General features: G+C 40.6%; 5 protein-coding genes and 1 long non-coding RNA gene across 6 annotated transcripts in view; 2 read left to right on the top strand and 4 right to left on the bottom strand.

The window, feature by feature from the left end:
- The window catches only part of LOC103708633 (arginine/serine-rich coiled-coil protein 2), an 11010-nt gene extending 1504 nt beyond the window's left edge, over window positions 1-9506 (bottom strand). The window contains exons 1-4 of the mRNA XM_039129413.1: window positions 9322-9506; window positions 7420-7570; window positions 2797-3729; window positions 2519-2680 (exon numbers count right to left, since the gene is read on the bottom strand). Coding sequence (XP_038985341.1) covers window positions 2519-2680; window positions 2797-3729; window positions 7420-7558 — 1234 coding nt within the window. The 5' untranslated portion in view covers window positions 7559-7570; window positions 9322-9506. The remainder of the gene's footprint in view (window positions 1-2518; window positions 2681-2796; window positions 3730-7419; window positions 7571-9321) is intronic.
- Window positions 9507-12717: 3211 nt separating this feature from the next.
- LOC120111747 lies at window positions 12718-13116 on the bottom strand. Its single transcript, XM_039129635.1, has one exon. It carries the CDS (start codon window positions 13114-13116, stop codon window positions 12718-12720), a length of 399 nt encoding a protein of 132 aa, XP_038985563.1.
- Window positions 13117-19372: 6256 nt separating this feature from the next.
- Window positions 19373-20764, top strand: LOC103708636. Its single transcript, XM_008793657.4, has 2 exons — window positions 19373-20403; window positions 20507-20764. The coding sequence occupies exons 1-2, from the start codon at window positions 19518-19520 to the stop codon at window positions 20563-20565; spliced, it is 945 nt and encodes a 314-aa protein (XP_008791879.2). The 5' UTR covers window positions 19373-19517; the 3' UTR covers window positions 20566-20764.
- Window positions 20765-39967: 19203 nt separating this feature from the next.
- LOC103708668 (zinc finger protein 8-like) lies at window positions 39968-41242 on the bottom strand. The gene has a single exon (XM_008793705.4). The coding sequence runs from the start codon at window positions 40866-40868 to the stop codon at window positions 40005-40007; it is 864 nt and encodes a 287-aa protein (XP_008791927.1). The 5' UTR covers window positions 40869-41242; the 3' UTR covers window positions 39968-40004.
- Window positions 41243-55781: 14539 nt separating this feature from the next.
- On the bottom strand, window positions 55782-67613 carry LOC103708637. The gene is made up of 6 exons (XM_008793659.4): window positions 67342-67613; window positions 67110-67160; window positions 66904-66955; window positions 66756-66814; window positions 59395-59440; window positions 55782-56149 (listed from the first exon to the last, which is right to left on the bottom strand). Exons 1-6 carry the CDS (start codon window positions 67465-67467, stop codon window positions 56007-56009), a joined length of 477 nt encoding a protein of 158 aa, XP_008791881.2. The 5' UTR covers window positions 67468-67613; the 3' UTR covers window positions 55782-56006.
- On the top strand, window positions 56156-57619 carry LOC120111667. The gene is made up of 2 exons (XR_005513112.1): window positions 56156-57167; window positions 57225-57619. It is a non-coding gene; the product is annotated as an uncharacterized LOC120111667 (long non-coding RNA).
- Window positions 67614-71851: the final 4238 nt, after the last annotated feature.

Raw genomic sequence — 71851 nt, 5'->3', positions numbered from 1 at the left:
CACTAGAGGTCCAACAAATTATCCCCAAATACAATGATATACAAAATATTAAAAAAAGCAAGATATAGGCCAACTTACAAGGATTTCTTAGGAGCAATTCTAACTTTCAAGCAGAAAAAATACAGCATGGTCTTGCACATGATAATACATAGCCACAAATTATTTGATGTTTGGGAAAGAAAGGCAAATTAATCTGTATATAAATATCGTAAATGCACTTATAAATGGCAATAATATATGTATTAGCAACATAGAGAAAGAATGTAGAACTGCTAGAAGCAGTTGGTGTTGGAAATGGATAGAGGGTTCTCCTCAAGTGGGATGCCTGAAATTGAGCTTCCTGCTGGGCTGAGCTGAGACATGTCATGCTTAAAACAGGTTCAAAATAAAAATGGGCTATCAGTGGCTCACCTAAGCCATCTTTTAGACTCGATCTAATACTATAAGAATATGCATAAGCTAAATATGCAATAAAATTAAAAACTACCCCAAAATGAAGCCATCCTTTCCATGTTCTCCTCTCACTGCTCGCCTCATATCCCCACTGCTACTCCTATGCTCCCCTCCATCAATTCTCTCATCCTCTTCAGTTGACCCTCTTAACCATCTACTCCATTAAGTACGAAGCTGACTAGCTTCTCTCCATCAATTCTCTCATCCACTTCAGTTGACCCTCTTAACCATCTACTCCATTAAGTACGAAGCTGACTAGCTTCTCTCCATCAATTCTCTCATCCACTTCAGTTGACCCTCTTAACCATCTCATCCATTTAAGTAACACATATATATATCGCGCGTGCGCATCTGCACATGCACACAAAAATTGGATCAAGTTAGTTCTGGCCTAACCAGAGTTCAGACCCCATTTGTAGTCTAATTGCACTAGGGCATCACAAATAATCCCCTTCAAAAAGGATTTCTTTTTTCTTTTAAATCAATTTCTACCGGATGCAATACATATTGATGACCAAGAATCTATAAAAGGTCGATGAATAGTCAGATCAACATGAAACATATTCTCGAGGATATATGTGAAGTAGAACATGTTCAGAGTTTAGGGCCAAGAAAACCCAATTACATTCTCATTATCTTTTTGCAAACATAAAATGATTTAAAGATTGAACAGAATGTTTTGATTAAGATGATAAGAAAAGTAGAATATGCAACTTCAGAAAGTAAATTTGATCCCTATCAAATGATTGTAAACAAGAATCGCTGGTCAGCGTACCGGTCAGCGCACCAAACGGCCACTGAATCGGTTCGGACCGGTACCCAGCCGGCCAAACAAGCTTAATATAAAATTCTATGATGCAGTCATAACACCATATGTACAATATGTATCACATAGCATAACAATGACTAGCTCATAATATGAGCATAGGATAGGTACAATACAAATGAGGATGTCGAATCTAGTTAATAGGCAAGTTAGAGAACCTTTATGAATAACACTTGTAACATACCAAGCAAGTATCTAAGATCGACACATGCAAACATTGATGATTGTTTCAAAAGGCATCCATATATCACAGATTAAAAATTGGAAAGAGGAAAGTAAACAAGACTTAATTGTTAAAAGCAAGAATAATTAATCCATTTGGATGGACTTGGTGTAGAATCGTTCCAATGGAGAGATGAAATCCACAAAGCTTTAATGCTTGCTGTATCTCTTGTCTATCTGGGCTTGGCAATGTTAAAATGTAACATGATTTGGTTCACTCAAGGTATCATCTTCATTTCTATCAAAACAACCGTGTGGATTTTATATGTTGAACCTTGTTATTTGAACTCTACAAAATAAAAGACAGAAGAATCTACGCAAGAAAAGAATTGCTGGAGTGGATGTATGCTTTCTGTATATAAGAATAATGGGAAGTCAGCAATATGCATCTCTTTCTGCACAAGTGTATCATATACACATTATACACTCAACTTTATTTCTAATCTTCTAATTAATTGAATTTAACAGAGAACCTTAGGCAACGAAACTGTTTGGATACAGGTGCATACATATGGCCTATGTAGTGCAATACATTCAAAAGAAAATTCGTTATAAACAAAAGTGCTTGATTGTTTATCAAATTGTTAATCTTTCGAGTGAATGGTTTTATTTGACTCACCAGAAAAAATAGTTGTATGTACAATTACAGGTTTAAACTACTCATGCAATATTATACATAATTCTCCATAAAGTCTGCTTGAAATCTTGAACAAAAGCTCATATCTGCTGACTTCACTAAGAAAAATGCAAAGCACAACATCCAACTAATTCAGGATGCATGTCCTATAACCTGTAGGAGATGTGTGCTCTGGAGAAATAGGCAAAACTAATGTTGAAACGCCTGATCAGGTACAGTCCAACTGACAGGCAACTAAATGTTAAACTGGGGAAAACCAATGCAATTTGATACAATGTTGCATGAACTACACTTAAACAATGCAAATATATTTAAAAAAATGATGATATCAGTGGAATTAAATATTTTCCTTTTTATGATACCAAATTGGAAATAAATACCACCTAATTCAGCAGCTTTCATTGCTGCAACTTTTGCTGCATTAAGATCACTTCCATCTCCAGCCTGATTGGTGATTGAGCTTGTATGTTCCGAAGTCACTGTTTCATCCATCTCTTTTACCTGTTTTAAACTTGAGCATGGCTTCTCATCCACAGCATTTCCTGAAGTTATATAACAATCAATAGAACTGCTAGATAGTTGCAAAAAATCAGATAGAGAAAGATTAAGCATCAGCAAGCTAAAAAGAGCCTTTAAAAAAAAAGAACAAAAAAATCACCTTCTGAATTACCCAGCTTAAGTCTCGTTGCTGAAGAATTTTGCCTAACATTAGAGGATTTATCTAAATGTTGTTCATATTTCCGATCTCTTTCCCAGTAACTGGACAAACTTCTGTCTTCATTTTGCCTTCCTTCCTCTGGTTCCTTCTTATATTTCTCCTTGTGCTTATCACCTTCCCAATAACTCTGCTTCTTCTGCATCAAATCCTCCTGGTCATCAATTTCCTTATTTCCACTCTTGTGAGTTTCTGCCAATCGAAGGCTACCACTGTCTCTTCCTGGAGCTGAATCTTTCACATATCCCCTCAAATCATCATGTAAAGATGAATGATCATTCTTGTAATTTCCAGGGCTCCTGTGATGGTCCTTTCTGTCATCTCGAGTTTCTCTATCTTTCTGCCGATCTCGCTCTCCACTCTTACCATGATCTCTGCTTGAGTTGATTTGTCTGCTTCCAGTGACAGCTTTGTCGTAATCTTTGTCACTATATCTGTAGTGCTCTTGGGCATCAGTTTCTCTCTCTTTCCTCTTAATTCTATGCTCCATATTTTCATACCTCTCTCTAGAATAATTATCAATATCTCGCCGACTATCTCGATATCTATCAGATACGCCATCGCGTCTGATACGGTCAGAACGAGTCTCATCCCTCAATTCTCGACCTGACCGAGAAGACCTATGATAATTCCTCTCATCCTCATCAGCATGCTTCCTATGCCTGCCATAATCCTCATGCCTATGGAAGTCACGGGAATTTCCAAATGAGTTTCTGTCAGAATGTCTATGAGAACCATGTTCTCTGATGGACCGGTAACGGTTGGATCCCCTTTCTAACTCTCTTCCATCATCTTTCCTCCGCTGATCATCAGCTATCTTAGAAAGGTCTTCCTTGGAACGGACCGGACTACGGCTCCGCCCACGTTTAGGACTTCCTGTCAACAGGACAACAAAAAATGTTAAAATCTTAATAAGAAAATGTAATATAACAAACCTGAAATAAACTAGGTTTGGGACCATATCTGATGCATCAGATAACCCTGTCAACCATTCAAACTATAAGCTGATAAGCAATGAGAATGCAAAAAAAAAAAAGAAGATTCAAGGACCATATCTGATGCATTTTCTGAATCAAGATGATGCATGTGGGTAAGCATTTAACCAGTAATCTCACCACTTCTGAATCATGTGATTGATTAAGATAGAAACCTGACGGGCCAAGTGAGACAGCACTGTAAAGGCTACTGACAGCAGCCAAGACTGTTCCAATAGTTTCAGTCACAGCAACCACTGAATCAGAATAATGCAAAGCATTCAATTCATAATTACAACATATGCTATTGTGGTTATATAGGGCCATCCTCTAAGCTGTAGCTCACATGTCAAATAAAAAACTTCATTTGGTGTAAGCTTGGAACCTACTGGGAACATCGAAAATTGCCTTCTACAACTCTATTAATTACAAAAAAAGGAATAGAGTATGAAGAGAGAGAAACCATCTTATTACAGGACTGTCCTTACATAAAGATTCATGGTCACACGGAAAAAGAAATAGCTATGCAGCACGTTTTTTTTGACCAAAAAAGATAGAAGGACAACCTTTTTAAATCTTTTTTTTGACAAAGCAAGAGTATTACAGTTGCTAAGCCATGTGAGCTAAAAGAGATGTAAAGAAATGTCACTGCGAATTAGGGACTAAAGAGAGATAACAATGTTGCTTGCCTCCGAAAACAATACTTTATCCACCTTTGGAATCATTTTGTTATCATGTTGTCCTTCAAGAATCAAGCTAGCACATGACAGCTAGATTCCATAGAATTATAAGGCGCTCAACAAATATGACCAGAAAAGATAGAATTGTAGCATGCTTACCACTCCATAACCCCTCCAACCAATAAGGACTTCAACCTCCACGAGAATTGCCATCAAGATTCAATTCAACCAGCCAAGGAAAGGTTGCATGCAAAAATATTGAGGACAAATGCCTCTGGAATGAACATTAAAAGCTTACTCCCAAGAGACTATAACCATAACCAACAAGCAAAACTGAGCTGTGATGTTAATTCTATAAAACTCTCTCAGTTATTTGCTCTTTTTATGAGTTGCATCCCATGGCAATAGAAGCTTATTGAAGCCCTTTCTTGTAAACCTAAAAAACAAACCAATGTCCTAATACTTTCCTCGGCCACCTCAAATGTTCACAATGTTGGTTCTTCACCACTTGATCCACAACAAGTGGAACAACAATGTTATTAACTGACTCTATTCATATTACTTGACTACTACCTTTTTTCCATTTTCAGCCGACAAAGCTAAAAAGCCTTTTTTGCTACCTTCCTAGCCTTTATTAACCACAAGTCATAGAAGATGTGCTGATCACATAACACCTTAGAAGAGCAACCCACCACATCATCCACTTCTCTCCAGAACTTTTGAATGTCTTCATCCAACTATCTATTGCAAATGCTATATGCAAGATAAAAGGTCTGACTCTTAACTTGCATTCATAGAAAAACTTTTGGCAGGAGTGTATTTCCACTAAAGCTGCATCAGTATACACTGACTAGTCAAACTGATTTTAAACCTTATCCTTTAAAGTTTACCTCCATATGTCCAAATTAACATTCGATAATATTAGCATCTTCTTCTCTAACAATCCTTGAATACTTTTGCCATGCTAGTAGGAAATATTTCACCCATATATAACAAGAACCAAACATACTGCTTAATCAGATAGGGGATTATGGTTGACCCTTAGATCTCAAGTCACTCTCACAAGCAAAACACTTCTGATGTGAAAGATCTTCCACTATTCCCTTGATCCATTGGAAACACACCTTGTGACAACTCTTCTAACACTTCCTTGATCCATCACATGTCCTTAGTGATAGCATTGCTCTTGTAATTTGTTTGGTTCTTCTCTTATTCCGATGGTTTTTTACTTATTTGCTGTAACCTCTACCAAAAAAAGTAAATAAAAAACACCCACCAATGGACTTCCTCATACAAATTCAGACCAAGGAAATAAAAAATCCACAATACAGTACTCGGTAACTATTTCAGTGATAAATCTTTGAAATTGGTTTTTATCAACTTCTTTCCATATTCCCAAGTTATTTCCTTGAGATGACAAGCCAAAATTTATCCTTCAATCTAAAGTTATTCTGAGACCATGTACTAGAAAAACTGCTGCATTTTCAATAATAAGAATATAACAAGAAGTAATCAAGCTAAAGGAACTTCAGACAAAGTGACAAGGCTGCATGGACAAAATCTATCAGCTTTGAACCATATCGTCAAATTCATCTACCTTTCTAGGGCGAACAATTTCAATAAAATAGAAATTTTATTGCCAACTCCAGCCCAGAGAAGAAATTTGGTCAAGGGAAAGTCCAATCAACATCTACATGATGCAAAAGCAAGAAGGGAATAAAATAAGAGGAAGAGGGCAAGCGATGCTTTCCAAAAAATGAAGACATTGGAAGCAACTAGACAGTTCTTTAACAAAAGGACTAATCAGACTATCATATACTGCATCATCACTACTTTTTCTTGATCTTAAATCCAGAAATTTAATAAAACCCCTAGTCCTCTACCTACAATATAGACTGGTACACGTCAATAATATCCACATTTCTTTTCAAAATAATCAAATGGCTTTTGCAAGTTCAGAATTTGTGCTTACATATCCATGAAGCAACTACTTCTATATTTTCCTCATTACCAGTTCTAGTTTAATTCCTTAAAAACTTAGAAAGCTGAAAATATTTCATCCCGTACTAAGGGCAATCAAAAGGTTCAAGCATTTCTAAAACCCACGAAACATTCCCTTGGAAAGTCTGGTGGTTGTACGCCAGAAGGTCTTGACAGCTTAAAATTTACCCTAATTAATTATGATGGAGATTTTGTTGGGAATGCAAGAGTGTCAAATATGGTGCTATTAGAGAATACTTAGAGAATATGAAAACCAAAATAGAAAAAAAATGGTTGAATTAAATACCATCTTAAAATTTGAAGACTAAAAATTTCCACTGTATGGTGAGGCATGTAGAAGTGTATGAACAAATAAAATTACTTTGTGTCGATATTTATTTGCATTTCTTGCAAACTGCAGTTTTGAAAAGAAAAAAAAAATGGAAAATTTATTATAAAAGATGAAGTGCCTTTTATATTTTTCTTTATTATTATGCTCTGCAGACATCTTGTCAAGACATTTAAACACATAATCATTTAGAACTTACATTACATAAAATATGTGGATTATGCATGGTTGTAGAGAACCGAATATTAGAAAGAACTGCTTGACAGAAATAACTCTGTTTGTGTCCTACAAACTAGGACCTAGGTCTAATGCATACCTTTTCTTTTCCCTCTGAGGGGGTTATAATTAGACCACTAGCAGCGCTGTAGCAGCTTATGCTCTAACTGATCACCATCTCACATCAATAAACATCAACTAACAAGCAAATATTCTAATTTAACTTTGACAATGTCTTACAGACATGATACCACATAGCTAATGGATAGCTGCTTCAACGTTAATGAAGAAGGCATTTTACCCAAATGATAAATAAAAGATGGATCAAAATATGCTACAATCCAAAAAATGAAGTTGGATAACTAACCCCCAGATGAATCTGAATCTGAATCACCAAGAGGTGAATGGCGGCGATACTTCCTATTAGCTGCGTCATTTAAGGGTCTACGAAATGAAGCCTTCACATCACATTTATCAGGGGATGGTGCTGGCACGGCAGGATCCATAAAAACCAGCACCTAAACATCCAACAATATTATATTAATCTATAAGTCAGATATCCCGTATAAAAAGTTGTCATAAAAGTAAGAAATATAATTCAGTGAAAAAACAAAAATCATGATATATATATATATATATATATATATATATATATATATATATGCTTGAAGGTACTAGTGGTTATCTAAATCAGACGCTGAAATAAATCATGTATACCAACTTACCATAACAGCATTGAATAAAGAAAACAACAAGTACATGTATTGTTCTCCAATCCACATATGCCAGATCATAGTCATGGTTTAAGAGTTTCTCAGTAATCCCCTTTACTTAGAACAAGATTATATTTTTAAATAATAAAAAGTTAATATATTTGGTTATGAATCAAAATGCACAGTTCTAACTAGGTTTGTTAAAAAATGTCATTCGAAAGATCTAACTAATGAATTAGATAGATCATCACATAAATGGATAATTCCCTCTACGCATAGCATTCAGGGTCTGCAGTCCCTTAATACTGCACATAAACCAATTGGTTACAAGATCACTTGAAGAAGCAACTCCTCTAGATTATTGGCCTTGAGATATAGAACATTATACAATTAAATAAATCACTGGAAACCCAACATTCATTTTCCTTTGCACAATTAAAGCACAGCAGAGTAGTTATGCCAACATGTTTGATGCATAGAAAATTGAAGATCCAAGAATTCCTGTCTTTTCTCATAGCAGATAAGAACTGAAACCACGTTATCAATACTGAATGGTTATAAGATCCTAAGATTTCTGAAGCCCAATAATCTGATTTTCTTCAAAAATGTCATGCTTCATCATATCATGTTTTCCTTCTGTTTTGGACAACAGTTGATGAAGTTTAAGCCTATTTCGTTGCTTGCCTTCCCTATCAGGGAATACACAATCTCCGAGAAGCCCATAAAGCCTTCACAGTATAGAAAAAAAAAAAATCCATTCTAGCGGATGTAGAGTGAATCCACACTATACCAGCACTCTCCTTATATTGTTAGTATAAGATCCAACAGATAACTTAGTCAAAGCATCACAAATTTTGTGAACATGCTAAAACTTCATTCCACGCAGATGAAACACCACATGATTTCACCCTTTGATGTTTCTACAAGAGATGAAGCACTGGTATTTATGTTTTTTATGTTATTAAATAAAAATAAGTTTGCTCTGACTACAGGGAAAAAAAAAAAAAAAGGCATGACAAATCAAGCATCCCAGCTTCCGCACCTTAATTTCATCCCCTTTCTTTTAGCTTTATTTTTTGGGGGAAAAAGAGAACGAAAGAAAGAAAGATCTTTTCTTCCTAACTTGTAAATAGAAGCCAAAAAATTCCTTTTGGGACAAGAAACCCTAATTTGGTCTATACCTCAATCTGCGTTTCCGTCTTCATTTGGAGAACTCGAAATTCTGAAAGAGCATCTACTCTTCCCCAAACACCGGTCAGACGCTAACTTTCTTATGTCAAAACTCAGTTCCACAAAAAATGGTTCCCAATTGCGAGCCTTAAAAACAGGTAAAATTTTCGAACACGATCCAATCCCAAAGTAACAAATAAATAGATTCGATCACAAATTCAGCTTAAACAACCCAACATTGAAAATTTCCAAAAAAAAAACCAACAAGAAACGATAACGGATCCACAAATCAAGCATCCAGAAACAAAATAGAACGAAATAACAACCGGACGAGAATAAAATTAGTAACAGATTAGAGACGGAAGAACGATAAGAAGAAAACCTGCCAAAGATTCGACGAAAGAACCTAGGGTTTCTTCTCCTCTCGATTTGCTTTCCCTTCCCTCCTCGGTTGGCGATCGATCGCTAGGGTCTGCGGGTCGATTGAAATGGAGGGGCACCGAAGGATAAATACCCACCGCTGTTCGTTGTCCTCTGGTTAAGTTAAGATGCACCCTTCGCCGAAGCTCGCCACGTTACAAGGCGACTTGGCCCGGTTTGACGAGACTCGAGTCGCTCGACCGGAAGACTGATGCCGCCATGGGTGCATAGCTTAAAGCCGGCAATGCAGATAACGTGACCAAATCCAACGCAACCTGCCTACTCTTGCATTTTTTTTTTCTTTTTTTTTGAATTTTTCTTTTTCCTTTTTTCCACAAATATTTCCCCCCTTATTCATTTTTCTGCAATCAGTTGTACAAAATCACAATTTCAAGTTTGAGTTTTTTTATGGCTACATAATTGTTTTCTAGAATAAATGGTCCTATAATTATTAAAGTTAGTCTTTTAATATTAGGAGACGAGAGGGCGATGCCCACCTAAAATAATATAAAATTTTAAGATGTATTTAAGTGTGAAAATAGGATGTTAAAAATTTCACCGTTTTTAAAATGTCCTATTCCATAATACCCTTATAATATTTGATTTTTTTTTTACCATGCTTTTAAAGCTCCTATTAAGCAACTTTCTTTGTTCTCAAAATGTTCTTATTTTAAAAACTATATTAGTGCGCAATATAAATATCAAAATATCACTCTCTCAGGATATTCTTATAATAATTAAATATTCTTTTTTGCTCGGAACACCCCTGTATTCTAAATTTTGTAAATGAATTTGAAGCTCAATAAAGTGTTCTAATCAATTGGACTCCTGATTGGTTGCAAAATGCAATTGAAGTCTCTTGTTAAAAGAGAAATAGAGGATTTTGGATTTGTAGACTTATCACTGCTAGAAATTGGTTTCAAATTATTAGATCTCTATAAATATGATGGCTTTCTAGCTCTTGGATAACCACTTTCTCATGTAGATGTCTATAATCTTCCATGAAGATATTGGCCTTCTATTTGCTTCCATATTACTTCTATCATGTAAATTAGATCAGACCTTCGCTTGGTTAAACCATTTTAGGCTAGGCCGGGTGATGGGTTAGAATACCTTAATATGCCATTTAATGTGGGAGCTTAAATCAAATTTAGATGGAATTTAAAACTTGACCTTTTATTGAATATAATCAAAGGCCATCAATACTCATATAATTAGCATGATTTAGCAAAATAAAATTTTCATCAATACAACTATTTATTTAGATTTAAACTGCATTGAGATATGTTTGGTACATGGTTATGTTTGGAGTTACTATTTTGTAAAACTAATTTTCCTTCTAATGTGAATTAGTGCCCCATGCATATATATGAATGTGCACTTTGGCTTGTAACGAAAGAATTCAGAGAGAAGGAATACTTTATACTATTATTTTGATTGATTTTCATAGTTTGGGAGGAATACTCTCGTGATTGTAAAATAATCCCAGCAAGTACTTAGAGATGCTATTATTAGGTTGTATATATCATTCTTCATGTTCTCGTTGCCATTATCCAAGCCTTCTTTTGAGTTACAATTCTCCTTTCGCAGGCCCTAGGAAGTGAGGTTAAAAAATATATTAGTGATAAACATATTCCTTGGACTCTTTTATCAAGATTGTTCAAGTTGAGATTTAAAATAGCACTTAATTTCCAAATCTTTCTATGATATTTAGATAAGGTTGGCCTAGTTAATAAGCCTTCTCTTTGTTCCATCTAGCTTGCTATGTAAAGTTTGAAAAATCATAACAGATAGTTATTATGTGTTGGAGATTTAATTTTGATATATAGATAGCGGCCTAGCTATTAATTCAGCTAGTTACATATATACTCCTCGACTCTCTTTCTTATCACTAACTCATGCCTCTTGGCCAAGGACTTCGCATTCTTATTGGGTTTGGGGATACAGTATTAGCTAAAATGATAACAAAGAGATAGATGAAGAGAAATAACTTCATTACCCTTCCCTAGTAAACTAGTACAACTGCTTGCTTGGTCAGCTAGGGTAGATCACTCATGATCATCGATATATAAGGATATGTTATAATTATTAAGATTAATAATTTTAATTACAAATTAAAGTTTAAAAATTCAAACTCAAATTAGAACTAATTTTAATTGTTCATCTTTCAATTGTTAGTTCCTCTACCCTTCACACATCGATCATAGGTTGGCTCTACTTTGAATTTGGATGTTCCTACGAGCTAGCAGCTGGAATTCATTTAAAGTTCATTCCATATGAATTTCATGAACATCAAAGACTAACTTAAGTTAGTCGCTAATCAAACATACATGATTAGCAAAGTAACGCCAGCCGTATGAGTTCATGTTATTACCATTCTTCCAGGTTCCAACCTCCTAATATGAGCTATGATAGAATTAATCATTTTGTTTATAGTGACCTCCTAAGATTCTCATGTTAATTAGGAACCGGATGAAGCTCTTAATGAAGAAGGTTTAGAAGCCCTAATTTTTAAGACATGACACTAAAAAAAAAGAAAAAGAGAAAGAAAAACTTTCTTCATTCTTATCCAATGACCCTACTTTCAGTGATGCATAAGCAGACAGGTGGGTAAGCACCAAGGAAGCCCAGCTATACTTTGAGTCACCATCGAGCCGAAAGAGAAAAAGAAGCCCTTCCCTTCTTTTTCCCTTGATATCATCATCATCTTTTTCCACATTATAATATATATATCGACAAACTCGAAGGACCTGGTACATTCCACTTGAATCAAAGATGAACTTTCAGAACCATGAACATCTTTAGGCCCCCTTCAAATCAAAAGAAGAATCATGGATTCACACCTGTCAGGCCCAAGGGTAGATTCAAGAAGGTGCGAGTCCTCCACACTGATTAAAAGTTGGTAGAATATCCTTCCAACAGTAGACAAGTAGATCTCGTACACAACGTATAAAAAAAAATTGAAAACGAAAAAGCTTCCCTCATCTCTCAGTTAAGGAGGTAATAGCTTCCCACAGGACTCCTTCTTCACATCAAGCAAAATCTAGTTAAATGTGAGTCTTCCACACTTATACCTACAGATTGATACAAACTCACAAAATAGCTAAGCAGAATTAAGAGAATAAATTCTCACTCATTTTCAGATTTAAGCAGCATGCTAATAGGAGAGAAAGCAAAGAAAGCAAGCGTTGTTATTGAAATAAAACATCAAGCTCTTGCTCATTCAGTCCACCTAGGTAAATACATAAAATTACACCTTGATCCAACTCTTCTTCCTCTCTTATCAAAGACTACAGATAATAGAAAGGAGAAAAACCTCTTCTTCCTCAAACTACCATTCATGTCCACCACTCGGATCACCATCATCGACTTAGCAGCGGGAACCAACGTTCATGGAAGTAGGACTGGTAAGAGATCATAAACATGAGAAGCACCAGAACAAGCGCGACGCCCCACGGCGATCCACCGGCCCTATGGAAGGACTCCCTCTCAGGCAAAGGGATAAAGAAAGGCACCCGCCGCCGATCGCAGCTGCTCAGCCAGTGGACGACCAGAAGCAGCACCAGCGGCGACACTATGAGGAAGAGCTTGATTTGGTCGATCAAGCTCTCGAACGCCGATTCGTAGCTCATGTACCATGAGAGGCCAATGAACAGGAAGAGCGTGAGGAGGAAGAAGCATAGGTGGAGCGGCAACGGAGGGGCTTGTGAGTAAGAAGATGTATGATAAGGACCATTTTGATGGTAGTAGCTACTTGCCATGTTTTCTCTATAGAAGTGGGAGCTTTGAAGGGTTATGCGAATTAGAGGAAATCTCTCCAACTCTCTCTTGGCTACATAGGAGGGGGGGCTTGGGGTCTTTATAGAGGTTTGGAGTTTGAGCTGGTTGAAAGGCGCAAAAGGTTAAATGCAAAGAGTGGGAAGGGAGGCATGTGAGCTTTACTTGGCCTGTGGGGGATTCCTCTCATTTGAGAGGCCGGGGGCAATACGTCCAAGAGTTTCAAGGCCCAGGGATCGTGGCAGAAATGGACGGGCCAATGGAGGGGTAACACGTACCACCGACCATGCTATTGGGAGGAGAATAAAAGATGTCAACATGGCTTGGAAAGTGATAGGGGCGGTGGCCCATGGAACTAGTTATCGTTTTCCTCCATACGACTTGACAAACGTACTCACTTTTCAATATATGAAAACTCTCTCGCATACCATTTTTCTTGGGTAAACTCTCTCGCTTATTATGTACAATGTGCAGTTGGATAGGGCTTGAAGTATCAAGTATGGCAGCGAACTGATCCAGCTAATTAGTTGACTCTATTTCTTAAGTGCTTATCTTGGTGCACCGCTAAAGAAATGAGCAGTTTGTGATTAATTACCAACGTGCAAGGCCATATGGTTGTATATAATGTGCAGTATAATTTCTTAATTAGTTGAGCTTTGGCCTGTTTGGGATCTAGATTATATTTCAAGAGTGCTACTCAAGCTCAGTCGCATGTTTAAATTTGCTCAAGCTCGATCGAGGTTTAGTCATCCATTTTCGAAGCTTGATTCTTGTCGATGCTTACTTTCATGAGTTGATTAATCTTGGAGTCTGGTTTGTTCGCTTAGAACTAGGCTTGAGCCTCCTTTACAATCTTGCTGCCGAGCCGAGCTCCTAAAACGATATATCTTCAAGACCAAATACAGTCTAGTTTCTTAGGAGGCACAAGTGAATGTACAGTTATTAAAAGTAATACAAAGAAATACTTATATAGTGCACCTGAGGAAAATATGAGCAGAGCTGTTTGTTGTGTAGCAAGGTAAAATCATATGAAGAAGAGCAATATTTTTATGTGTACAATACTATCTTGATCCTTGGGTTAGAGGAGGCTTAGACATTTAATGGTGAAATAGGACAAGCAAAGATAGTCATTCCTGCACTTGTGGTACGAATTACGAAAAAAAAAAGTCATTTTGATCGGTTTAATGAGCGACAGGCCTCCTGCGCTTGCTAGCCGTATCAAAGTCGAAACAATCAGAAGGAAAAAAGTTATGGCTATGTGCGTTTTGTTTCCAGTGCAGAGACTTTTCTTAACCTGTGGGTGGAAAAATCTGGGTGTAGCGAGCACAGCATGCGCTTAGTCTCATACGGGCGTCGGAATATGCATACTTTGTAAGGACCTTGTCCTATCATTTTGTATTGGAGACTAGCAAAAATAAAAGTTGGAAAAGCCAAGGCAACAAAATTCTTTATTTTATTATTTCTTTATAATTTTTATCTGATTACTCTTGTATTAATAACAAGATGACTAATCTTTTTTATACAAAATTAAATATGATAAGGTCTTTAGTTGAAGTCCGTTTTTGAGATGATGGGTGTTTTCGGTTGGGGTAGGGGTCGCTGTTGGAAATAATAAGTGCAACTAGAAATTACTATATATGATCCAAAATAATAAATTAAAATTAAAAATTTAATATCTATTTTTAAAAATTAATTGGTAGTAAATTTATTTGGATTGAAGCATGTAATGCACACTGCTCTAAAAATGCGATTTGCCTCTTACGTGCAGGTCTGCAGCGATTTTATCTCCAAGATAAAATAATCCGGCTCAACTTGATCCTCTTCTAACAAGTACGATCGTTGGAAAAGTTTGACCCGAATGACTCACAGAACAAAATGAAAAATAAAAAATTAGAAAAAACATAAGAGAAGTATTCTTTATCTCTCTCAGGTGGAGAAGTAATGTAGGGCTCATTAGAAAGGAATTTTATTTAAGCAAGAAGATTTGCTTCCATATATCCGATATGGGACTAAAAAGATAAAAGTTTTAAAACCTTTGAAATACCTAACGCACTGGGGGATAAGATTGTTTTTTATTTTTTAATTAAATTTAAATCTTTTTATGAGTTAAAGCCTCCAATAGTAGTGGTCGGGGTTGTAGAGAGGAACATTAGAGCGTATATTAGAATGTAGATTTCTATTTTAAAAATCAAAGATATTAATCTGGTCGTAGTAGCACTGCCTTTCTTCAATTTCAGAGCTGAAATCTGAACTCCATATTAAATATCATTGGATAAAAAGGTAGTAAAACAAGTTTCAATTTTCAATTTTCTTGAAAGATGTGTACAAACAAATGAAGTATTAGTTTCATATTAGCATATCTAGTTGTTATGATCCTATTAACTGATAAAATCAATATTTTATCAACAAAACTTGATGCTTATAGTTCTTTTTCTTTCGAGTGGAAGGGAGGGAATTATCCCACACAATTTATTACCAGAAGAAAAATTGATGTTCACAGTTATAAACATCAGATGTAATTAATACTCAATGTAGATTATGTAAGTTTGTATTACTCTCTTCTAATTAAATTTTTACTAGGCATGATATTTGAAAATTGAAATATAAAGATATGGATGGTGCCCATATACTGACCATCTGGATTTGTATGATCAACATGTGGTCTGTCAGTTTGTGAGTGTGATCCTCAAGACATCAAGTGTCAAGCCTTCTTTTTTTCTTTTCTTTTTTATAAACAATGAATAACACTCAAGCAACCTTACTTTCAGTTGAAATGAGTGATTACCAATTATCAATTCAAAAGATTATAAAGATTGAAGAGGTTAGCTCCTTACAAGCTTGAATAAACCACCACTGCAATGGACCCCTCTTCACAAGCTCCATCTTCCTGCTAACAACTCCAATGGCGAAAAGTCACCAAGGAACATCTTGGATATACATCCAATAGTCTTGGACAACTAGGGCTTGAGCTAAAGAAAGTAAAGAGCATGTCATGAAACCACTTCTTCTTGCCATGAAAAGAGCCTCTCTCCTTGCATGGTGTTTTAAAATGAGTTAGAGAATACATTATTAAATCCTTTTTTACGAAGTTTGCTCCTTGTACGTAGATATTTTCAAATATGATCTCATTTAGGTCCGAACCATCCAAACCAACATAACAATGGGAATGGGTCAAGTGATGATTTTGACGTCACCCAACCCAACAGTGTTTGAATAGAAATAATTCATTTGTTTTCTCATTCAGCATGCAGTTTTTGCTTACAAGTTTTTGGTTAAGTTTCCGGGTTCTCAGCAAATCCGGCAACGAAAAAGAAAAATCCACCAGAATCTAGATCTAGCTCAGCTGATTTCAGATTCCAAAAGCATTATACTGTAATTAAGCAGCCTCGAAAACGAGAAATTATACCCTATATTGCATGCAGCACATGGCAACACATACATATAATCACAGCCGCTTATTCCTGTAGTCGTGCACCGAGATGAGTGCTTGATGAATAGAACCCACTAGAACGAACAACTGTAATTGGCTGCATGCACGGCTACATAGTGCACAGGCATAATTTCTCCTCAAAAATAGATTCTGAATGAAGCTACTTGCCATGACATGCTTGTTATCGCATGGTGACATGGCATGGGCATCAGGGCATGACCCTTTAGAGACAAGAACCACATGCCCAAGAAGCTCAACTCCAAGAGAGCACAGGCCGCCCATGAAACTGCCAAACCTGCTATCCTATAAGAATCCCTTCACCTGGCCATACCTAGAGAATTCTGCCCTTCCCCAACTCCAAAACCAAACCCCACTGGATGACAGATGCCGAAAGTGAAGTATGATTGATCTCTGAAATGTGCTTTACACCTAACAAACCTGTGGCACCTCCCTTTTAATATCTTAATGCTGTGAAAAAAAAGTGCAGGGATATGATGCAGTTGAGGTAAGAACTCTGTTTATCATATTTCTATCGGTAGACAAATCGAAAACCAAATCGAGAAAGGAGGGGGGTGGTGATGACAAGTTAGGGCCACTTTTCTAAGCTTATTTTCTCTCCTTGTTTTGTTTGATACAATGGCAACTCACATTGAACGCGCATGAGTACAACCAATAAAATCAAAAAAGAGAAATTAAGGAAGAAAAAACAGAGCAGACTTGTGATGATCCCAAAAGATCCCTTTCGAGTGTTGTGCAGCAAAGGAGGCGACCCAGTCAGCAATAGTTTTTATCTTTCGGCAGACATGAATGATTATGAAGGAGCTACATCCTTTCAAAAGCCTATGAATGTCATGTAGTCCGTCGTTATATTTGTATCGTACTTCAATCCATTCGATCACCATAGCAGAATCCCCTTCAAGGTAGATGCTGTCCGCACCCAACACTAGCCTCGCATAAGTGATGCCCCCCCATGCAGCTATCAACTCTGCTTCGATGACTGAGATGTCGAATATGCGTCGTCTTCTAGCTGCGACTAGTCTGGAGTCATGATCTTTGATCACAAAGCCCATTCTTCCTCTGCCTCAATTTTCGGACACATTACCGTCAAAGTTCACCTTAAGAAAGCTAGAGGGTGAAGGATCATTTTTCAAGCACTATGCAAGAAGTTAAGAAGATCGAAAGAATATGTTCTTTCTGGCCCTTTCCCCTTTTTTGTTTTTTTTGTTTTCCTTAAGAGAAACTATGAGGAGACCCAACTTATGTTTCATTAGCAATGAAATGAGAAAAAGTGCTAAAATAATAAACAGCGGGTTACAACATTGAACATGCCACTGCTTATCTCAACTGATTATGTAATAAATGCTAGCTTGAGCTAGTTCATTTAATTTCATATAAATATAAGCTGTTCAAGAACAAATCATTTAAGAGAATTGACAAAAGCTCGAGACCTCCCGAGTCTTTCACATACAAACTTCTATCTAATTTCCAAGATTATATTTTAATCATAAATTATGTTCATCCTTCATCTTAATAAATAAATACACAAATAATATTTTATTTATATACATTATAAGTAAGAAAGTATATAATATGTATTAAATGTTTATTTGTTTATGGTTGAACTTAATCGAACTGAGCTCGAGTAAGGCAGGCGCAGCTCTAGCTTGGCTCATTTAATTACTAAGCCGAATGTGAGCATAATTTCAAGATAAATGTAAGCTGCTTATATACCACTTCTTACTTGATAACCCAAGCTAGTAACCAGTTTACTATTGAGGCTAATTAAGCAGGCGAAAAAAAACAAAAGGACCGATCCTCTAGCATTTGTTAAGAGGAAGCCCTCATTTCAAGTGCATCAGCAAGCTGCTGTTTTATGGAAGTAATTGTTTCCTGCAATTCCTGATATTCCATACTTGCCAAAGTGAAAGAATTTGGAAGCTATAAATGGGCCATTTGTAACTAGTGATCAAAAAATTAAGCATAGGTGAACATAACCTATCAGTAATTTTACCTTCTGGCGCGGCTGATCCTGTATTCCACTGTCACTTGCAGCTACCACCTGTAATAGATCAGACAACAGCATCTGCCAACTCAATCATCAATACAAATGACAAGTCCATGCGATGTGTGAGTAGATGCTTTACAGATTCCAGATTTCAGTAGCTAAATAATGAATCTCAGAGAAATGCGGTTTCGGTTCAGAGCAAAGATAACTTCAACCTAATGCAGTGCTCCGAAGTATTAAGAGATGTGTTCATGCAAAGAATGACAAGGAAGAGTATAATGCACAGTTGGTTAACTCTAAGTTCAAAAGACTTCTCATTAAGTTGCCCTAATAGTTCGGCATGAGACTGCAGTAGAGAAGATAACCATCCAATCATCTAAGTTGAATCAAGAATGGTGCAAGTTATCCATTTTGATCAATCTTCAGATTATTTGCTGCCTTGTATGATAAATGCTTTGAAACGCTAGAATGAAGTGCTGCGACTCGAGAGAGAATTTTTAGTTGCTCCCAGTAGATCAATTTGGTCTAGAATTTTTATGCTAGCAGCCATCAGCTCAAACATGGAAATGAACTGAATTCCCAAAAATATAATTTAAAAAAGTTGGAGAGAGACTTGAACAGACTGGTTTTTTTAAATAGAAAAAGGTATCCATCCTATTGGATGGCATGAGCTGCTTTTGTTCTTATTCATTCTTAGTCCAGCAAGCACTATAAAAGAGAGAAGCCACTAGGTCATTCCGGAAGCATCTGTTGCTTGCTTAAGCACGAAGCATTGCGGAATCCCGTCACCATCATAACTCGCTTTACTCTCACTAGATAATAAGTGCAGCAAGGAGCGTCAGCCGTTGCTAACGAAACGGAGGCGACGAGATTCCCAACCTCTTCCATTAAAAATTCTTCCTTCTTACACGAAGTGGGTGTTTGTGTTTGAGAGAGTGTCTGTGAGAGAGATGGCTTTTATGATGGGAATTCGGCTGGCTTCCTATGCCGTCGCCGGAGCTGCGCTCATTATCACTCACGAGACTACCAAAGGCGCGAAGGAGAAGCTCCGGCAGTGGGTCGTCGATAAGTTCACCTCCCGGTCATCTGATCCGGCTCCTCAGCCTCCCAATCCCTGCGACGCCGTCAACGAGGAAGACGACTTCGTTAACGGCGGGACGCCAGCAGATATCCAAGAACCCACTCCGTCCCCTGTCAACGTGACGGAGAACGCGGACATGGCCGACCCGATGGCGGAGGACGATAACGCCGTTAACAGCGTGCGGCCCGCACATCTTGAAGAACCGACTCTCACCAACGTTAACGTGACGGAAAAAGCCGTCGAGGGCGATCCGACGGTGGAACACTCCCAATCGAACCAGGATAACGCCGTCAACGTTCCCCTGTCAGGGGAGTTCCCGTCGCACTCGGTTGCCGAGAGCGATCGCGCTGCGAACGGAGATCTGACGGCCGAACCGCTCCAACGGCACGGGGCACCGGCGCCCCTCAGCTTGGAAGCAACCGGCGTCCACCGGAGCGTAGACGACGTCGATAACGCCGTCAAGGTCGGCGAGACACGTGCCATGGATACATCGCGTCAAACGAAATCGGATGAGCTAGCCCAAGATGCACCCAATCCGGATCCGCCTCCGGGCCGGGGGATCCGCGGCTCCTTTGTGGCGGCGGCCGTTAACGCCGTGAAAGGTTGGGCGAGGTCGCTATTCAATTTCCTAACGGCGAAGAACGGCGGCGCATTGGATCCAAGAGATCGGGATAAGATGCGACGGATTTTGGAGAACTTAGGCTGGCTGGCCGTGGAGCAACTGTTCCTCGAGCGGCTGTTCAGGCGCTATAAAGGTGGCGATCTCTACCTTGATGTTATACTGGTTGATTAACTTATGTGTTTATTTGTTTAATGACTGACTCTTTATTTTTTTTTTTGTTTACTAATCCATGTTAGCTGGCCGTAAAGTTTATAATATTTTGAAGAACAACACGCCGACCGCTTGGTGTTGGTGACCGGAAGTTGGGACGCCTCCAGTCTTCGGTACATCAGTGTAGAGAGCAGAGGGAGGGTAAAGAAGGGTTGTGTAGATGCGTAGTACTATTAGCACTTTATTGTAATGGAATGCCTGCTACTTTCTTGAGTTGCCCATTGTAAACTAGTACTGTTTGGTTCCATAAACTTCGAACTGAGCTACGGCCCAGTTCTTTTGAATGTTGTGTTGGTGCCTGTGAAGCTGGGAGTGTGGTTGCTCTTCTTCATTTGCTAGCTTCAGACCCTACTGAGAGGAGTGGTTGTAAAGAAGTTGTCGATGACTTAGCCAAGGATAACAACTGCTTAAAACTCGATCATCTCCTCTAAGAAAAGTTTTTTTCTTCCCTTACAGAAATTTATTTGGCAAAAAGAATCCTGCCTTGTCTGCCTGCTCTACAGTCTGGTTGGGAGCTCTTGTGCCCAAGCGCAATGTTTTACTCTTGCAAGAAATTCACCCACTGAACATGTCAATTACTGAGCTTAACTCTGGACGTGAATAGCTAGCTCTTATGTGTTTTAGCATGATCTAACTAATCATAATATTTGCTAGTTATGTCTTGTGATGCACCAGATTCATACTTGATCTAATTTTAGATCAACTAGGAATTTAGACATCTTTTTAACTTATAGATCTTAATCTAGAGGTTGGATCACAAGCAGGTTTGATACATGTCAAATCTAAATTTCTTTATTTTTGTTCTTCTTTTTCTAAATGTCTCTGTTTTTATTTTGAGTTTTTTTTTTTATGTACATGTTCTTCTAAATACTGAAATTTGCATGAATAGTCCTTCAAAATTGATATTTGCATATGTAACGTTATAAAATATTTATTTTGCATGTGTATCCTTTTTTTTTAGCATATATATCTACATCATCTAATGCGGTCAAGAAAGTAGCGTTTAAAATTAAAAAAAAATAAAATATTCTTAATGGATAGATATATAAAAAAATATTTTTTCCGTCTTTCTTGAGCTATTTTCCGCCCATTTTTACTGATACCCACAAGAGTTCTCCATCGAGGAACAGAAGGTGAGAGAGATAAAGAGAAAGGGATGCAACGCTGGTTTAGAAGTTACTTCGAAGATTTTTTTGTTTTTTAAATTAATCTTTGTAAGAAAGCCCCTTCTCATAGTGAGGAATGTTTAGATTTTGATTTTTAAATTATTTAGCTGTTGTGTTTCGAGTTTTCATCGTGAGAAAGCCCCTTCTCATCCGGAGGAATGTTTAGATTTTGATGCGAAATAGATTAATAGCCCGTTGAGTCAGTTGCCAGGAACAAAAAGAGTTTTGAGTTAGGACTCAATCAAGTAAGTGGAAAGAATTGTTTCTCCTGTAATTTTTTTTGTTTTTTTGAGGAGATAACTTATGAGAATATGGTATATGAAAATATAAATTTGACACGTTTGATTATTTGGAAAAAAAATATGACATATTTCAAAATGACTTATATTTGATTAAGTATCTATTTTTTTTTAAAAAATAGTATAAATACTTATTATATTATTAATAAAGAAAACAACTTTATTCATTGTTTTTGATTGCTTAAGAGTACTTAAAAGCCTTAATTTTTAACCAATGAAAAAGTAGCTTTTTCATATCTTCTATGATTTTTTTTTTCTATAAAACATGAGAATTTTATTTCAATAAAAATGTTACTTTCCCATCTTTCTTATTTAAAAACACCAATCAAGATAATTTTTTGTTTCTCCGCTGACTATACTTTCTTTCCTTCTTTTTTTGCAAACAAAACAAGCCTTTAGAAGCAGGATAACAAGTTATAGTTCCCATGGGCTGGTAGGCCAGATTCACATATGGGCTGGGATATGCCTAGTATATATAAATCTAGGCTGGGCCGAGTTGGGCCATCTGGGCTTGGGCTGAGCGTCAAGATCTTAATCTTAATCTGACTCGTCTAAGGGTTGGGTTTACGGACGGCCGTTCGGTCTGTGAACAAGTCTAATGGTGGGGGAATATAGGCAATCATTTATTTTCTTTCCTAAATTGCTTGATCCTTGATGAATACAATAAATTGGTGGATTCAAAGTGTTGCTGGTGGTCCAAACCGAGAACGATTGGCACAGCGGTGTGAACGGGGTTCCGTCTGAGTCGCCTTGGTTGGTGTTGATTACGCTCCACTTTCCACCGGAAAACCTGCAAGCAAGCCTCGCACCACCACTGGGGTAGTGGGGGCCCTCCGACGATCAAGTCAGAGGAGATTGGAGGAGAAGGAGAGATAATTGTAGGTAGTAGGAGAATGCACTGGAAGTTCTTGCTTACCTCCCCCCTTCTCCCCCCCGCAGCATATATACCAGGCTGGGGGGTCCTTCTGGGGGGTTGGTCATCGTGTGGCACGATGGAGTTGCCACTGACATGGCCGTTACAGGGCGTCGTGGGGCAGCGCTGGGTACGGCCGTGACAGGGCGTAGTGGAGCTCCGCTTTGTACGGCTGTTACAGGAGATCGTGGAGCAGCGCCGGATACGACCGTTGCAGGGAGTAGTGGAGTAGAGGGTCGTGGCGTGCTTCAGGGGAACAGCCTGTCGTTGTCGAGAGATTGCCGACTCGGGGTCGGATTGCTGGATCAAGGGGCAGCCGACTCGGGGTCGGGCTGCGAAGCCGAAGATATCCGACTCGGGGTCGGGTTACTGGATCAAGGGGCAGCCGACTCGGGGTCGGGCTGCGAAGCCGAAGATATCCGACTCGGGGTCGGGTTACTGGATCAAGGGGCAGCCGACTCGGGGTCGGGCTGCGAAGCCGAAGATATCCGACTCGGGGTCGGGTTACTGGATCAAGGGGCCGCTGTAGTCTTCTTGGGCGCGCGTGTCGGTCACGTGGGGCATGGTGGCTGAGTTCCCCCGTAACAGTAGCCCCCCACTTCCGAGCCTGGAACCAGAAGGGGAACGGGTGAAGGAAGTGATGCTTCGAGATTGCCGCCATCCCTCGGAGAGGCGCGCGCGCTTCGAGCTCCCCGTCTTCTTTATGGCGTATGGCGGTTGTTGCTGACCTGGCAGTCTGAGGATTTCGGCGGACATCCTTCCTTAATGGCGTCGATTCGCCTTTGGGGCGCGAGCGACCCTTCGGCAGCCAGGCGTCCTCTGGCGTCACCGGGGCGTCACCCACCTTTCCGCCTATTTAACCGGGGGTCCTCCTCCGTCCGCCTTTCTCTTTACAGACATCTTCGAGTTTCTCCTTTGCGCTGCCGTCATTGCCGTCGGACTGTTCGCTTGCTCCTCCTTTGACGCTCTCGGAGCCGTTTTTCCTTCTCTTCCGGTGAGTTGCCCCATTCTTTAATTTAGGGCTCTCCATACTCTCCTTTTGTATTAGTGTACTCCAGTCGTTCCGGTCCTTTCCCCCTTCTTAACCCTGTCCTGACCGTAGATTCACTGGCCATTAGGGATGGACGAAGTGAGAGCAGACCGCATTAAGTCGGAGTTGGTCGCCGAAGACCTAGATAGGTTCGTGGCTCGATACCACCTTCCCGAGGCCTGCAATGTTACACTCCCGGGGCTTGAGGAGAGGATGTCCCATCCTCCTCCAGGGAAGGTTGCCATCAATGAGGGCATTCTTCAGGCCGGGTTCCGCTTTCCCCCCTCGGACTTAGTCGTTCAGGTGCTTCGGGGTTTAAGAGTGGCGCCGACGCAACTGGTGCCGAACTCATGGCGCGCCCTGACGGCCTTTCAGGTTCTCTGCCGCATGCACGAGGTTCCCGCCACCCTGAATGTCTTTTGGGAATGCTACGGCCTGAGCGGCCACCCCCAGGATAAAGGGTGGTGTGCTTTGCGGCGCGGCGAGGGTGCGGCCTCGTCAAGGAGGCTCCTACCTCCATTCACGGCTGGAAGGAGCGCTTCTTTTTCGTTGACGCAGATCCCTCTTGGGGAATCAGGGCAACCTGGGAGACGCCGATGAAGTCCCCGATTGGCCTATCGAGGTTGTCGAGGGAGGAATCCGATGGCGTTGCCGTCTTGAAGGAGTTGGTTGCCGAGGGCCGGCTCCCCCCGGTGGCTCGCCTTATTTCCGAGGATACCTTGGTGAACGTCGGTCTGAGCTCGGTCCCCGCTGACCGTGAGCCCGCCACCATTTCTTTTTTAGCTCTTTTTTCCTCTTTCGTCTCGTTCTTTCCTTCAGTTTCTCAACCTTCGACCACCTCGTCCTTTTTGCAGAGATCGACGACGTCATGCGGTCGGACAAGGCAACGGCTGTTGGTAGGACGTCCCTACTGGAAGCAGTCCGGAGGAAGAAACGAGCTCCTCCGAGCGGGGCCCCACCGGCGAAGAAGTCCCGCCGGCAGGCGACTCCGACGCCGACAGACGGGTCCGGACCCACCGATCAGGGGGACGCCGCGGGCGCGGACCGGAAGTTGACGCTGTATCAGCCCTCCGATGCCGAGACTACCGTTTCTCCGGAGGCATCACCCGGGCGCGCCCGAGATGGACGGGTCGGACGTGATCGGTCCCCAGCCCAGCCTTCGACTCGGTCGGCTCCGGATGATACGAGGAGGGACGCGCCGAGGCCCCGGCCGAGCGGGACCCTGTCAATTCCAGGGGCGGTCCCCGCCCCGAACATGGTCAGCATGACTCTTCCCCAAGCGATGGGTAAGGGTAAGGCTGCAGAACCACCGTCCGACTCCGGGGAGAAGTCGGGGTCGGCCTTCACTTTCGCCGGCGCCCGAAACCTCATCGAGACGGTGCTGCTGGAGAAGGACCGCAGGCGGGTCCGGGAGATGAGGGTCCCTGACGTTGGGGCTGCCAGCTGCGTCTGTCTCATGTCGGTGAGTGCTCTTTTGGTCACTTTTCTCATTTATAGGCTCTGTTGATCCCCGCCTGACGCCCTCGTTTTTCCTATCTCTTAGCTCGCCCAGTACATGGTCCGCCTGGAGGAGTGCTACGAGGAACAGGCGAGGCTTCTGGCGAGGGCCGAGAGCCAACTGAAGGCTGTAGAGGAGGGAGGTCAGGCTGCGGCGGAGAGGACGACCAGGGACCTCGAGACGAGGCTCCAGGTGGCCGAAGAGCGGGCACTCGGCTTCGCCACCCTCGAGAAGCAACTGTTGGAGGCTCGGGAGCAACTCAAGGTTGCCTCGGGTCTCGAGGGCGAGATCAAGAAGGCGGAGGAGCGGGCCGAGAAGCAGTCCCGGAAGGCTGCCGACTACCGGGAGAGGTGGGAGAAGGCCCAGCGGTCAGCCGACAACGCCCGCAACCGAATCCGGTCTCTTGAAGCCAAGCTAGGCGAATTGGAGTCGGCCTTGGAGAAGTTCCGCGCGAGCGACCAGGAGCTTCATTCGCGCCTGGAGGAGGCTGAGGCTGCTCGCATTGCTGCCGAGGCGAAGCACAAGGAGGCTCAGGCTGATCTGCTGAGGGTCTCCTCCGAGGCGGATGACCGGATTGTGGCGAAGGTCTTGGAGGCGAAGGCTCAGATTATGGAGCGGGCAGAGGCGACGCTGGCCGAGAAGAGTGCGGAGATCGGGCGTCAGGCGGTACAGGCTTATCGTCAGTCCGCCGAGTTCACCCATGATATGTCGGAGGCGGTACAGGCCTATCGTCAGTCCGACGAGTTCGTCCGTGATATGTCGGACGCGGGGTCCGACTCCTTTGTCTTAGGCTTCGAGGAAGGCCTGGCAAGGGTGTCGGCTAAGTACCCCGAAATTGACCTGAGTGGGATCTCCCTTCTCGACTCCCCTCCGGCGCCATTGCCTGCTGCTTCTCCAACCGTCTCCCTACCCCCTACGGACGTGCCCGACGTTCTCGACCCGGGGGTTCCTCCAAGCTGACCTTCTGTATTTTTGTTCTTTTCTTTGTGTGTTGGCGTTTTGCCAAGTTGTATGGGTCTCGGCCCTGAAACAATGAAAGTTAATGCAAATAGAGTTTCTTCATTTCACTTTCGTCCTTCTTCTTTTTAACTCTTGGTAGCGTCTCGCTAACTCCCGACTCCGAGGGTTAGGCCTCAGGAAATTCTTCCGGCGCTAAGCCAGGCATCCGAGGGTTAGGCCTCAGGAAATTCTTCCGGCGCTAAGCCAGGCATCCGAGGGTCAGGCCTCAGGAAATTCTTCCGGCGCTAAGCCAGGCATCCGAGGGTCAGGCCTCAGGAAATTCTTCCGGCGCTAAGCCAGGCATCCGAGGGTCAGGCCTCAGGAAATTCTTCCGGCGCTAAGCCAGGTATCCGAGGGTCAGGCCTCAGGAAATTCTTCCGGCGCTAAGCCAGGCATCCGAGGGTTAGGCCTCAGAAAATTCTCGAGGGTTAGGCCTCAGAAAATTCTTCCGGCGCTAAGCCAGGCATCCGAGGGTCAGGCCTCAGGAAATTCTTCCGGCGCTAAGCCAGGCATCCGAGGGTCAGGCCTCAGGAAATTCTTCCGGCGCTAAGCCAGGCATCCGAGGGTCAGGCCTCAGGAAATTCTTCCGGCGCTAAGCCAGGCATCCGAGGGTCAGGCCTCAGGAAATTCTTCCGGCGCTAAGCCAGGCATCCGAGGGTCAGGCCTCAGAAAATTCTTCCGGCGCTAAGCCAGGCATCCGAGGGTTAGGCCTCAGGAAATTCTTCCGGCGCTAAGCCAGGCATCCGAGGGTTAGGCCTCAGAAAATTCTTCCGGCGCTAAGCCAGGCATCCGAGGGTTAGGCCTCAGGAAATTCTTCCGGCGCTAAGCCAGGCATCCGAGGGTCAGGCCTCAGAAAATTCTTCCGGCGCTAAGCCAGGCATCCGAGGGTTAGGCCTCAGGAAATTCTTCCGGCGCTAAGCCAGGCATCCGAGGGTTAGGCCTCAGGAAATTCTTCCGGCGCTAAGCCAGGCATCCGAGGGTCAGGCCTCAGGAAATTCTTCCGGCGCTAAGCCAGGCATCCGAGGGTTAGGCCTCAGGAAATTCTTCCGGCGCTAAGCCAGGCATCCGAGGGTTAGGCCTCAGAAAATTCTTCCGGCGCTAAGCCAGGCATCCGAGGGTTAGGCCTCAGAAAATTCTTCCGGCGCTAAGCCAGGCATCCGAGGGTTAGGCCTCAGGAAATTCCGCTCGTTGGTCGGCCAAGGCTGGCGCAAGCCGAGGCGACCGGTCGGGGCTTCAGGCTAGTCTGCTCCCGGGATGATCATCGGGTTAGCCTGGCATCCGAGGGCCGAGCCTCGGGAGATTCCGCTCGTTGGTCGGCCAAGGCTGGCGCAAGCCGAGGCGACCGGTCGGGGCTTCAGGCTAGTCTGCTCCCGGGATGATCATCGGGTTAGCCTGGCATCCAAGGGCCGAGCCTCGGGAAATTCCGCTCGTTGGTCGGCCAAGGCTGGCGCAAGCCGAGGCGACCGGTCGGGGCTTCAGGCTAGTCTGCTCCCGGGATGATCATCGGGTTAGCCTGGCATCCAAGGGCCGAGCCTCGGGAAATTCCGCTCGTTGGTCGGCCAAGGCTGGCGCAAGCCGAGGCGACCGGTCGGGGCTTCAGGCTAGTCTGCTCCCGGGATGATCATCGGGTTAGCCTGGCATCGAAGGGCCGAGCCTCGGGAAATTCCGCTCGTTGGTCGGCCAAGGCTGGCGCAAGCCGAGGCGACCGGTCGGGGCTTCAGGCTAGTCTGCTCCCGGGATGATCATCGGGTTAGCCTGGCATCCGAGGGCCGAGCCTCGGGAGATTCCGCTCGTTGGTCGGCCAAGGCTGGCGCAAGCCGAGGCGACCGGTCGGGGCTTCAGGCTAGTCTGCTCCCGAGATGATCATCGGGTTAGCCTGGCATCCGAGGGCCGAGCCTCGGAAGATTCCGCTCGTTGGTCGGCCAAGGCTGGCGCAAGCCGAGGCGACCGGTCGGGGCTTCAGGCTAGTCTGCTCCCGGGATGATCATCGGGTTAGCCTGGCATCCGAGGGCCGAGCCTCGGGAAATTCCACTCGTTGGTCGGCCAAGGCCGGCGCAAGCCGAGGCGACCGGTCGGGGCTTCAGGCTAGTCTGCTCCCGGGATGATCATCGGGTTAGCCTGGCATCCAAGGGCCGAGCCTCGGGAGATTCCGCTCGTTGGTCGGCCAAGGCTGGCGCAAGCCGAGGCGACCGGTCGGGGCTTCAGGCTAGTCTGCTCCCGGGATGATCATCGGGTTAGCCTGGCATTCGAGGGCCGAGCCTCGGAAAATTCCGCTCGCTGGTCGTGCGCCTGTCGCTTGCCGCCCGACGGAATTTCTCCATGGCCAGCTGCGATTGTATTTCTCCTCCTCTCCAAGCGTCGCCTGGAGAACACCAGATGGGCATTAAGTGCTAATTAAGGGGTTACCTGGGAAATCAGATCGCCAGTTGCTGCTTGCGAGGAGTGTCAGTTAAGCGGCCGCGATACGCGCGTTCTTCGAGGCGGATGCGGCCTGGGGCGCGAGCGGAGATACGTGGACCTAGGGGTACAGGCCACCCGGAGTGTCCTGCACAAAAAATGCGATTAAGAAGAATGACGCTTAGGAAATCGTGGGAAGATACACCTCGAGGGCCGGATCGGCTCCGGATTCAATGCGCCCGCATTTATTGGAGCCACCCGTATCGGAACGACCGGGGGGCCGCAGTTTGGCTATAAATATAGGTGCAGGTGCGATGGAGCCTGCCAAGCCGGAGCTGTTCAGGTTGCCATGGATCGTGGGCCTCCTCTCCGGCGCATGGTTGAGAGACCCCTGCGTTCCTCTCGGGCCGGGGGCAGCCCCCAGTGATAGTATGGATCACGCCCGCGACGGGTCGATTCTGCTCTCGAGGCTCCGGAGGGGCCTGGTCGGCCGGACGCGAGTCTGCGGGGGGACGTCGGTCGTTCACGTATCGACCGAGACGCCCTCGGCGGATGAGAGCCTCGATCTCGTCCCGAAGCTGGAAGCAGTCTTCGGTGTCGTGGCCGTGGTCTCGGTGGTACTCACAGTACGCCCGAGAGGGCCTCCTCCCAGGGATCTTCTTCATCTGTCTCGAGACCGGGAGGTCCTCCCGCCCCTTGATTTCCATGAGGATCTGGGTCCGGGGAGTCAGGAGAGGAGTGTACCGGTTGAAACGTCGGGGCGGAGAACGAGGGCGTAGGGCGCCGTGGTTCCTCGCCGGCGACAGGCTTCTGCGCCGACGTTGAGGCGTCGGGCTCCTCCTCTGGCGTGCCTCTTTTCGCCTTTTCTTCCCGAGCTTTGGAGGGATCTCGGCGGCCTCCTTGCTCCGGTGGGCGGCCGCCTCCTCGGCGTCCGCATACTGGTTCGCCCGGGACAACAGCTCCGGGAAGCTCCGCGGCAGGCGTTTGTCCAGGGAGAAGGTGAGTCTGCCCTTTCGGAAGCCACGCTTCAGGGCTGAAAGAGCCACCTCCTGGCTCAGGTTCCGGACTTCCAGCGTAGCCTTGTTGAAGCGGGTAAGATAATCCCGCAAGCTTTCTCCCCCGTTTTGCCGGATATCGAAGAGGGAGTCGGAGACCAGTCGCCGCCGGCTACTGACGGCGAAATGGGTGATGAAGAGGCGAGTAAACTGGTCGAAGGACTGGATTGAGTTAGCCTCCAAGCCGGCGAACCACGCCCTTGCCGGGCCACGGAGGGTCGCTGGGAAGGCCTTGCAGAGGAGAGGATCTGATGCTCCGTGGAGGAGCATAAGAGTCCTGAAACTCTCGACGTGATCTCGCGGGTCCGCCGCCCCGTCATAGGGCTCGATCGCCGGCATTTTAAACCCCGGCGGATTCGGGGTCCGCAGGATCCTCGAGGCAAGCGCCGGCTGGGAGGAGATCTCCAAGTCGGCGAAGGGATCTTTGGAGTGGCCCTTCAGGACCTGGAGTTGTCGGTGGAGATCGTCCACCCGCCGGTCCAGAGAGCGCGACCGATGGGTGGGAGACAAGGAGCACCGAGAGGGGGACCGACTGGAGCGCGGGTTCCTTGAGGACTGGGGGGTCTGGGAACGCGTTCGGGCCCGCCTCTCGTACCCCGCGCAGCTCCGATGGGAAGGTCCCGGCAGAATGGACCGTGCTCGAGAGTCTTCTTCGCGCCGGCGCTCCTCCCCATGGGAGAGGAAGGAGCGCGGGTTGAGGAGGACAGGTGAGCGCTCAGGGAGCAGCGGCTCCTGGGCCCGCTGCGGCGCCCGAGACATCACATCCTGCAGGTTCTGCACTGCCTCCGCGAGGGTGCGAACCTGCTGGGCTAACTGGTCGAACTGAGCGGCTTCGACCATCTGAATGGGGGGTGGAACGGTGGAGTGTTGCTGAGAATGTGTTGGAGACGCAGCGGCCTCCCGGCCGGAGGCGCGAGAGGCCCCGCGACCGGAGGTATTGGAAGCTCCACGACCACCTCGCCGTGCCATTACGATCGCTCTAAGATTCGTGCCCTTCCTCTAGCGCCAACTGTTGCTGGTGGTCCAAACCGAGAACGATTGGCACAGCGGTGTGAACGGGGTTCCGTCTGAGTCGCCTTGGTTGGTGTTGATTACGCTCCACTTTCCACCGGAAAACCTGCAAGCAAGCCTCGCACCACCACTGGGGTAGTGGGGGCCCTCCGACGATCAAGTCAGAGGAGATTGGAGGAGAAGGAGAGATAATTGTAGGTAGTAGGAGAATGCACTGGAAGTTCTTGCTTACCTCCCCCCTTCTCCCCCCCGCAGCATATATACCAGGCTGGGGGGTCCTTCTGGGGGGTTGGTCATCGTGTGGCACGATGGAGTTGCCACTGACATGGCCGTTACAGGGCGTCGTGGGGCAGCGCTGGGTACGGCCGTGACAGGGCGTAGTGGAGCTCCGCTTTGTACGGCTGTTACAGGAGATCGTGGAGCAGCGCCGGATACGACCGTTGCAGGGAGTAGTGGAGTAGAGGGTCGTGGCGTGCTTCAGGGGAACAGCCTGTCGTTGTCGAGAGATTGCCGACTCGGGGTCGGATTGCTGGATCAAGGGGCAGCCGACTCGGGGTCGGGCTGCGAAGCCGAAGATATCCGACTCGGGGTCGGGTTACTGGATCAAGGGGCAGCCGACTCGGGGTCGGGCTGCGAAGCCGAAGATATCCGACTCGGGGTCGGGTTACTGGATCAAGGGGCAACCGACTCGGGGTCGGGCTGCGAAGCCGAAGATATCCGACTCGGGGTCGGGTTACTGGATCAAGGGGCCGCTGTAGTCTTCTTGGGCGCGCGTGTCGGTCACGTGGGGCATGGTGGCTGAGTTCCCCCGTAACACAAAGTAATGGAATCATGATATTTTATCCCATATTCTTGAAATGGACTACCTCCTCAAAATTCAAAAAATGCTAAAAAATGGGGCTGCATGCTTGAAGTTTGTTGCCTAATGCAAATGAATATGGCTAAAGCTAGAGAAAATATGGTTATGGTCACACATAAAACCTACACATATGTATGTTTGCATATTATTATATATTTCAACTGATCCATGAATTTTTTGGAACGTATCCTCTTAGATAGTTTTTTTGGGACTGAATTGGTATCTTTAGCATTGCTCTTTTAAACAACTTAAGGTAGGCCAGTACTATAACAATCAAGGATCTCAACTAAAAAAATAGTCATAAGATATTATTTGGGGTTGTTGGCTATGTAGAAATACCTAAGAATTCTCCAATGTACAATTAATATGGGATTAAACATATGACTGCACAAATTCTCATATTTTTCCTCCTTTAATCTTTGGTGTTTTCGTCAGGCTAAGAGTCCAAATCTAATTTAATCCAATTCACAAACATTACATCATAATTGGCCATGGTTAACTCCAAAAGCATCCATGATGTCGTGTTCTCTAGTCCACATGGGGAATAAATTGACCTCTGATTTAGCTACTATTAATGCAAGATCATGGCTAATGATGCACCAACAACAACTTAGGAGGTAAACCCAAGACAGCCTTCAGACTGATGAACATCCGTGCAACATTTATGAATTTAATTAATAGAATTTTTAAATCCAATTTAGAGCAATATGTATTGATTTTCTTTGATGATATCTTGGTGTACTGTAAAAGCTAGGAGAATTACGAGAAGCATTTGAGAATAGTGGTGTGGAACCTAAATTGAAAAATATAAGTTTTGGCTGGACAGAATCTCCTTCCTTGGGTATATGATCTCTAAAGATGACATCTTTATGAATCCAAAGAAGGCAGAGATAGTTGTAAATTAGTGTAAACCAACTAATGTGTCTAATATTCAAGCTTTCTCGGGATAGCCTTTGACCTACTTGATTCAAAACGAGATCAAATGGAGAAAGAGTGTGAATAGATATTTTGGCGCTAAACAAACATCTACTATCATTTCAATTCACACTTACTTCTAGGAATGGAAGTTTCACTATTTATAGTGATGCTTTCAAGAAAGGCTTGCAATGTGTTTTAACGTGAAATAGAAAGATGGTATCTTATGCTTCTAAGTACCTAAAGCCTCATGAGTTATCAACAATGATTTTTGCTCTTAAAATTTTGAGGCAGTACTTATGTAGTGTAATATGAAATATTTAATAGACCATAAAAGCTTGAAATACGTCTTCACTCAAAAGAAAATAAATATGAGATTGTTGAGGTGATTTGAGCTATTGAAGGATTATGACATTTCAATAATTATCATTCTAGAAAAGTCAATGTGGGAGCTAATAGACTAAGCCAGAAGTTATCAGGCTATCTGGTTGCTTTGTTCACCACACATATGCACATCTTAGAGAACTTGCGGACAATGAGAATAGAATTGCACCTTCATGATTCTGACACACACTTGGCCGACGTTTGAGTTAAATTTCTATATTGATTGAAAAAAAATCAACATTTTGATTGTCAGCTATTGAAGATCAGGAGTATAGTGGGATTGAGTGGTTATTCTGAATTTTGAATTCATAAGAATGGGTCTTTTAGATTTGCTAACATGTTTTGTGTGCCAGTAGATCAAGATTTTTAAAAAAAAGGAACTCTAGAGGAAGCTCTTTATATTGAATATATTGTTCACCCTAGAGGCGGTAAGATATATAAAGATTTAAGGGAGTTATATTGGTAGAATAGTATGGAGAGGGAGAATGCACAATTTGTTGCACAAGGTCTAGTTTATTAGAAGGTAAAGCTTGAGCACCAAAGGTTAGCAGGTTCACATAGCCTCTTTCTGTCTTTGTATAGAAGTGAGAGCGTAGCGTATAACTACGGGCTTCGTAACAAGGCTACTTAGGACTCTCAAACAAAATGATGTTATTTGGGTGATAGCAAATAGATTGAAGAAGTTAGCATACATCTTTTGCCTATTATGGTCGGTCTTTTCTCTCGAAAAGCTAGCGAAGCCATGTGATAATGAGATGGCGAGGTTTCACAGTACTCCTGAATCTATTATATCCAATAGGGAAGAAAGATTTTCATCTCCATTGGAACTTATATCAGGCCATACAGACCAAATTGAAATTTAGTACAATCTCTTAGCCTCAAACTGATGGCAATCAGAGAGGTTAAGCCAAATTCTACAATATATGCTGAGGATTTGTAAGCTGAAGTTGAAGTATTATTGAAATAAGCATTTACCATTAGTGGAGTTTGCTTACAACAATAACTATCAAGCTAGCATAGAAATGGTTCCCTTTGAGGTTCCGTATGGGAGGAAATGCAAAGCTCCTTATATTGGGATGATATTGGTGAAAGAAAATTGTTGAGGACATTAAAAAAAACAACAAACCATGGAGAAGATTTAGCTGATCAAGAAATGATTCTATGTAGTTCAAAAAATATCAGAAGAGCCTTGTTGATAATAAAAGAAAAAAAATCTGAAATTTAAAGTAGTAGATCATATACTTTTTAAGGTGTCACTATGTCATGAGTTTTGAAGTTTAGGACAAGCTAAGTCCCAAGCATGTAGGTCCTTTTGAGATTTTTTTAGGGGTGGAAAGGTAGCTTATCTCATGCTACTACCACCTACTTTTATTGGATTTTATAATATATTCCATGTCTTCATCTTGAAAAGCATGTGTTATATCCTAACCATGTGTGGAGTATCGGTTTTAAGGTGTTGCACTATGATGAATGTTAAGATTTGATGAAGCAATCACTTAGAGTGGGGGCTACTTGGAAGCATGAGAAGAAGTACCTTTACCTTTTCAAGAACTCGGGCATATCAATTTCAAGGATAAATTTTTTTAAAGAGAACATGATGTAATATCTAGATCATAAAAAAGAAAAAAAAAAGAAGCAGAACTAAGAAAAGAGAAGTTACATTGTTGTAAATCGAGTCTCCCTCGATTTCATGATAAGAATGGTGCCTTCTGATCTAATCAAGAAGAAGGAAAGATTATGTTTAGCCTACTCAACTCGAATCTCTCAAATAAAATAATAAACAATAAAAATTTTAGAAAGTGGGGCTCTAAGCAAGTTCCTCTTCTTATTAGAAGATGATGAAAACTTTTCTTTTTAATGTTAATAAAGTCCAATCCAAGTTGGGTTAGATTTTTCTCCTAATTTAAAAAAGATACAAATTACAAAAATAATAATATATATATATAAATTTTTAAATTAGCAAAAGTTATATTTGATTCCTATATTAACTTTGCTTTTAGTTGCATCATCAAATATTTTCTATATTAGAAGTTATGGTTTCTTGAAATTTCAGTACTTGATTGAGTACATCTTGGGTATGATAGATCTCTCGAAGATTGTCCAAACTTATCCAAAGTGACCAGATTAGCTCATGGTGGGTAAGATGATTCTCTTGGATCGGAACTTTTCTTGTCCAGGGAATCTAGCTCTTGCTAAATTAAATTTGAGTTAGAAAAATGCGTACTTTCCTATCTTGTAATCAAGCATTTTAGTTTTTTAGTTTTAATTTATCATTTACTATAAAGTATCCACCTTTTTCAATATTGATAGAATATTCTTTTCGTTGTCTCTAGTAAGACAATTTTGTAATAGGAGTTGCAGGTAGTGAAGAAGGCATTAATTGAGGTATTTGGTGAGATGGGTAATCTTCTCTTTTAGTTGAGTGAGGTATCTTTTCATATCATCATCTACTAAGATAAAAGCAGTAATGATATGCACCTTGATTCTTTAATGTACTTCAAGCACTGAAAGTTTTTCTTTCTTTTGCTTCTACCACTTGCAAATCTGAACCATGCACTAGGAATCTATAAAGGAAGAATCTTAGGTTTGATACTAACTTGATCTAACTGGATTAAAGAAATTTCTTTCTTCTTGATTGGATCATCTTTCTAGACGTATGAAACTGGCACTTCACATATTGCCGATACCCCATGCAATGCATCCACACCCTCTTATGATTTTGTTTCTTTCTCGCTCTCACTCTCTCTCATTCTTTCATTTTTTTTAAAAAAATCTCTTTTCTCTCTTTCCATCTAAACCCAAATCTAGCTCTAATCCCTTCCTTTAATTGATAAGTTGACCCAAATCTCACATGATTTCCTTTAATCAAGCCCATGCTCCTCTCTTTTTTTTGTCATGAATTCTCCTTTCTCTCTTATCGTTACCTAATTTCTCTCTCTTTCTCTCTCACTTTCTGTCTTCTATTTCCATCTCCTTTTCGTTCCTTACCACTCTACCTCTCCCTGTCTTCCTGCTTGCCCTTTCTTTATCCCTCTCTCACATCCACATAGGTAAGCCCTCCTCTTTCATCTATTTCTCTCTCTTCTACCCTATTTACTTGTCTCTTGCTTAATTCTTTCTCTCTTTTTCCTCTTTTCGTGCATGATCATCATGCAACTTATCTGTATTTTTGCTCTCTGTTACACCAAGGATCTAGGGTTTTGCATCTTGAAGTAGGAATGGAGAATTGAAGTCTCGAAGTATTGGGTGATTACAGCGAGCCTAAACCCTATGCTCTAGTATATTTTTTTTGTTTATTTGCTTGAGTTGATCGTTCTAGTATGTATGTCAGGATATAATGTGGTACATTAGAAACCTATATTGAAAGGTGTAGGTTTCCATCATAAGTATCTTTGCCTATATAAATAACTATTTAATTTTTTTAATTTAAACAAACTTAGTTAGGGAATATAGGGAGGCTTAATTTTTAGCTCTGGACTCATCAGTAATATTTTCTCTCAACAAGGGCTATTATTTCATGGTTACTCTTGTAAATTCTAGCCAAGGTTTTAGTGTCATATGGCTCTATTGATGCTACGTTATATTATCTAGGATCGTGATAATGTATCTTTGGTATCTTGTTCTTGATTATTCCTTTGATTAGATAAGTACCTCTATCATTTTAGTATTTTATTAAAAAAATATTTTGCTAAATATGTATCATGACTCATCTTGTAACTAACATCTCTACATATTTAGTTCTTCTAAAATATATAGTTGGTAAATAGAAATTATGATATTTCTTAAAAATAAATTACATATTTCTTTCTCAAATATTTTATCATTCGAAAGTAAATGTTATGCTTTATTTTACCTTGGATGAAGCATAGAAATATCTTAATAGTACACACTAGCTGAATTTATCATAATGAAAATGTATCAAAAGAACTTGTTAGATAAGTTTATCATGGTTGAAATATTTTAAATAAAAAAAATTTGAATTATATTATCGTGATGGTCATATATTTAAATGTTTAGAAGAATCCCAAAAACTGATAGAGTGTGTATGACCACAAACTACAAATTGATTTTGGAGTTGAGATAAACAAATAGTTTTATGCTTTAGTTTGATTATGATTTGGATCTAGCTAGCTAGCAGGTTGATTGCTGGTAAAGCATAACATCAAAAACTAGTTTCTTTCGGTCCTCTATCATAGGGCTAAATGTGATTTCGGAATGCACCATCAGCCAAGTTTAGTTTTGGGCCTTGTCATGGTACTAATCATGGCCTTAGTTATGAAGACCAAAAGAGGGATTGTATAATTACTTTTTTGGACTTTTATTGTTTGATTTCTCAGTAGATTTCTTATTAATATCTAACTATTTTACCTTCATTTCAAAAAAGAGAGAGGAAAAAACCTGTTTCAAGTTATTTGATTATCCATAAACCAAATATTGAACTTTTATTTTGATCCCATGTCATTTTCTTTACAGACTCATGTAGCTATATTTATCTACTGAAGTATTTTATTTACCAACTTAATTCAACTAGATGTGTTATAGGCAGCTTACTGAGTTATTAACTCATCATTATATTTTCTTGTTGTCTTTCAGATAGTGAGGAATGGCTTGGACTTTGGGTTTGGGCGATGTATGGGAGAGCCTAGAAATAAACCTGTTTCTTTTTGACAGACCTTAGTTTATGGAATAGAAGTTTGTGCTGTGGTCTTTTAGGAATCTTGAGAAATAATATTTAATGAATTATGTTAGGACGGATGTTTTAGCATTGATACTTTTGAGATTAGTTGGGTATTGTTGTTTAAGTTATTTTGTTTGGGATTATATATGCTCTAAATTTTTTAGCACTGCCTATTTTATGGTTATAATATATTTTTTTTAGAACTTCTTACTTTAGATTTGAGAATTGCAGGCAGACCTTGCATGTCTTGTGGAGCTAAGTCCTATGAGATGTGCGCCATTTATCACTCGCAGTTTGTAACATTTGGTTGGGGCTCAACAAGTATGAGCACCAAAGTTGCAGAAAAATTGTAGCAATGGGTGGCGGTGGTGGTGGTGTTGATGGTTTTTGGGGCTGGTTATTTTTGTGAAAAAGGACAGTTACAGGCAGTGGACATGCTGTGTAAGTGGCAGATCCCTTGTTTGGAGGTGTGTTAGAAATCATTCAATGATGTGTAGCTATCTGTGGACATAATAAGGGGCTGAAAGCATCAGATTGGCAGCTTGTTTTTTTCTTGGTACCTAACAAAATATCTGACCCACCATGCAGCTGAAAGCTTTGCCTTCATCTGCCACATGTTAAACCACTTCTAAGTTTGAATATGCCACCATGTACAGGCCACTGCATTCTGTGGTAAACCATAAAAGCCTTAAATTTAATTACAGTAAAAACAAGGTATAGTTTCGGCTTGCAGAAGGTAAAAGTACGAATCACTTGCTCCTGCTTGAATTTTTGACTTCTGATTCTACAGTTTTGCCCGCCTAGCTCCCACCCTTTTTTCCTTGTCTGAGTTTGATCAGTGAAGTGGGAGTGCTGTAAGATACCTTTTACCTTATGTTGAGAAAATAAGTTGTCCCCCCAGCTTATCTCTTTCATATCTATAATGAAATGGAGGTGTTTTACTACGTTTTATCTCACAGTAACTATACTTCTCAAAAATGTCCAAGAAACTTGAAACTCGTATACTTGGTTAAAAATATCCGACTGCACTAGTTTTCTGAATTGAGAATGATACTTTTGATGATCAACAAAAATCTAAGCCAACATTTTGGTTGTTGGATAGAAATATAATTTAGAAGAGAAATTGGAGAGTAAAAGCATTTGAAATGAACATTTTTAATTGGTAAATTAGGAACTTTATATGATCAGTACAAAAAGAAAGAAAGAAAGAAAGAAATGAGATTTATATAGCTCTTTTGTTATGAAGGTACTGTAATATGCCTGCATGATATTTGGATGCTTGGACTAAATTTAGATGTTTGAAGTAATCAGATGTGGCTTTATGTCAACAAATAAATGTGTCGAACTATGTTCGCTTGACTCACAATGGCATTTCCTACTTACTTCTGAAAATTGTTGCATTCTCAGCGTTATGACACAAATATCATATATTCCGATATCAGATTAGCTCATCAAACTGCACTGAAAAATTATATGAACAATCATTATAATCCAATGGATATTCTCTTCAGTCGATATTCACAGCACTCTCTTTCATGCAGCACTTTTATTCAAGCTTCTGAATTATTGGGCAGGAGAACGTCAGAGTTCAACTAATTACATTTTGATATCGATAAATTGTAGTCATTATTCACTTTTGTACCATCCAAGTTTGGCATATATGCCATCCTTAGATTGCAAAATCACATGTTTTCACAAACATCCCTTTGTACTTAGACCACGAAAACACATCTTAGTTGGCCCCCTTTTTTAATTCCCTTTTTAAAGCATCACCTCCTCCCCGTCTCCAAGTAAAAGAAAGCATCAATCAATACAGATAATAGCACTTCGTCTCAAAAGAAAACACTGATGATATATAGCACTGACAAATGTCATACAGATTGTATTGAGACTATAAATGAGTTGCTCTTTTAAATTCATATACAACAAACAAAGGAAATTATCACCTAAAAGACTACGAAGGGATAGCAAATGCGAATCAGTTACTGGGTTCGTCATTGGTGCAAACTTGGAGCAAGCAATCAAGCAAAAGTGCTTCACAAAAAGGGGACCTTGCTTCTTACATGATATAGCTCGGGAATTTCCAAGCGGCAAGTTAACAAGAGAGAGCCTTCAAATTTCCATATCAAAATTACAACCCTAGCTAAGTCTAAGTGCGTGATGTTTGAAAAAAAAAAATGTAATCGAACACTTCCATGCATTTTACGAAAATAATAGTTACTAAATTATATAAAACGGTTAAGAAAAAGTCAACATGATGGAAAAGAAAAGGAGGAAAAAATGTAATTTAATTAACGAGCTCTCCTTTATTTGCTATGAATTACAAATGCAAATCTAGACTCACAGTCTCCTTTGCACCGGATCCATACCCACCTCGATTCTGTGGAGAAGTTGATGAAGAAGATGAAGAAAAGGAAGAAGAAGAACCCATGCCGCCAGCTCCACCGATCGCTACCATCGTCGAATCATCCCCTCCAAGCAACGGCAACGCCATCGAACGATCTCGATGGATCATCCCAAAGCTTGCTGCACCGCCAAGGACAGGCAGCCTCCATAGCCCGGGCAACGGGCTGCCGTCGATGGGCTGCGACACGGTCCCTAACCCACCATAGAATCGAGTCCCCGGGCAGATGCTAGTGCTGGGGCCATTCCACGAAGGGTAGTGGGGAGGTGGCGGGGTCTCGAAGCGGCCGGCGGAAGGGGCCGAGCCGAGGCGGTGGTAGCCAAGGAGGCCGTACAAGTGTCCGTCGGTGATGAGGCCGGGCTGGTGGTGGTGGTGAGCCGCCATCGTCGACTGCAGGTGGGCCCGCTTTGCATGCTGGCGCTCGCGCTTGTGGGCATTCTGATGGCCGCCGAGGGCCTGCGACGTCGGGAAATTCCGACAGCAGTAGTGGCACTCGAATTTCCTCCCACTCTCTCCGCGACTTCCACTGTTGTTACGGGTGGTGATAGGGTTGGCGGTGCCCTGATGGGCGGTACTAGTATCGGCGGTGGAGGTGTTGGGTTCCTTGGATGGTTCCTCTTGAGAAGAGTCAGGCTCATGGGGGAAGTCGATGCCAAAGATCCGGATGGAAGAGTTGGAATCGGAAGACCTGTCCCCAGCCGGCGTTTGCCGGAGGAAGGGGAGCTCCGAGAAGGAGTCGACGGTGACAGTCATGAAGTTCTGGGTCTCTCGCTCGCTCATGGCTCCTTCCCCGCCGGGCGCCAACCCAGCTCAACGTCACACTGGACTTGGAAGTAGATAATTTAGAGGAAGTGATGGTGTAGAGAGAGATGGAGACGGAAAGAAAGAATGGTGAGAGGAAGAGGGGAGTTTTTTCCTTCTTATTTTCTGGTGGAGATGGTTGCTAGGGCTGATGTTTGGGTTGGTGATAGGGGTGAGGGCTATAGAAGAAGAGAAGTGGGAAACAAGGTGGGTTGGGCCCAACTCAGTTACTGCTAATTAGACCCAGCTTATAGGGAGGCTTTTGGCTTCCAAAACAACCACCCAAGTGCTACTACTACTGCTACCGCTAAACACCACCATCATCTAACCATCTCCGTCCTTGTGTCCAATTTTTTCTTTCCTCTGCTGCCTTCTTTTTATCTCTCAGCTTTTATTCATCTGTAACCATCAGTCAAGTGGGGAGATGGGTATGTGACAAGCTAAGCTTATCAATCCCTTCTCTCTCTCTCTCTCTCTCTCTCTCTCTCTCTCTTTCTGTGTAGAGTGTCTCCTGTCCAAGGATTGGTTGCTGTGGTGGTCTCTTTATGGCTGTTGGCTTCATTATATCAGTTGTATAAGTGGTCCCGAAGATGTGCTCCATAGGACCATGATTACTAGAGCGCGGAATGTACGTTATGTTGGGTTTTAAACCAAAAATAACATGTAGTTATTAGTTCTTTAACGTATCTCCATATAATCCTCTTAATACTTGCCCATCTACACAAGATCCTTGAGAAACACCATGAACATATCATCCTAGTCTATGATTACTCTGCCGTCTCCATAATCAAGACCATGTCATACAGTAATTAGCTTAAATAAGCTAGGTGGTTACAGCACAAGCTAAGGAGTCTGTAATTTGGAAAATATTTAGGCGCAAGATTAATAGGGAAACCATGCATGTATTAACAAAAGGGTTCTTTTGTTAATACATGCATTAAACCTTGGTAATTACATCAAGTATGGTCCTAGGTAATTAAAGGAGGAGGAAGAGGAGGGGGAGGAGTTTCCATATACAAGTATATCGTTGTATACGTTCAGGTTCGGGCTTTGGAATTTTGGTTGCTGACTAAAGTAACAAGCTAATGTAAGGAGAGCGAGAATGGTAAATAAACGATGACGGACACCTAAAGTAGAAGGTTCCTCCGGCTAAGGTCAAGCATCCAATTATGCTGACTTCTCCAGCATGGACATGGTGGATGGACGCAGCTATCATGCATGTATCATCGTGATGTGGGCTTCCAGAAACGGCCCACAGCCTAGATTTGCATGCATCATGTGTAGATTCCTGATTCTGATGGAAATGGACGGCTGTCGATCAAACGGGACACAAAAGTAGGTGTTGCATGCATTTCTGGGGGGTGGTTACTGTCCATTCCCTTTCTCTCTCTCTCTCTCTTTTTTTTTTATAATTTAACGTTATCTCTAGGTTGATGAGAATAGTAGTAATAATCAAAGTTTCCCAGAAGATGACGTACGAGTCATTTTAGGGAGAAAACGAGGAGTGGTTCTGTCCAACCATCGTCCTTTCTCTTTCTCTTTCTCCGTTCCCAAAGACTTGGCCTTTTTACCGCTCGAAAAAGCCTGAATATTTCCTATTCCTAGCAAGGAGAAGTGGCGAGTTGCTGGGTTGACGTGGGAGAATGTGTGGTGTGGTTGGGTCGGTTCCTCGTTTTCGTACTTTATGGGCTGTTGAGTGTTTTCAGGGTATGCATGGTCTTGCATGTGTTTGGGCAGAAGTAGTAATATTATGTTCATGATATTGGATTCATAGAAGAAGGCTACAAAATCTTGCAACTATAAAAGGAAATATATTACCTTTATGGGAAAATGCACTATATTGGGCAGGAATTAGGGGAGAAATATTCCTTTTCCCTGGTGTGAAACCCTATGAAATGTATATTTATATATAGGCCATTATTTGCTTCTATATCTTATTCGCATAATGTTCTTAATTAATTGATCTTCACTGCAAATTTGATTGGAAATAGAGGTAGGACAACTCAAATACTGTTATTTCAGAGATCAATGGAAAAGTGGCCTCATAAAATCCTTTTAACGACCATTCGATATGCAATTTTAGGATCGGTGACATGCTGATTTGTGACTGGCCTTGCCTGCTTTTCTAATGTTAGTCGTATGTGTGTGGTTCTTATTTTCGAATTGAATCATGGAGAATGGCAGAAACTGATACTTGGGTGCTACTGCTCTGAGTTTTTTTTTTTTTTTTTGATGAAAAAGAAAGGTTGTCCCATCCAAAGTTTATTAAGAGGAGAGTCAAAATATATACAAAGGAGGTTTTCCCGATGGGGTAGGCGTGGGGGACGAAGAGGGTTCATCAACGCTACCCACCCCAAGGACCCTGGAAATGAAAAAGATGAGTATATCACTACAGCCGAGGAAGAGGTTTAGGCTGCGTTACAAAGGGAGAGTAGGAGAGGGAATACTGCTTTCAGTAGGTTATGCCCAAAAGAAAAACCTTGGTTAAACTAGAAAAGAAATCCAATTTCTAATCGGTTAATTATTTACAAATAGATTCTAGCATTCTATAAATCTATAGCCAAATTGAAACCATAATGAAATGGATTGGCCTAACCTCTTCATGTTATCATATAGGACTAGTCCTAGGTCAAGGATAGGACTTGACATATGCATTAGATAGATTCTGCCTCGTTCCATAATATTTCAAATTAAGTTTCTTATTTAGAATTAGATGAAGTTAGAGCAATCTTTTTTTTCTTTTTTCTTTTTTTCTTTTTAAGAAAAGGATGGGGCTACCTAGTTGTTAAGTTTGATATGTAATAGTAACATATTTCCTATCCAGATGTTAAGATATATTTATTAGATGTTATCCCATTCAGACCAGGTGCCCGTGTCCTTACTCGTAGGAAGCCCTCATTGCAATCTAAGGTTATTCACATCATGCTTTCTCAGGTATCAAATAAAGTGGAAATTGGATTAGCATCAAGGTATAGAAGAGCCATGTAGTATGAAATTTTATGTAAATAGTTAAATATTCTTTGCACAATTAATAAGAATCCAAGAGTTCTTCAAAAATTTAAGTTGGACTGATACGCATTTTGCAATTTCTTTGAGACTCAAGTCAGAAAGTTTTAACTGCATCAAAATTGGTGTGTTCATTATCTTATCTTTTAGATCGTTGCAAGTCCCCCATATTCTTAGTCTACAAGGATAACTATCAACCATGCACCAATTCTATACAAGTTTATGCCTGTATAGTTAATTCCATGACAATAGATTTAAGGAGAAACTTTTAACCTTACTAGGATTAACTTTATGGCTACTGCAGAAAATAGTTAATATTAGAAAATATCACAATACTGCACATGTTATCGCTTGCTTAAATACTTTGTTTTTGGCTACACTTCGAATGTTCCCAATAGTAGTCTTTACCATACTATATGAAGTTAAATGTGGTATCAGAAATGTGGGTCTGATGGAAGGATCTGGATGGCTACTGAACTACCAGTAAATATTCAAATCAAAGAAAGCTTCTGAAAATCCTTGCCGATATAAGTAAGAACCGATGATTCTAGACATTTCATTTTCTTCTTCTCTAGTGCGCGTCTTAATCTTCTTCATTATCTATATTTGGCTTAATAAGTCGGTGCTAAACCCATTTCTCTTGATTCTTTTCTTTTTACTTCTTCCTATTCTGCCCCACCCTCAAATCTCTTTCAGTTGGGTGCAGGCAATTTGATGGTCCAAGTCTGAATTGTTCCTAAGCTCTGCCTCCTTAGCTGTAAGATCTCTCCACAGATGGGTTGCTTTATAGTTGCATGGCCAACCCATTCTGCCATCATTCTCCCTCGTAAACCAATCTCACTTCTAGCTCCGAGTTTTCTCTTCGCATTTAAACCCAGCCAAGGCCAAAGGGGGACCATCTGTAGAGCCTAGAGCCCTCCACCCGAGAGCCTTGGGTGGCTCGACCCGGGTTCAATCCGGTCTCGCACGGCGCGGCACCTCGCTGTCTCGGCCCAACGGTCCCAGCGAGACACATCGCCGACCTGATGTTGCCATTCGACACCTGTTCGCCACCGACTGAGCGTACTTGTCGCACTCCATGGGCCAGACGGGCTCGGCACGGGCTCGGCGCATGCCGAGCGTCGGTCGGCTCGCGCGTGCGAGATTAGTCCGCGATTGGTTGAGTGAAATGATCGGTAGAGAGGAAATTTTGCACCACATTATGAGGGCGATGGTTCCCTTCCCTCCCTCCCTTGTTGTGAGTTGTGACACCCATACCAATGTCAGTGAGGATAGGGCCTGGCCCTTGAAGGCTTTGGTGGTCTTCTCAAGGCACGGGGATAGTGCTGTCGGCGAGAAGATCTCTAATCCTAGGACCACAGCAAGTGAAGCATCTCGGAGGTGAACTCACCAAACACAAAAGAATAGTTTTTTCTCTCTTTTTTTTTTTTTGTCTTTCTTTATGAAGAAAAACACAGAAGAATGGTTAGTATAGGTTTTCTGATAGGCCAAGAGGAAAAGATGGGGGAGAAACGTTCCTTTCACATGTTGGGCTATCAATGCACAAGAGGGCGAGAGGGGAGAGATTGAGCATCCTGGACCTGCAATGGGATTGGCTCTCCCCCGTTGGAACATCCCCTATAATGATGGTTTTGATTTGTCTCGCTTGTTATATTTGACCTATCCAACTAGCCTAGCTCATTTTTTTATAGACCATGGAAGGGAATGAATGATGTGTGAAGTGATTGGAAGGCACAAGCGCGGATACCTTGCAACAATTGAAGTAACCTCGGAGGGACTACTTTAAGAGCAGTCCTGAAACCCTAAACCCCGTTGCTTTCGAGTCTGAGTAGTTTTTTACGGTCGCACAAATATACAATTGGATCATTCATTAGTCACTTTGAGATTTATGTAGTCAGGTGAATGATTGATTTCAGAGCATTTTGAGATCTGTACGGTGAGCGATCCAATAGTGGATCTGTATGAAAAAAAGATGAATGCAACCCGATCGGTTGCTTTCGTTGTTGCACGACGACATTTCGAAGGAAGGATGGACTACCAAATGCTGCATCAAGGAGCTCAAGAATGAACAAGAATGTGGTCCCACGATCTGACACTGGATGATGCAGCGAACGTGCCCCAGATGTCGGAGGCTGCCGACCGATCTGGATCGGATGAATGAACCAGAGTTGATCGGCTCCATCTATGTGTTATGAGACCAGTCTTGGGGAAGGATTGAATCATGACCTTTGCTTCATGCCTTGGGCGACCGGGGCACGAGGGCACAGTCCCTGGAAAAATTAATTGATGGTTTCCCTTCAGGGCCCAGAAGGATCATCGCATTGGAATGAGAGCTAGGACCACTAGAACATCCCGAGGTATAACAGCTTTAATTTAGGTGGGTTTGATAGAATAATTGGTTGGTTCTCTCATCTCTTCCAGTGGGCTGCACACTTGCTCATGAAAAAAATAATGTAGTAGTGTTGCGTTCGAGGTTGTGTTAGCAGGAACCTAATACAATGGAACGGATGGGAGCACTTTTTAATCATCATTTGATTATTCTCTTACCTTTATTTAATCTTATACTCTTAAGGGCATTTCATCGAGTGCTAGGTGATTGTTAAAATACTTCATGGAGGAACATAGCATTGTTAACTAAAGTCACTGAGAATGTAGTAGTTTTGCTTGAAGTGCATGCATAACACACTGGCAATTCAAAAATAATAAAAATGGCCTGTTGTTCTGCGAAGTTTTTGTCCTAATAACACTATACTATTGCACCCCAATTTTAAAACAAAATTAGCTTATCAGCATTCAGTATTTAGAAATAAAAAAACTGGTGCCACAGAAACCGTCAAAAGTGGGCAACGCCTTCTAACTATTCTGCAATTAATTTTGAAAAGTAGTACTTGCTGCCACCAATTATCCATGATAGTATACTTCAAGTCCAACATATGACACCTACTTAGAATCTAAACTCCTACAATATATATATATATATATATCCTTGATAATTAAGGATTCAAATCTTGTGGTTGCAATGCAATATCTAGTCAGTGACAAGTCCATAAACCTAGATCTTTTCCTGCAGAGAAGTGGGGCTTCCAAGGGCTTCATTCCATTAAATCCATCTCTTGTCAAGGGGAATAGAACTTAAAAGATGATTCATGCAATATACTAGGGGACATGGGTTGTATCTTCCGCACCGTCTTTCTTCGCATGAATCCCCCGTTGATCACGCAATGATTGTTTGGAGATCTATGCAAGCAAATAAATGAAGGAGGTTGGAGTGATTGGAGATCTGCGCAGAATGCGATATTTCAATGGTCAGCATCGTGAAAAAATATCAATTATTTTTTTTTTTTACAAAAAAATACAACCTGAATCCAAGGCGAAGCAACAAGATGTTACCATTGGAGGAATCGAGCGGATCGTCGTCGTCATCATCATCTCACGTTGCGTGAGTTCCTCACTCTTTTAACTTTGGTAGGTGAAGGTTAGAGATGTTCACATGAATTATGGTCCGACCATAACTCCAATTCCTTACAAGAGGGTCCCATTCCCTTAATGGCGACATGGACAGGATGCATCATACGGTGCCAAAAGGTCTCGCCGTAATTGGTGCAGTACCATCATACACCTAGTTGCCCTCTAATCTCATGCAGATGCCCATACGGTACTCCAAAGGGTAGTGACCTAACAGCGTCATTAAGTGACAGGCTACAGCTCCACATGGTTTGCTGCGTCCTTTCTTTGATGGCAACCTGATGACTCCCAAGTGTAATCCAATATGTCCCTCAGTGATGGCTCCTCAGTACCTGTTGGAACAGCCCCCACATACAGTGGAGAGAAAAGGAAAGCCCAGGCACTTGGAGGCCAGGTTGCGAGCCCTCTTACACAAGTTCTCACGCATCACCACCTCGTGGTCCCAAGGCAAAAATTCGCCTCCATTCCACACTCTCTTTCTTGCATTGTATTCCCAAAACATAGTTTTCTTCCCTTCCTTGCAGTGTGTGTGGAGTGGGGCCTCTGATGGGCACTACTTGTAGGATAACCATTACAGACTCCAAAGCAAGATGCCATAATGCAGTGAAGTAATATGGTTGAAGTACAAACCCCATACGCTGTTGTGGAAGCCTTTTAAAGAATTCCAAAATTTCTACTGCCATATTTTGATATATGGGCCAAGGCAACCTTTTATTCTGTTTTAATGAAGCATGACTAAGGATGTGCATCGAAGGAATGAAAGTCCTGCTCCTTTGTTTGAACATAAAAACCTGCAGCCATTTTCCTGAAGACAAATAAAACTAGCTTGCTACTGTTGGCTGATGTCTTGTGGCATTCATCATTCCATATTTTCTGACCAGTCCAACCTTATATGGAGCTACTGCAGATAGCATCAAGATGATGCTTTCATGGGCCACCATTTGATGGTTCAGATCCAACCGCATCTTTTATTTAGATAGCGATGCTTGCAAAGTGGATGTCATGCTTGGAAACAAAGATAGAAACAAACTCAAGCCACAAATTAGCACATTGATGATTATGCTTGGCTTTATTTTCGATGTACTATGTAATGAACCTAATTTGATGGTGAAAAAAAAAAGGAGATGATTTTGAGATAGCAAGTTATAATTCGGGTGCTCCGGTCTGAAAATGTAAAATCTAAATTCAAGTTTTGCGTAGCACCTTTCAAAGCCGGTGGTTGCACCTTGCCATCTAGAAGAGGTTTCTTTCTTCCCCCCCTTTTTTTTTGAGAATATTGTATAGAAGAGGTTTCAGGTTCAAAATTTGGGAGGTGCTCACATGTTAATGTGGTTGGTGAGTGTACAATGCATAAAGTTGCCAGGTTAAAAGGAGTCCTAGCTTGTTGGGTCACTTTTTGTAGTGTAAAAATTATTAATCTTCCCCTCTTATTTTGTACTCTTTCCGTAGATTTTTAATTTCAGAAAATAAGCACTTTATATGCATATATCTCAAAAAATGAAAATTTGTATTTTTAGAATTTAATAGAATAGTGATTTTCAAAAAAATGTTAAATATTTTTAATGGTCTTTGTCAAAAAGCTGACAACAATTTTGATTCACACTAATTGGGTGTGCCCTAAAAGTCATAAGAAGATAATGACTTTTTGAATTTTTTTTTTCTAACTAGAGTAACTTAGAAAAAAATGAGTAGTTCAACTCACGGGTTGATTAACTAATTTCTGATCATAATCTTATTGAAAATCATTATGAATATTGATGAATTTAATCCTAGATTAGGACAGACCACATCATTCTATTGGACCATAGAAGTTAAGCCAGTGTGCTGCAGAGATGGTTCTTCTTGACAACGATCCCTAACAACATTTTGATCCAAGACATCTAGTTTATAGGCCTGCCCATGGAAGAGCATAAAAAGTGTCCTTTTGACGTTGGAAAGGATTCTAACCATTAATTGATAGTGCGTGTTGTAAATCGCTAGGGATGAAAATCAGTTTGTTTTAGGCTGGAACTATGGCTCACCCCAAAGGGGTATTCAAAGAAATGTATCAAGCAAGGTTGTCAATGACTTGATATATCAATCAATTATCAATAGCTTGTGCATTCAGAATCATTATTTACTATTTTGAGCCTAAAATCATGGTAATTAGAAAAATGATACATTTGATTTTACTATTGAAAGTTAGGGTTTTCTGGTTTTGCAAAGTAGGCATTGTTTTCCATTGACTGGAAATGTGCTTTTAGCCCTTGTCATGCTAGCATACTATCCCCTACAAAGCTTGCTTAATTTTGTAAAAGAGGTAGCGCAAGTTTTTAAAAAGAAAGAGGTAGCACAAATTTGGAAACTAATTATACTGAAAACTTTGATCTCTCCCCGTCTTTCTTAAAATAAGAAATTAAAAATTATACCAATTGTGAAAGAATGACTTCAAAAGTTGGAATAAATAGTTCTATTGAACATTATCACATAATTTTTTGAACTATTGGATTAAGAGCATGGGTTGGGCTAGCTTGCATGATAGAGGCCAAGGCTATTTATGTTTAATGATGAAAGGAAATGTTATTTGCGCAGCAAAAATTAATGAAGTTGCAAAGAATAAATTCCTTTCTTGAGCCCCCAAAATCCCATATAAATAATAGTGTTTATTTTTGTTCATGAGATTAGTTCTTCTGTGAGAGAAGATGGAAAGTTTTAATTCAGTAAATGGACAAACAAAACAAAAAAAATCAAAAGCAAAGATTTCCAGATCCTTTTACACTAAAGATCCTAAATAGGAAAAGAGAAGGGGGAGGAGGGATAAAACTCTAGGGTTGAGCAAGGCTTGGGCATAGAGTTTGAACTACCTCATCTCTGGATCATGATTATGACTTCATTATCATGATTGTGATATTGGGGAGCAAGGGTCAGTGAATTAGAGCTTGTCCTATTGGTGGCTCCCCTTCGCTTAGAAACTAAAGGTTCTTGGACCAAGTCTTATGTGGTGGATCTCCAAAAGTCTAGACTGGGATAATAATACTATCAGTGGCTCTCCCTTTCTGTCTCTCTCTAGATGTCTCAGAAAAAAGAAAGAAAGAAAGAAAGAGAGAAAGAAAAGGTTTTCCTTGATAGATGACATTCTCATGCATTTAAGTCCCCTAGGGACTATTGTTTCTTTTCTAAATGGTCATTAATATCGCCGTTGCAGTTGAGGTAGGCAATTGATCCATGTCCTTTCGGGACAACTGACTTATGTTTGGCTTGATAAAGACAAACGGAATATAAATGACTCAAAACACTATCCTCGAGAATTAGGGTCACAATGAATTCGAAGCCAGGACCATATCAATCTAACTTGAGCTCAAATTAGGTTTTGATGCGGGATTTGCACCCCGTCACCAGCAGAGCCCACACACCAGCCGAGCAGGAGAAGAGAGAGTGTCCCTCAGAAGGTATTGTCCGCTTTGGGTCCGATTTGGGGGTCGAGCGTACCCGGAGCTCTCCTCACGGCGCCTCACGGTTTTGCCCCACAAAAGGCGCCTCCTAAGGGAAGGGTGATTGAGCCCCCCATTATATGGCACAGACCTTCCCGCTGATTAGCCGATGTGGGACTAAATTCGGGGAACCCCCCGTAACACAGCCCCCCCAGCGGGGAGGTCCTGTGCCCGGGTCGGCTCCTTGCTGGATAGGCGGAGGGCCGAGGCCCTCCTTCTAGCGCCATCTGATGCGGGATTTGCACCCCGTCACCAGCAGAGCCCACACACCAGCCGAGCAGGGGAAGAGAGAGTGTCCCTCAGAAGGTATTGTCCGCTTTGGGTCCGATTTGGGGGTCGAGCGTACCCGGAGCCCTCCTCACGGCGCCTCACGGTTTTGCCCCACAAAAGGCGCCTCCTAAGGGAAGGGTGATTGAGCCCCCCATTATATGGCACAGACCTTCCCGCTGATTAGCCGATGTGGGACTAAATTCGGGGAACCCCCCGTAACACAGCCCCCCCAGCGGGGAGGTCCTGTGCCCGGGTCGGCTCCTTGCTGGATAGGCGGAGGGCCGAGGCCCTCCTTCTAGCGCCATCTGATGCGGGATTTGCACCCCGTCACCAGCAGAGCCCACACACCAGTCGAGCAGGGGAAGAGAGAGTGTCCCTCAGAAGGTATTGTCCGCTTTGGGTCCGATTTGGGGGTCGAGCGTACCCGGAGCCCTCCTCACGGCGCCTCACGGTTTTGCCCCACAAAAGGTGCCTCCTAAGGGAAGGGTGATTGAGCCCCCCATTATATGGCACAGACCTTCCCGCTGATTAGCCGATGTGGGACTAAATTCGGGGAACCCCCCGTAACACAGCCCCCCCAGCGGGGAGGTCCTGTGCCCGGGTCGGCTCCTTGCTGGATAGGCGGAGGGCCGAGGCCCTCCTTCTAGCGCCATCTGATGCGGGATTTGCACCCCGTCACCAGCAGAGCCCACACACCAGCCGAGCAGGGGAAGAGAGAGTGTCCCTCAGAAGGTGTTGTCCGTTTTGGGTCCGATTTGGGGGTCGAGCGTACCCGGAGCCCTCCTCACGGCGCCTCACGGTTTTGCCCCACAAAAGGCGCCTCCTAAGGGAAGGGTGATTGAGCCCCCTATTATATGGCACAGACCTTCCCGCTGATTAGCCGATGTGGGACTAAATTCGGAGAACCCCCCGTAACAGGTTTTTTACCTTGAGCTTGCCCAAGTCAAATTAAATTTAAGGGTCTCAACTGAATTTACCTATTCCTGATAGGATCATAGCTGAAATAAATCAAGCTTGATATCCCAAATATTAAGCTGGAATTTTATTTCAAGTTTAGTCCCTAGCTCCATAAAACTCAGCTCGTTTACAACCCGGGCTGTGGTTGCTTGCCCTAGTGTCTTATTTTCATTTGAAGGTTTGTTGGACATCTGTTAAGTGATACACTCCTTATACTTCCAAGCTAGAGACCTCGAGCTAGAGAATCTCCTTCTCGATTATGTGAATTCCTCCTGACATGCACACCTGGTAAAAAGCTGCTTGTTATGTAGATTTTGCCTACTTTGATCAGGACTTTGCATGATAAACTCAAAGAGCGGTTTTAATCATTCTAAAATCCAATTTTAAGTCTGAAACCACGTTTTCTTTTATTTTTGTTTAACTTTAGTGCTTCCAGTTCAACATTTGAGTTGGAGTTTAGCAAGGTTTAAATGGTCTGAACTGGGATAAGATTTGGAGTTTCCAGTTCAATATTTGGTTCACTAGGTCCTGTACGTCTCTCAACAGTATTGTAGGCTATTTTGAAGAATTGTAACACCACAAAGCAGAGGCCACTCTGAACGCCGCTCTCCTCTCTTCATTCCTACTACTTGCTCACTCCTCTCCTACAAAAAAAAAAAAGTAAAGAGACTGAAAGAAAGAAAGAAAGGCAAATAGGATCAGCAGCAGCAGCAAGTAGGGTGTCTGGCCCTGGACGTTGCCGTGGGGGTAGTAGAGGCGGATGGTGAGGGCGGGGCCTTCCTTCCCGCCGGAAGCCTGGGCGCAACCCAGCTCCACCGTCTTCCGCCACCCCACCTGGTCCCGCGTTCGTGCCCCGCCGCTCACGTGTTGTTGCCGCGGTTGCAGTACTTGCTGGCCCCGACCCACGACCCCACCACCTCCGCGCGCGGGGCGTGCCCGGTGGCTGCTGCGGTGGAGGGACCGCCGCGGATGCGGACAAGACCACCTCGGTGGCCAGCATATATATATATATATTAAGTACTTTGTTTAGGACTTTGCATGATAAGCTCAAAGAGCGGATTTCACATTAAGAGGGAGTATTGGTAATCAAATTTAAAATCTAATTTTAAGTCTGAAACCATGTAATATTTTTTTATTTAGTGTTCCCACTCTAAAATTTGAGTTGAAGTTTAGCAAGGTTTAAATGGTCTGAATTAGGATAAGATTTTAAATTTAGATAATATTTTGTTCAATAAGTCCTATTTGGCCATCCCTCAATAAATGGGATCAAAGAAAAATGCATAAAAGTTCTGCACACCTCTCAACGATATTGTAGGCTGCTCAAAAGAATTATTCTTGAAAAGATGAGTTGAAACCCGGTCGAATCTTAGATGACAAAAGCAATTATAGTTCTTGTGAGACTAGAATTATATGATATATAATATTTATTCATCATATATGTTTGATCTTAGAGAGTGAATGATGTTTTGCCTTAAAAGTGTTTCTTGATATTTTTATTATTTAAAAAAGCTTTCCTTACTCCCTCCCTAATTTAATTTCTTTCAGTTCACTTATGATATATAATATTTGTTCATGTGATTCTAGACAATGTGTAGTCCTGTTATGCAATGCACTGTAACTAGTTAGTTGAAAAGTATGGCTACTATCGACGGCAACAATTAAGTACTCGATAAAGTCTTGGTATTGTAACCATGGAGTCGGTGTTAAATATAGAGTTGCAACTTATCAATACTCCAACCAAGGTTTGAGAAATTGAGGATTGACCTTTTATTGATCAAGGGTGGGTATGATTAACACCGAATTGAGGATCAAATTAATGATGGGAATTGATAGGTATGAATAGGTTGCAGGGACTTTTTTATCTCCAAGTTTTGATTTTGGATTTTTTTTATAATATTTTTTTTGTCTGAATGCTATATTTTTGTTAAAAAACATGCATAATTATCGTATTGATAATGTATCACACACAGTCCACATTACATACATAACGTTTAGTCATTTATACTAGCAATTGAAAGGTAATTTATCATGTAATCATATATTTTATTGAAGCTCTAAAAAATAAAAATAAAAATATATTCTAATTAATATTATCTCTTATATTTTGCAGATAGTGTACGGATGGAGAAGAATGATGGAGGATGATGCAAAAGATTTTTTTCTCCTTTTTTTTCAGGTATACGAATAGATATGGAATCTTGATTGTGAAGAAGATAGTTTTTGTTTGTTTTTCAACTATAATGCAGGGTATGCATCCACTCACAAATATGAAAATACTAGAGAATAGGTAAGTACTCAACCTCCACCCTCCCTCGAGAATCTATGTAGCTATCTCTCACATTGTTATAACCACACCTTAGACATTAATATTGTAGCCTTGTTATCCTTCTTTTTTCTTTCACAATTGATCTTCCATTTCAATTGGTACTCCCATCTCTGTCTCTCATGCTCACCCTTTATCTTTGATCTTGATAGCTACTAACTATTTCTATTGCTATCAACCTTTCCCTCACCAATGACCTTATTGAAAAAGCCCTAATTGCTCGATCTTCACCTTTTTCAGCATCAACTATTATATAGGAAATATAGTTATTAAATCTGGACAAAATAATGACCCAATGAAGGCTTTGGATTACTAGGTCATTGATCTAGTCGTCATGTCAATCAATCAAATTGGATTTATATTAAAATATATTAAAAGTTTAAATAAAAATAAATATAATATAAAAAATATGGAAAATTATTTATATGTTTTTTATTTAATTACTATATATAATTATTTATAAACAAGTTTTAAACCAACAAATGCAACAATACAAGTATCTTGGTAGTTAGATGGTAGGATAAACAGATTCATGGTTTGAATCCCCTTTCACCCCATTTTATGTATATATTTTTTTAAAATTTTCAAAAAAATCCGATTCATCTTTCTACCCGCCACAATAAGAACCGATCAGCTTTCGCCTGCCTATGGTCCGAACCAACCAAATTAGGCAAAACTAATCACATTTCAAAGCGAACCGGTTATGAGTGCAATTCATCTCGATCCGCCTCCAATCCTACCAAGATCGGACAGATCATGCCTCGGTTCGATACAAACTTAGTTAGATCTCGGTCGGGCAGTTTTCAAAACCTTGGCTTGAACCCAAATACCAAAAAGATGAGGTCTCACCTACTTTAAGCAGGAAATATAATGGCCAGAATGGCCTTTTAAAGGCGGGGGTGTTGACATTCCTTGATGAGTCCACCCTTAAGGCTACCATGAGCAGATGACCATGCTCTCCATTTACTTTGAAATATGGACCCCAGAAATTATTAAACCCCGAAACTTGGTAAAGGTGTGACTTAACAAATCCTAAATCACTTGGCTCAACTACCAAGAACTTTGCTAGCTTGATAAGCTGGCACCTGCCAACATGAGATCCTTTGAATTGGTGTATACAGGATCATCCCAAAATCAGACACTAAATGTTCCTGCCAGTTCTATAATTTCTTTTTTCATACTCAATTCTTCCACATCATAAACTTTTTATCTAACCCAATGAAGATGCCCAAACAAGATTGGTTAGCATTCCTTTTAAAAGCTGGAGCAGGCATCATAGCCCGCATGCCCTAATACTCAGGCCCAAGCCAACAAACTTTCGCTCTGCAAAAGGGATCATGTACGTTTGCAAAAGCTTAGGACCAACCATGATCTTATGTCGCTTCTACTGCTCCCAAGAACTTGATAAAAGTTTGAATGAGCATACTTGAAAACAGCATTTGAGACATCACGGATTCATATATTTGGTTGGAGATAAATAATATAAACAATTTTATACCAAAGAAAGCACACAAAAAAACACATCCATCCTTGTAAATCCGTTGGGGGAGTTTGTTTTCCTGAAAAGCATTTAGAGGCATGACCTGTTGATTAACATGTCACAAAGAGTGGGGCTCTGTATCCTCATCATCTGGGCTTATCATGAAGATTGTGAGATGAACGGGCAGCTTCCACATATCTGGTGATCTGTGATATACCGTAGTGTGATGCACTTGAAGCAGCATAAGAGGATCTCACAGTGAGCTGGACGAACTCGGGAACTGCATAAGCTGTAAAAACAAAAATAAAAATATCTGAAGGTTACAACAACACAAACCGTACACGAGAGAGAGTGTGAGCACAAAATCTCATCCTGGCCTAACTCTACGGCTGTTACGTCACGAGCTCGATAAAAGATAGTCATTTCTTGTAGGGTGCGGAGAAAAATTCATGTTGCTTCTTTTGAGAAGTCAAAAGATGCCACTGAATCTTGTCACCCAATAAAAATGAGACCAAGAATCATCAAGTGCATGATAGGCACAATATTATGCCCTTTTGCCTTTATTTATGCCCGCTTGTTTGCTTCTTTTGTTTTTGTTTTCTTTTTGTTATTGTTGGGGAGGGGGTTTAGAAAATAGAATTCATTTATGATATCTTATTACTAGCTTTTAAGATCACTATGCAATATCATTGTAGACTGTCTTTTCTACTATATCATCCGATATTTCAACATTCTGGCCAACATATATCTGCTGTCAGAATATTTCGACCAATTCAAATTTTTTCAGCCTTCCATCTCAGCCAGGTATAACTGATGTACCTGAGATCTTAAACCTGGTCTATCGACAATCATTGTTCCTTCTATTCTGGTTTTACAAATGCAGATTTTTTTGATGGTCCAATGGACAACCACAAAGGGAAATAATACAATAGCACTATAATTGCCGACAGCTAAGTCTAATACCTCATCCTCTCAGCCAGTGAGTCAGCCAATCCAATAAGCATCGTTTAAGTGTATGGCCCAAGGAAATGCTTCCTCCAACAGAGATATTCTTGCTTTACTCAAAATGGAAGCAACTATTGATTATAAAGGCCCAGTCAATGCTGATCATCCAAATCACTTTACTAACTTATAGATGATGATGCACACGCACGATTTCTATGGGAACCCCGCAAGTTTCCAAGGCGTCACTAGGGCAATTGCATGCAATAATGTTCTGTACTTTCATAAAATAGGATTATATGTTATTTTAGAAATTCAGATTGAGGAAGAAATTTAAGTGAGAAGGGGCTATTATTTGCTGAAAGGTTGGGGTGATGAAAGAAAGGAATGATTACACCGAATGTGAAATACAAACATCAAAGTCAACATGATAACAATCACAATTACCATTAAGCCCTGTTCAACTTTATCAATGTTTGGTCACAAATCATTTCCGAGTATCGGCTACCTCATGCATTATTGCAAGCTTAACCAAAATGGATTCTTCCAATTCTCATTTGTCTTACCATAGAAACTACCTTTCTGGGCCATTCGAGAAAGAATCAAACAGCTCTTTCTAGGACCTCCCTATTCATTGCTGAACATGTCAGGCCATCTTACTTGGTCCCTATTTCCCCGTACTCTGACAATTGGTGCACCTTCTACACTGCATACAATGCAGTCATTTCTCCAACTATTTGTCTAGTTATTCTAGACATCTATCACAAGATTCACAACATTGAAGTCAATGATGAACAATGGGGGAGGGGGAGAGGAGGAGGAGAGTGAAGGGGAGAGATTTCCAAGGGACCTGTTTGAGATATGTATGAGACAACCCAAGTAAACTACACATGTTGGTATGTATTTACTTAGGCAATAGAATGGTCATAATCACTAGAAGAAATATTTGAGGATTATGTGCTTAAGATAGCAATGGGAAATCACTAAAGTTAGGAGATTTTCTTCTAACCATTTCCATCATGCTTTAAGAAATAACTATTGTGAATGCCTAGTTTATGCTCCACGCCTTTGTAGATTCAGTTGTTTTTTTTTCATCCTTTATGATGCTAAAGACACCCAAATGTTTGTTCTTGTCTTGTTCATTAGGAGCTAGCACTTGCACATGACCAGAAAGGTACAACAACAGCTCACAATATTGGATGCAGATACAACAATTTAACGTATGTTGATGAACCCCAAGAGGCTGATCTTTGGAGATAAAATAGAATGTAGAAAGTAATAATGACAAGTGAAGTTATCTGTGGTTTTTCAGGTGACATATTTCACAATCCAAATGTAATAGAAAATGTTTTTGACTAAGATGGCCACTCAAGCACCTAGGTGGTCTGTCGCTTTCTGAGACTTCCAGGTGGGACAGCTGCCCAGGCACCTAGGAGGGCACACCTGGCCTCCTAAGGGCTGCAGTTTTCTTGAGGAGGCAACTTGTTCCTTTGTTTATCAAAGGCATTAACTTTTCGACCAATATTCTCTTCGAATGAAGAAGCATTTATTTTATAAAAGATAGAAGTCGAATGCATATACATATTCTTGTAGATATCACCTGATGATAATTTATATTACATAGGTTGAAAGTTTTAGATACTTCCAATTACCTGATGTCAAATTTATTATGTAAATAAAACTGAAGTGATCGAATTAATGATTTTATTACTACATCACTTGATTAGCTGATGATCTTACCATCTTTTAATATGTTGTTCTTTGATGTGTATTTTATGAACCATAATATATTATGATTTATTATATTTCTGAGAGAAGGAAGGGAGATCTACCTGCACTGTAAGTACCCAGGTCCATATTTTTTGGAGATGCACAATATCTAAGAAGCGAACCAAGAATCTCTAATTGCTAAGCAGAGAGGGTGTTACGACTAGGATAAGCCTCAATTCACTTATGGATTTTTACTCTAGCACCTGCCTGACCAGGCATTCCGCCTATGCGTTCAAGGACCTCAATGCCTAGGACGGCCTAGGCAGTCTGCCAATATTGATTATTGAAGACTTTCACGCATGCCATTAATGAAATGTCAAGCATTTTAGCATGTTATATAAAGATGTCAAAATATTCTCATACCTGACATGAATGCACTATTCAGCTTGCTGATGGTTGCAATTTCCATGTTATGGATGGGTCCTATGGTTGTAATAAGAGTTATTGGGACTTTTTATTTTAAAAAAAATGAAAGTCCAACTTCTTCTCAATTACATGAACATTGAAATTCTGTTCATAAACCACTTGCAAGCATCACAGTCAATACCAACCGCCAACTACAACAAACTAGTAATGTAAGCAAAAGAGAAGTGCAAATTCAGATTTCTAAATTCAGCACACATTTCTTTCTTTTCTAATCCAGATAATTGTGTTCATTGAAATCATTCTAGATAGTGCTGCAAAATTAGATTCAGACAATTTTCTTTCAGATGTTTCGAGAATGAACATATAAACATGCAACAGAAACACGTCTAAAATTCAAACATATATGAGTACGATTTGTAGCCAAATGGAAACTTCTAATGACAGGCAGAATCTTACCTCCAAATGCAGCACTAGCTACAGAAAACATGAGTAATGGAGGAAGCTGTGCCACAAAAGAAGACATCATTAGACCATAGTAACATAAGTCAGCATAACAGTTAAAAAAAAAAGTCAATGTTGTAATTGATAGTAGCTAGGCAAATCCTTAATACTGTATATAAGCCTCGATTTTTTCCAGGTGAAAACTTTCCCAAACCCAAAATACCCCATGACTAGAGCAGCTCCCTTGGACTTGAAATAGTCCAAAAAGTATTCCTATGGTATAACAATGGGCAAATCATCTATAGCTTGCAACCTTATACACAAGGGTTGCCCTATAGACCGATACCATTTTGTATCGAGTGCATTGTATCATACCAATAAAGTACCAGTGGGACACGACGCAGGGGTTGTATTGGCCTATACTAGGTGGAACTGAGCAGTTCCACCTGGTTTTGTGTTGTATCGACCCATATTACTTGCATTCATGCGGTACCATGGCTAGTCATGAAGAGAAAAAACATCTCCAGTCATGTGTCAGTAAGGGAGCTGTACTATAATGTACTAGACGTACTATACTCTACTAGCAAGAGACTAGTATGATATTCAATACTGGTAAAGCAAACCTTATTTATGTGTTTCCAATAACTTAAAATAGTTGGAGTCTTGATCTTATCTCAATCTTAATCTAAAAACATCCTAAGAACTCATGACTCCTTAAGCCCAAACTTATTTGAAAAGAGTTTGAAAATTAAAAGATCCCCTCTTAATACTCCATGAGCCAAGTTAAAGAAACGACATTTTAAATTCAGCGCATCAGGCTGCATATGCATATGGCATCCCTTGTCTGCATCATGTTCCCATACGAGAGGTTCACAATGCTAATTCAGCATCAATTTGACGCTCTAGAACAAACCCAAAATGTCAAGATACACTTTCTAATTCCAAAGAAATCAAAAACAGATAATGGAAAGGTGATTGAAGTACCCAAGGCTTTGATTCAGAGAACTAAGATGAAGGACCTTGGTGCCTTGAAAATCTTGGCTGGATCACCTGCAGAAAGCTCTCTCTGTGAAGGGATAGAGCATGCAATGAGAACTAAATTACCCAAGCTCCCTTACACCTATTTATAGGTGTTTATGGTAGTGGAGGAAGAGTGGGGCATCCTCACCACACCATGGCGATGGAAGAGAAGCGGTGAAGATGAGGCAGTGCTCCACCAGATGGGAAGGAGAAAAGAGAGAGTTGATCTCTAATCTAGAGAGTGATTCTTAACTCATTTAAGTTATATGAGCCTAGGGCTTGTTATAACCTAAATGGTTCCCTTAAATGAAGCCACAAGGTGGTATGTTAGTCCTTATGCATAATTTAAATAAAGCTTTTCTCCCCATGTGAGCCGCCAAAAGAGGGACCCGTATGCCAAGAAATAAATCACAGAATTGTGATGCTCCACCCATCTTCAGGCAAACACATGACAACAATAAGCACAAGATAAAAAAATAAATGCTCTATCTATGCCGTGATCCATCTAGTTTCGGCAAAGAAAAATTAATTTTGAAAAAAAAAAAAAACAAGAATGGAGAGCCAAATGGAGCAAACGAGAAACTATGTATGTTTATGATGGAGAGCTAGGTATCATAATTTGTTTTCTTCTTAAGCAGCACATAGATTTTTAATGCCCCTCCCCCTTTTTAGCAAGGTAACTTGAGCTGAAACCCATAAACTTATTGCAATAACAAGGGGATATCATTACAATAATGTCCTAATGCAACACTATAACAACGTAACTGCAGAAACAAAGCAAAAATTGACAATTTTACTTCACTACTGGTTTTTAGTTCTTAACATTCTTAATATTAAAGCTTATTTTGAAACAAAACATATAATGAAGGAAATAGGAAGAATTCTTATAATTGTTGCTATCTCATGGAGGATGCTTAACCTGGACTCATTTGTCGTTCTCTTTTGCAACAAAGAAAAGGTCCACTAAAATCAAAGGGGGTATAAAATGACACATATGGACTGAATATAGTCAGCTAATAATTTATAGCATGGGTATTGATATGTATGTATGTATGTATTAATGTATGTGGTTGATCAACCTTGGAGGATGATATAGTCAGTTAATAATTTATAGGCAGAATTCTTAAGTGGTTGATATCTCATGAAGGATGATTAACCTGGATTCAACTGTTGCTCTCCTTTGCACCAAAGAAAAGGCCCACTAAAATCGAAGGGGGTATAAAATGACACATATGGACTGAATATAGTCAGTTCATAATTTATGTATATAGTGACAGATATCTTCATTGCTTGAGATATACATATGTATGTATGTATATATAGCCAGTTAATATAGTCAGTTAGTAATTTATAGCATGGATATTGACAGATATCTTCATCGCTTGAGATATACATATGTATGTATGTATAGCTAGTTAATATAGTCAGACAACTGAATGAACATAGTTAGTTAAGAATTTATGGCATGGATATTGACAGATATCTTCATCGCTTGAGACATACATATATATGCACCGCTTTCCCCTGAAAGAACAACATGCGTGATCAATTTTACAGGACTCCTATGTCCAAGTTGGTTGAACAAATGAACCAATGAATGAATAAAACATAAATGCTATGCATGATGACGTCAATGAGGACCATTTACATCATATGCACAAATTGGATGAAACTTTTTCATTTTGGGTCAGCATCAACAGCCAATAAGTCAAATGACTAGAGGTGCTAGTGTGCCACTCTGTATTGTCCGCACCACAATGATGTTGAATGATACATGTGCAAGTTTTGCACCAACCTATGTCAATTTACATTGGCATGTACTACAACTTACAAGCAGCAAAAAACTAAAATATGCATATGTGCATGTCAATAAATTATAAAATATCCACACAACCCAAAAAATAATTTGGCTCAAAATAAATGATATTTATTTGTAATAAAAACATGGGAAACTTGTAATGTGTTATTCTTCATTTAAATATCTTATTTGTACTTTTTTTATCCTACAAAAACATTGTTTTAATTCCTACTAAAAGCAACAATGGTAGATCAGATACTGAAAGAACATGCTTTTCTAGCATATCCTAGTGTCCTTTTGGCGTACCCTTAAGCAATTTTGCATATCTTTTGGTCCACACAGATGAGAGCATGATAACGTGCAAACCATGCACGATGCCAGCCTACTAATGACTAAGTTATCCAATCACTGATCAGCTAGGGGCTGTATAAAAAGACATACAACTTTTAAATAAGAACTAGCTGTTCGCACCTACACAAGTGCGTACACCCAGCATCCATAGAGTCGAAAATGAAACTAATGAAAAAGAAAAACTTAGTAGAAAAATATTTTAATATTCTTGGCACGCAAGAGTTCCCTAAGCAAACAAAAATTTGCAGAAGAAATGTCAAAATGAAGTGTTTTCAGAAACATTGCTTGTGAAGATAATGCTTGAAAGTAGGGATGAAATGGATCAGATGACATCCAATCTGATTTGTTTCTCTGAGTTTATCTTGATAGGATATTAATTTTAGCATTTGACTAATATCCAGTTCCCTATTTGTATCCACCAAAGAAAAAGGATACAAACATGGATATATATTACAAATATCTGAGTGGTATCCTTGTAATAACCCAAGATCTTAACCAAAAAGGCTAGCAGAAGGTCATTAATTAAGGTCCTTGACCTTACTTAAGGACTGAAAACCTCCTCAATGCATACCAAATGTGGCACTAAACAAACACCCTCCTGGATCCTCATAAACTCTCCTATTTAAGACCCAAAGTTGTTGCCAAAAAGAGGGTCCAATCACAAACACCAAAACTGGCTCGTGGTTAGCCAATGCTTTTGTGTCCTCCGGCCACCTGGGTTGTGGGTTGAGTCAACTCCATTACCATTTGGACAACCCTAGACGTCACCCAAGTGGCCTAGCTAGAAGATTATTAATTAGGGCACTTGGCGCTGCTTAAGTACCCAAGACCTCCCAAATGCACACCCAATGTGGAACTAATAACACACCCATGCAGGTTCTTACAATCCTAATCCCTCTTTTGCCTGTGCAGTCTCTTAAAACTCCTGTAGACTCCCAAGGGTCATAAGTGACAGTGTCATATGTATTGAACTTTATTTCCATGCAAGATATTTAACTTAGTGAGTTGCATTCTCAAACCACTAGCAATAAGCCTTCAACTTAAAGTTTGCAGCAAAATGATTAGCACTATGAAGGAGTAGAACTAGTGGGAGTGAAATGACTAATAAGAGACCACTGACTAAGTCAAAGTTAAACAACTATTTTAAGAATTCAAGACTCAACCTCTATACTACAGTGAAGGAGAATATACTCTACTGCTCTTCACTACTTTAGGAGCAAAGAAGCTTTAAGGAAGATATGAAAGGCAAGGGCCAAACCTTGATTTACAAGGTCACCAGAAAAAGAAGCATCTAATATCAAGGTTTAAGACAACGTAAGCATCATGAAACTTACAGGAGCGTGCAAAAGAGGTCACATAGTGGATGAGGTGAATGATAACTAACAAAACTAGCTCAGAACACATAGACAATGGGAAAGATAGAATAAGCGATCATGCAGTAAACAAAACAACTTATTATTTGAAGAACCATTAGCAAAATAAAACCTTAGACGAAGCTCCAAAGAATAGGAAAGATCAACCATAATAAAAGAACAATCCTAGAAGGACAACAATTAAGTCAAAGGCATAGCACAACGTTGAGGTCCATATTGTAATGGGAAGAAACAAATTCTTTCAAAATTGATGTGAGAGCTAATGATTTACATAAGCAATAAAAGAATATTATCACTAATTTTTATTAAAGCAGGTACAAAAAGCATTAGAAAGAAAACACATGGTCTGCCTGCACAAGTCAGCAGATAGCTTGACAAAGGTGTTAGAAGATGTCTAGTGAGCAAGAAAGGACAAGAAGATAATGCATACTAAGCTCCTTAAATAGATCATGGCACACCATGAAATTGAAAAGGAAGCAATTATTTTTTCCCTGCTTCACTTGGCTTAAGCACAAGAATTGAAGACCTTTATGGCACTTCAACAGCCTTTTAAAGGGGTCTTGATTTTGTGGACCTAGTTAGAACTGTGAAAACAACCTTCTTCATTGGTGATGGGCCATGAATTATCAGTTCAAGAATGGGGTCCCCAATTCTATTGATCAAATTTTTCTTTAGATCCTAAATGTGATTCATAAAATCACTTCTTTGCTTCTCAATTCTCAAAGCATCAAACTCTCCACATTCCTTCCAATTCCTTGGATAATAGGCTGATTCCAACCAAAATCCAATCATTGGCCAAGTATCACTCCAACCAAGGAAGCCATTGACAACAAATCTCCAAGAAGCTAGATCATGATAGGACCCAGATCTCCTCCATCCCCATTTCCTACCTACACAAACCTATTTTAGTTGATGGATGGGTCGAGTTTGGATCAAAACTTAGATCCAAATGCCATATGGATTCTCGTCTGGATTACGTGGTCACATACTCAACCTTATCTTTTACTTTTGTCATCTTAAATTAGGGTTGTAATCAAGCCGAGCCTGATTGAGCTTGGATCTAACCAGGCTTGCTTTGTAATTGATTTTGAACCTAAAAGTTGAGATCAAGCTGAAATTGCTTACCACTATTTTGACCTTGGTTCAAGCTTAATTTTGAACTGAGCAAAAAGAAAACTAAACAATCAGCTTGAAAATTCTAAATCGAGCGAGAAATCAACTCAAGCTTGAACCAAGCTCGGCCCAAGACTGAATTAAAGCTTGATTCAAGCTTTGTTCAAATCTAAATTAATCTTTAATGGATTCAAAAATTGAATAAACATGCAAGTTTGAAACAATCCTTAATACAATGGACTGTTGGGTCTAAGATAAAATGGCCACTATCTAAACTTATATAATTATATAAAAACATATATTTTCAAGCCTAATTGAATCAAGCTTGATTTTAGCGGGTCTATTTTTGGTTTGGCTTGGAATTAATTTTCAGCCTCGATTGATGGTTCAAGCTTGGTTCCTTTAGCTTCAAAGCAAGCATGAACTAAACTTTTTACAAGTTGAGTCCTAGATGAGCTCAAGTTGTTTTGATTGTTTGCCACACCTACCTTAAACCAAAAGAGAAGTTGAAGAGGATGATGATACTACATTTGGCTATAGAAACACTACTCCTCCTTAGAAGTTCACCGACGGAGGCTAGGAATTCAGCAAATACTGCAGCAGATTTCGGCAAGCACTTTGTTGAGTGGGATTTTGGGGCTTTACAGGTTTTGTTCAAAAACTCTCCTCTTTCCTAACTAGTTTGATGTTGGCACCATTTAACTAGATTAGTTTAAGCATTCAAGCGATTCAATAGTCCAATGCAATGGCTCAAGATATATTTCAACAAAAACTAGGTCCACATCTACCCCTACCTATATTTTTTAAGAGGCACCCTAGATAGAAACACTAGCAAGGTTCACAAAAGGCATGAATGATGGTAAAAACAAGCTCTAACAAGAGCGTCAAGAGTTAGCCATCAATAAGCCTTAGGCTATGCTTGCTATCACCTCGAGCATTCTGAAAAATGAGATGAGCAACAGTGAGACAAAGTACCACACCATGAGATGAACGTTAGTATAGGACAAATCAAAGGATGCAACTAACTACAATATCTGGACCAGTATTTGTTGTACCAGTGAGTACCACCCCATGTACCAATACGAACAGAGATTTGGTACGGAGGGCATACTGAGTCTTAGTACGTCAAACCAACCCCTATATCTAGCGTGCTGACACTATATCACCATGCTACCGGTATAGGATCTTGTGCCAAAATGGCAAACCTTGGTCTGGACATAGATCAAAGACCGCCGAGTGGAAAATTCAAAAGTTTAGAACATGTTGGAGCAGGAGAAAGAAGGCCTAAAAAGAAGTGCTGGCATCTATGTGGAGAAGATAAGTGCGTAGATATCATGAAGATAGAATTCAAGATAGTAGCATACAACTTCAAAGAAGGTCATGCACTTCAAAAAATGGAGGCATTCAACACAAAGTTCATTAAACAACATCAACACTTGCAACTATAACTCAATGCATTCAACAAGAGCAATGAGAGACTCAAGTACAAGTGTACAACCAAAGTTGAGAAGCTTCAGAAAAGTATAACTTAGAGCTCAGCTGCAGTGTGTTCAAATTTCAGAACTAAATGAGCTTCAAATGAATGTTCCAATTGCATAGGGCCTCCCTAGAAATTTTATAAATTTCCATAGTTTAATGGAAAATATAGACAATCACATAACATACTCCATATTTCATGTGACAAGCAACAAAACATTTATAACATGTCAGTAAATTATTACCCCAATAAAGAAATGCAGCCATTTGGGTCCTTTCACGTGCTTTTGGAGAAATGGAATCCCTGTTACAAACCCACAGAAAAACCCACATAAAGATAGCCTCAACGAGATCTGAATGAACCAAAATAAACAATAAAATTATAATACTTGCCCGTATTCAATCCGTGGAAAGCACCAAGCCTTGCGCCAGCCACCGAACCAGCCTATCCAACAATTAGCACATTATTCAAATAAAACCTCCAGCTCAAAATAAACAAATGCCATCAACCAGTCACTATAATAAAACAGTACTGCAAAAGCGTTCAGAGAAGAGGGGTAAAATCTCTAAGAGAAGTATGTGACGAAGTATTCGCATACCACAGCAGTCGCATCATGCAACGAAGAAGTGATCGTCCACTCCCGTTTTTCCTGAACAATTGCATGGAAATAAATCAATATCGCGATAGAAGGAAACGTGATCGCGATACCTATCAAGGTAACAAGTTAGAGGTAAACAATATTCGATTTTGATTAGAAAAAGGAAAAAGGACTATAATTTAATTATTAAAAAAAATCGAAATTAAATCGAGAACGAAGATAATGGGGGAACCGCGTTAGGGTTTATGAGGGAGAGACAACGGGGGCAGCGGGGGGAGCCGAGGCCAGGGTTCATGGTGGGATCGTGATAAAGATTGCCCGTCCGGAGCTTCTCCTCGTACGCTTCCCTCGTCCCCATCAATCTCCTACGTCCCAAAGCCTTCAAACAAATTTTGAAGAAAATTTAGTGTTTCAAGCTGAGAGGGAAGCAAAAAAGCTGCGGTTCGCAGGACTTCACAGGAAACTCGGGAGGCCTCAGAAAAAGAGAGAGATAAAGCCGCAAGAGCTTGTTGAGATTTATCGTCAAACCCTAATTTTAATTTTACTAGAATTCTTATTTAGTTAGCTATTAATTTTAGTAACTTTAGAATTTTTATTCTATTTAGTTTTTTTAAAAAGAATTATTTCTATTTTTTAATAATTATCAAGTTTTATTTTTTAGTGAACTCTGATTTTTGAATTTAAGTCATTTATATGAACCCTATTAAAAGGATCTTTGGTGTCTTTTTAGTGTGGCGTGAGAAAAAAGAGAAAAAGAAGAGAATAAGAGTTGTGTTTCTCGGCGATTCATCATAGTTGAAGTTAGTCCTATCTCTAGCATCAAGATCAAAAAATTGAACAAGACCAATTATGTATATTAGAAGGCCTAAATCAAATCTTATTTGATCGGATAAGATTTATGGGAGATTGTGAACAAGATATATGCGGTGAAGCCACTAGAAACTTCTGACAATACAAAAGTGAAAAAAAAGTGGGAGATCAAAGTTGGAAACTCTCTACTTGAAGTCTAATGAGACTCGGTTTCAATTTTTGGAGAACGAGATTGGTGCTCTCAAACAAAGTAATCTTATAATCTCCTAATATTTTCTTAAAGAAAAGAGATTGTTTGATGAGCTTAGTATGCTTAATCCAAAGTCTCGTTATGATGAAAATAAACGGCATATACTGTTAGTTCGTAGTTTGAATAAGGATTATAGTGCTTGTATGCTTGGATGGGCTCAATAATTTGTATTAGCATAATTAAAAAATATAGTTGTTAACCAAGAAGTACTTAATACTCAGATGTGTGGTTTCACTATATCCCCTCAAAAAGTTGTCTTCATCAAAAAAGACCATATCCCCTCAAAAAGAAGAGGTTTTATTTTCTGGGAGTAAAAATAAAAATAAGAAGTGAAATAACAAATTTGAAAATTTAGAAAAAAAAGCCATTTGGAGAATTTGAGATGAATAAAAATTGTAATTAGAAGAAAAATTATAAATTCAAAGAGAATTATCATATGTGTGGAAAATTTGGCTCAACAATTCAAGATTGCAGAGTAAAGCTCAAACAATCTAATATTACATCCTTTACTTTAGAGCATAGGGGAGAGAAAAAACTAGTAGTTGGGATTCTAGTTGTCTTGTTAACTAGTATGCTAGATTGGCTCATGTAAATCATAACAGACTTTAAGATTTGAATCAGAAAAAGCTTGATCAGTTGGAGACTGGTTCAAGTTTGGAAGACTCCAAGCATGGCAAAATTGATCAGCAAAAAAATCAACTTGAGGATCAATCAGGTCTAAAAGAAAATCTAGAGTAGAAAGAGCTTAATTAGGTGGATATCATATCAAGTTTAAAAAAGATCATGATTATAGAACTAGTTGATTCTGAAGTTGCTCGGAAAGAGTTAAAGAATGCTATAGTTGATTCGTTCCTAAAGGTCTGTATTGAATCAAATAATACAGAAGAGTTTGTGTCCAAGCTATTCAAGATATGGATATTTCTTATAGAGATTTAGTTAGCCATGAGGTTGAAAAGTTGACTAATTTTGAAGTAGTTCTAGAGATCAAGCAGAAAGAAGATATGCTTAGTAGAGATGATTCATGTTATGCTTTGGTACTCGACAAGGTTTTTAGTATACTAAATGATTTTGAAGCTACTTAAAAGTTCGAGCTATTCGAAGACTTTTTGCATGAAGATGCTCAAGTGGACGTATATGAACATAGCCAAAGTTTTGTTGTTGATTTCACATATGTGCAAGTAATGGCCAATGCTCGAGTAAGCAGTGATTGTAACCGATAACTTGATGTTTATTAGAATGAGCTAGATGCTCAACATAATCTCGGTATCATGACTATAAAATTAATACTGAAGAGAAGTATTAGAGGACATCGTCGATTTCGATATATGCATCAAAAAGGGCGAGCTAGCAATAATATTAGTTATTCAATTATTGGTTTGACAAGTTATTATATATTATTGTTACTGCAATAATATTGGCAATAACTGCTGTGGCATTTCACGACATTGATAAATTCAATGTTAATAGACTTTGCAATGAGGGAGAGTGTTGAGATTTATTGCCAAGTCCAAATCTTATTAGGATTCTTGTTTAGTTGGTCATTAGTTTTAATGACTTTAGGATTCCATTCAGAGTTTTATTCTACTTAGTTATTTCTTCTAGAATAGTTATCATTAATCTTTAGTAGTTATCAAGTTTTATCTTTTAGTGGGTGTTAGCTTTTGAATTTGAGTAGTAATCAAACATTCCGCCCATATGAACTCTATTTAAAGGGACCTTTGTTGTATCTATTAGTGTGGCATGTGAAAAGAGAGAGAAGGAGAGTGTGAGAGTTGTCCTTTTTGGTGAAGACTGAAAGAGTGCCTTTTTGTGTGGCTCAATTTTTTAATTAAGTACTTTTCTCCCTCCTAATTAGTTTTCTTTCGGCATCTCTTTTTCTGTTTTTTATTTGGAATTTGTTCTAAATTTTGGGCTAGTATGGCCGATCTACTCTGCGTAGCTTGCCGTTCTACAAAGCTCATTCCTTGAGCCGACCGCTTGGACTAGAGAGGCAGGGGCTGTGGAGGCAATCGAAGGAAAGGTCAAGGAAGTGGAGGGTGGGGGCGAGCCTAGTGAGGAGGTCATCGGGGTCCTCAAGGTTGGAGAGGTTGGGGAGGAGGGAGGAGCGAGAAAAAAATGAGGCTGTGGATAAGGAAGTGGCTAGCGGTGCATCTTGATTATTGGTTTACCTAGGTTGTGCTTACTAATAATATATCCCTACATTTTTTTTACAAAATATGTTTGTCATTATCATATCATCTAGCATGGAAATATAAAACTCATATTATATTATTGGACTCCTAGTGAGTCGAGATGAAACTCGCTGATCTCCGTGTTATCCAATAATCCCATATCCTCATATTGGATATTGGAGAAATAATGTAATATCAAACTCTTACTTAAATAAAATCATGATCCATTAAAATCTTCTATCATATCATGCACTTTTTTTTTAAAAAAAAAAATTTCCATTCGTACGTTTTTTTAAAAAAATAATTAATTATTACTAAAATTTAAGTAACAGCTTAAGCTTGATCATATTGTTGTTCTAATATGAATACAATGCTATATGATAGATTCCATTCTATAGCTAAAACTTTATCCATATCCAAGTCAACTAATATGCTCCATATAGTCTGAGACGTCACTATTGATACGTGGGTTGGGCCACAACTTTGCTGATATCCAGAATGCAGCAAGGTATCATGCCTTTTAGGTTAAGGAACCACTTATAACTTGGGCAACTTGGTTTTTATCTCAACTCTTAACAGTGATTTCAGATGTAAATTGCTAATATTGACCATTCAATATGATGGTATGCCTGGGTGTGATCACGAGATCATTATATCAATTAGAGGAGCCGTGTAGTCACTATACACCTTAGTAATCTTGCTCATAACGGTAAATTATTTGAAACACTTAGGAATATTCAATGCTCTTGCTAATAAACACTCAGACAATTACTCTAGAATATTAGTGGACTCTTTTGTAGCTCCAAGATTAATGTGTGATATATACCGTATATGGTTTAAGTTATTATAAAGAGAAAAAAAATTATGCATTAAAGAAATGGCTTTTAGCTAATAGCAAATTTTTATTTTCAATACTATTGTCCTACGTGTGATCATGATCGGTTTCAGTACAACAATTTAGCTGACACGTGGTATAAGAGAGAGGACTAATTCATGATGGTGTGTAGGCATAAAGAAATCTATATTAATTTCTTGCAAAAGCATAAGCTAACAATTATAATTTTTTTTGACTAATTTAATAACCAAATTTTTGTTAGGCCTGAAACCCTTCTCTTATTTCATGATTGAATTCTATATTACACATCGGATGTTAAAGTTTCAGTATTTTCTTTTATGTTGATAAATTGGGGTGTAAAATTTGTTTTTGGATTATCAGAGGCATGATGTTTTCCATGTGTTTTATGGATTGAAAAATGGAATCCTATTGTTGTGATGCACCAATCCTTTAATTCGTGTATTTCATTTGATGTTTGTAAAGTTTTGAGAGTTTTTTGGTTCATTAGAACCTAATTTTCACAATTTTCTTAATTTGTGGTTGAAAATAAAAAATTAATAGAGTTTTGATTTGGATATAAAAAAATAAAAATTAAAAAATTGTGTGCTCGGTACAAGCCATCTCGTTGCAAAGGCACTCAAAGAAGAAGGTGGAAAGCCACTTAGAGAATTATTTC

Source organism: Phoenix dactylifera, chromosome 8 (assembly GCF_009389715.1).
Source record: "Phoenix dactylifera cultivar Barhee BC4 chromosome 8, palm_55x_up_171113_PBpolish2nd_filt_p, whole genome shotgun sequence".
Classification (NCBI taxonomy): Eukaryota; Viridiplantae; Streptophyta; class Magnoliopsida; order Arecales; family Arecaceae; genus Phoenix; species Phoenix dactylifera.
Note: the sequence above shows the minus strand (reverse complement) of the source record. Positions and strands in the feature narration are given on the sequence as shown.

Coding starts and splice junctions, on each gene's coding strand:
- LOC103708637 (XM_008793659.4), bottom strand. CDS start 67,467: ATGGGGACGAGGGAAGCGTACGAGGAGAAGCTCCGGACGGGCAATCTT. Junction 67,161..67,341: donor CCCTCATAAACCCTAACGCG/GTTCCCCCATTA, acceptor GCAATTGTTCAG/GAAAAACGGGAGTGGACGAT. Junction 66,956..67,109: donor TGCATGATGCGACTGCTGTG/GTATGCGAATAC, acceptor ATTGTTGGATAG/GCTGGTTCGGTGGCTGGCGC.
- LOC103708636 (XM_008793657.4), top strand. CDS start 19,518: ATGGCTTTTATGATGGGAATTCGGCTGGCTTCCTATGCCGTCGCCGGA. Junction 20,404..20,506: donor GCTGTTCAGGCGCTATAAAG/GTGGCGATCTCT, acceptor AATCCATGTTAG/CTGGCCGTAAAGTTTATAAT.
- LOC103708668 (XM_008793705.4), bottom strand. CDS start 40,868: ATGAGCGAGCGAGAGACCCAGAACTTCATGACTGTCACCGTCGACTCC.
- LOC120111747 (XM_039129635.1), bottom strand. CDS start 13,116: ATGGCAAGTAGCTACTACCATCAAAATGGTCCTTATCATACATCTTCT.